This window comes from Rhinolophus ferrumequinum, chromosome 11 (assembly GCF_004115265.2).
Source record: "Rhinolophus ferrumequinum isolate MPI-CBG mRhiFer1 chromosome 11, mRhiFer1_v1.p, whole genome shotgun sequence".
In the NCBI taxonomy this organism is placed as follows: Eukaryota; Metazoa; Chordata; class Mammalia; order Chiroptera; family Rhinolophidae; genus Rhinolophus; species Rhinolophus ferrumequinum.
Window position 1 is genome coordinate 12,368,108 of NC_046294.1, and position 72,089 is coordinate 12,440,196.

The 72,089-nt window shown below is 36.3% G+C and overlaps 5 protein-coding genes and 2 pseudogenes across 5 annotated transcripts; 4 read left to right on the forward strand and 3 right to left on the reverse strand.

Moving 5' to 3' along the window:
* The first annotated feature begins 236 nt into the window (after window positions 1–236).
* On the forward strand, window positions 237–1,288 carry LOC117030828 (olfactory receptor 5T2-like). Its single transcript, XM_033121067.1, has one exon. It carries the CDS (start codon window positions 337–339, stop codon window positions 1,285–1,287), a length of 951 nt encoding a protein of 316 aa, XP_032976958.1. The 5' UTR covers window positions 237–336; the 3' UTR covers window position 1,288.
* A 25,906-nt stretch (window positions 1,289–27,194) lies between these two features.
* LOC117031126 (olfactory receptor 1052-like) lies at window positions 27,195–28,130 on the reverse strand. The gene has a single exon (XM_033121475.1). It carries the CDS (start codon window positions 28,128–28,130, stop codon window positions 27,195–27,197), a length of 936 nt encoding a protein of 311 aa, XP_032977366.1.
* Window positions 28,131–34,331: 6,201 nt separating this feature from the next.
* On the reverse strand, window positions 34,332–40,155 carry LOC117031132 (olfactory receptor 1052-like; annotated as a pseudogene).
* A 6,455-nt stretch (window positions 40,156–46,610) lies between these two features.
* Window positions 46,611–47,552, reverse strand: LOC117031138 (olfactory receptor 5AS1). The gene has a single exon (XM_033121487.1). It carries the CDS (start codon window positions 47,550–47,552, stop codon window positions 46,611–46,613), a length of 942 nt encoding a protein of 313 aa, XP_032977378.1.
* A 5,815-nt stretch (window positions 47,553–53,367) lies between these two features.
* LOC117030944 (olfactory receptor 5F1) lies at window positions 53,368–54,312 on the forward strand. Its single transcript, XM_033121211.1, has one exon. The coding sequence runs from the start codon at window positions 53,368–53,370 to the stop codon at window positions 54,310–54,312; it is 945 nt and encodes a 314-aa protein (XP_032977102.1).
* A 5,425-nt stretch (window positions 54,313–59,737) lies between these two features.
* Window positions 59,738–61,732, forward strand: LOC117031142 (olfactory receptor 10AG1-like; annotated as a pseudogene).
* A 5,409-nt stretch (window positions 61,733–67,141) lies between these two features.
* LOC117031134 (olfactory receptor 10AG1-like) lies at window positions 67,142–68,086 on the forward strand. Its single transcript, XM_033121480.1, has one exon. The coding sequence runs from the start codon at window positions 67,142–67,144 to the stop codon at window positions 68,084–68,086; it is 945 nt and encodes a 314-aa protein (XP_032977371.1).
* The last annotated feature ends 4,003 nt before the right edge of the window (window positions 68,087–72,089 follow it).

Sequence of the window (72,089 nt, forward strand, 5' to 3'; positions counted from 1 at the left end):
TGTTCATTTGTGTTTTAATGTGACTTAATAGGAAAATAGATAATAGAATTCAGTGGGTAATTAACCATTTGACTTGATGGTTTTATAAATGACATGAATTGAGCCAGTGAGTTAAAACCCAAATCTTCCATTTGATTCCGTAGTGAGTGTCATCAATCTTTGACCCACTGTCTTGTCAGTGACTCTGGAACTGCTGCTGGGAAATTATGCATTGACAAGAAATAAATATGAAGACATAGTTCACTTTCCCTGAGTTACAATATTATTCCTTTTTTATCATAGCAATATGAATTATAATTTTATGAATATCTTCAAGTTTCTTCATGGGGTGTCAACATGAAGAATGTCACTGAAGTTACTATATTTGTACTGACGGGCTTCACAGACAAGCTTGAACTGCAGTTCATCTTATTCCTCCTGTTCCTAGCAGTTTACCTGTTTACTCTGATAGGAAATTTAGGAATGGTTGTATTGGTCATTGGGGATTCTCGGCTTCACAACCCCATGTACTGTTTTCTGAGTGTGTTATCATCTGTGGATGCCTGCTTTTCCTCAGTAATTACCCCCAATATGTTAGTAGATTTTATGTCAAAGAATAAAACAATTTCACTCCTTGGATGTGCGACACAGATGTTTCTCGCTGTTACTTTTGGGACCACGGAGTGCTTTCTCTTGGCTGCAATGGCATATGATCGCTATGTAGCAATCTACAACCCTCTCCTGTATTCAGTTAGCATGTCACCCAGAGTCTATGTACCACTCATCATTGCCTCCTATGTTGGTGGCATTTTGCATGCTTCTATACACACAGTGGCTACATTTAGCCTCTCTTTCTGTGCATCCAATGAAATTAGACATGTCTTTTGTGACATCCCTCCTCTCCTTGCTATTTCTTGTTCTGACACGCACACAAACCAGCTTCTCCTCTTCTACTTTGTGGGCTCTATTGAGATAGTCACTATCCTGATTGTCCTGATCTCCTATGGTTTCATTCTGTTGGCCATTCTGAGGATGCATTCTGCTGAAGGGAGGAGAAAAGTCTTTTCTACATGTGGCTCTCACCTAACTGGAGTGTCCATTTATCATGGAACCATCCTCTTCATGTACGTGAGACCAAGTTCCAGCTACGCTTTGGACCACGACATGATAGTGTCGACATTTTACACCATTGTGATTCCCATGCTGAATCCCATCATCTATAGTTTGAGGAACAAAGACGTAAAAGAGGCAATGAAAAGAGTGTTTGGTAAAAATGGGTGGATCAATAAAGTATCTTTTTCACACTAACCATTAAATTGAAATAAATTAAGAATGATGTACGTAGTCTCCATATCAAAAAGTCATACCTCCACCTGTGCAGTTTCCATCTGCGCAAAAACAAACAAAGCTGTCATCCATTTGCTTCTTACTTCACTCTCTCACACACACATATATACACACATGTACACATATGGTGATATTGATTGTATTACTGTGGATCTCTTCAGAATCTGTTAATCCCATAAGGATGAGTCAGGTACATTTGTGTTATTCCTTCTAGCCATTGTGTTCAACTGTATTAAATTGTTGAGAAAGAAAATTGATACTTATCAGGAATGACTCAAAAAAGGTTTGTGTATACAAGTATGTAGTATATGACACAATTTATATAAATGACCTGGTATACTTATATTTGTTTAATATTTTTAGAAATTGATAATAATTAGTTTTTTACAGGTTATGGTGGGAAAATAACTAATTTGCTTGTCAAATATAGTAGTAGACATAAATTTACCTTTGGGCATGAAATGATATTAATAAAACCTAACATATTGCATAATTAGAATGAGCCTGACACTGTTCTAATTGCTTCCCTTTATTGATGTATTTACTTCACATGAAAATATTATACCATAGGTGTTAGTATTAGCTACATTTTTTAGATAAGAAAAAGGGCACAGTTTAAGTAACTAATTCAGAACCAAAGCTACTGAATGTTGGTTCTGTGATTCTACCAAGATAGATTTTAATGCATCATTTATTGTCCTTTTTTTTTTATTGTATATACTTTTTTTTTTAATTTATTGGGGTGACAATTGTTATTAAAATTACATAGATTTCAGGTGTGCAATTCTATATCACATCATCTATAAATTACATTGTGTGTTCACCACCCAGAGTCAGTTCTCCTTCCATCACCGTATATTTGATCCCCCTTACCCTCATCTCCCACCCCCAACCCCTTTACCCTCTGGTAACCGCTAAATTACGTTCCCCAGATTAATTTTCAAACCCCGTGGCCATCCTGTGGTCACCAACTGCCCTTCAATCCCTTCATCCGCCCCCCCTACCCCGCCCATCTAGCAATCCTCAGTTTTTCCTCTTTGTCTCCAACACTGTTTCTGGTTAGTTCATTCACTTATTCTTTTCTTTAGATTCCGCAAATAAGTGAGATCATATGGTACTTATCTTTCTCTGTCTGACTTATTTCACTTAACATAATGTTCTCTAGGTCCATCCATGTTGTTGCAAATGGTAAGATTTCTTTCTTCTTTATGGCTGCATAATACTCCATTGTATAAATGTACCACAGTTTCTTAATCCAGTCATCTACCGATGGGCATTTTGGTTGTTTCCATGTCTTGGCTATTGTGTATAGTGCTGCAATAAACATAGGAGTGCATAAAGATTTTTGAATTGGAGTTTTGGATTTCTCCGGATAGATACCTAGGAGTGGGATTACTGGATCATAGGGTAGTTCCATTTTCAGATTTTTGAGATACCTCCATACTGTTTTCCATAGTGGCTGCACCAATCTGCAATCCCACCAACACTGCACAAGCGTTCCCTTTTCTCCACATCCGCGCCAGCACTTGTTGTTTGTTGATTTATTGATGATAGCCATTTTGACTGGGGTGAGGTGGTATCTCATTGTGGTTTTTATTTGCATTTCTCTGATGGTTAGTGAGGTTGAGCATTTCTTCATATGTCTGTTTGCCATCTGTATGTCCTTTTTAGAAAAATGTCTCTTTAAGTCCTCTGCCCATTTTTTTAATTGGGTCGTTTGTTTTTTTGGAGTTGGGTTGAGTGAGTTTTTCATAGATTTGTGATATTAATCCCTTATCAGATATATCATTGGCAAATATCTTTTCCCATTCAGTAGGATCCCTTTTTGTTTTATTGATGGTTTCCTTTGCTGTGAAAAAACTTTTTAGTTTGATATAATCCCACATGTTTATTTTTTCTCTTACTTCCCTCGAGCGAGGGTATATATCAGTAAAAATCTTACTCCGGGTAATGTCTGAGAAGTTTCTTCCTATGTTTTCTTCTAGGTATTTTATGGTTTCAGATCTTACATTTAAGTCTTTAAGCCATTTTGAATTTATTTTTGTATATGGTGTAAGGAGGTGGTCCAGCTTCATTTTTTTGCATGTGTCTGTCCAGGTTTCCCAGCACCATTTATTGAATAGACTGTCTTTACTCCATTGTACATTCTTGCTTCCATTGTCGTAGATTAAATGGCCATATAGGCGTGGATTTATTTCTGGACTCTCTATTCTGTTCCATTGATCTATGTGTCTGTTTTTATGCCAGTACCATGCTGTTTTGATTACTGTAGCCTTGTAGTATAATTTGAAGTCAGGTATTGTTATACCTCCCACTTTGTTCTTATTTCTCAAGATTGCGTTTGCTATTCGGGGTCTTTTATGGTCCCATATAAATTTTAGGATTATATGTTCTATTTCTGTGAAAAACGACGTTGGCAGTTTGATAGGAATTGCATTGAATATGTATATTGCCTTAGGCAGTATGGACATTTTAACTATATTAATTCTTCCTATCCATGAACATGATATGTGTTTCCATCTATTTACATCTTCCTTCATTCCTTTCTTCAGTGTCTTATAATTTTCTGAGTACAGATCTTTTACTTCTTTGGTTAAATTTATTCCCAGGTATTTTATAGTCTTTGGAACGATTGTAAATGGGATTGTTTTTTTTAATTTCTCCTTCTGATGTTTTATTATTGGTATATACAAATGCAACTGATTTCTGAATATTAATTTTGTATCCTGCTACTTTACTAAATTCATCTATCAGCTCTAATAGTTTCTTAGTGGAGTCTTTAGGGTTCTCTATATATAGTATCATATCATCTGCATACAATGATAATTTTACTTCCTCCTTACGAATTTGAATGCCTTTTATTTCTTTTTCTTGTCTGATTGCTGTGGCCAGAACTTCCAGCACTATGTTGAATAGAAGCGGAGATAGTGGGCAACCTTGCCTTGTTCCTGATCTCAGGGGGAATGGTTTTAGCTTTTCCCCATTGAGTATGATGTTAGCTGTGGGTTTGTCATATATGGCCTTAATTATGTTGAGATATGATCCCTCTATTCCCACTTTCTTAAGGGTTTTTATCATAAATGGCTGTTGGATTTTATCAAATGCTTTTTCTGCATCTATTGATATGATCATGTGATTTTTATTTTTCATTTTGTTAATGTGGTGTATCACATTAATTGATTTACGGATGTTGAACCACCCTTGCATATCAGGGATGAATCCCACTTGATCATGGTGTATGATCTTTTTAATGTATTGCTGAATTCTGTTCGCTAATATTTTGTTGAGGATTTTTGCATCTATGTTCATTAGAGATATCGGCCTGTAGTTTTCTTTTTTTGTGGTGTCTTTGTCTGATTTTGGGATCAGGGTGATAGTGGCTTCGTAAAAAGTGTTTGGGAGTCTTCCTTCCTTCTGGATTTTTTGGAAGAGCTTGAGGAGAATAGGTGATAATTCTTTTTTGAACGTTTTGTAAAATTCACCTTAAAGCCATCTGGTCCAGGGCTTTTGTTTGTTGGGAGACTGTTGATTACTGATTCAATTTCCGTGGTGGTAATCAGTCTATTCAGGTTTTCTGTTTCTTCTTGAGTTAGCCTTGGAAGGTTGTGCGCCTCTAGAAAATTGTCCATTTCTTCCAAATTGTCAAATATGTTGGCATATAGTTGCTCATAGTAGCTTCTTAAAACTTTTTGTATTTCTGCAGTGTATTTGTATTCCGTTGTCACTTCCCCTCTTTCATTTCTGATTTTATTAATTTGGGTCGTCTCTCTCTTTTTTTTAATGAGTCTGGCTGAAGGTTTGTCGATTTTGTTTATCTTCTCTAAGAACCAACTCTTGGATTCATTGATCTTTTGTATTGTTTTTCTGGTTTCTATTTCATTTATTTCTGCTCTGATCTTTATTATCTCCTTCCTTGTGCTCCCTTTGGGCTTATTTTGCTGTTCTTTTTCCAAATCCCTTAAATGTGAAGATAAACTGTTGATTAGTGATGTTTCTTGTTTCTTTAGGTAGGCCTGCAAAGCTATGAATTTCCCTCTTAGGACTGCTTTCGCAGCATCCCATAGATTTTGGGTCGTCGTGTTTTCATTTTCGTTTGTCTCGAGATATCTTTTGACTTCTTCCTTGATCTCCTGCTTGACCCATTCATTATTTAGTAATAAGTTATTCAGCCTCCATGAATTGGTGTGTCTTCCAGTTTTTTTCCTGTAGTTCATTTCTAATTTCATAGCATTGTGATCAGAGAAGACAATTGGTATGATTTCAATTTTCTTAAATTTATCAAGACTTGTTTTGTGGCCTAACATGTGGTCTATCTTGGAAAATGTTCCATGTGTGCTTGAGAAAAACGTGTATTTTGCAGCATTGGGGTGAAATGTTCTGAAAATATCGATTAAATCCAAGTGGTCCAATGTATCATTTAAGGCTGTTGTTTCCATATTGATTTTCTGTCTGGAAGACCTGTCCCTTGTTGTCAGAGTTGTGTTGAAGTCTTCTACAATAATAGTGTTACTGTTGATCTCTGTCTTTATGTCAGTCAGTACCTGTTTTATATACTTAGGTGCTCCTATGTTGGGTGCATAGATGTTTACTAGGGTTATGTCCTCTTGTCGGATCGATCCCTTTATTATTATATAGTGTCCATCTTTATCTTTTAGTATGTTCTTCATTTTAAAGTCTATTTTGTCAGATATAAGTATTGCAACTCCAGCTTTTTTCTCGTTTCCATTTGCATGAAATATCTTACTCCAACCCTTCACTTTCAGCCTGTGTGTGTCTTTTGTTCTGAGGTGAGTCTCTTGTATACAGCATATACAAGGGTCTTGCTTTCTTATCCAGTCAGCCACCCTATATCTCTTGATTGGAGCATTTAATCCATTTACATTTAAAGTGATTATTGATAGGTACATAGTTATTGCCACTTTTAAATTTGTAGTTAGGTTGTTTTGATCTTTCTTCTATTTACAGAAGTCCTTTTAGTATTTCTTGCAATGCTGGCTTGGTTGTAATAAATTCCTTTAGCTTATTTTTTTCTGGAAAGCTCTTTATCTCTCCATCAACTTTAAGTGATAGCCTTGCTGGATAAAGCAATCTAGGTTGTAGGCCTTTGTTTTCCATCACTTTGAGTATCTCCTGCCACTCCCTCCTGGCCTTCAATGTTTCTGTAGAAAAATCATTTGATAGTCTTATGGGAGTTCCCTTGTATGTAACCCTCCGTCTTTCTCTTGCTGCTTTTAGGATTCTCTCCTTGTCTTTAAGCTTTGCCATTTTAACTATAATGTGTCTTGGTGTGGACCTGTTTGGGTTAATCTTGGTTGGAACTCTCTGCACTTCCTGGGCTTGTATGTTGGTTTCTTTCATCAGGTTGGGGAAGTTTTCAGACATTATTACTTCAAATATGTTCTCAATCCCTTGCTTACTGTCTTCACCTTCTGGTATTCCTATGATGCGCATGTTGTTGCGCTTGATGTTATCCCAGAGGTCTCTTAGGCCATCCTCGCTTTTTATTCTTTTTTCTTTCTGTTGTTCCGTTTGGGTGATCTCTGCTACCTTGTCTTCTAAGTCGCTGATTCGATCCTCTGCTTCATCTAGCCTGCTGGTAATTCCTTCAAGTGAGTTCTTAATTTCGGTAATTGTGTTCTTTAGTTCTAACTGGTTGTTCGTTATGATTTCTACATCCTTCTTTATGTTTTCTCTAAGCTCCTTAAACATTCTTATCACCAGTGTTCTGAACTCTGTCTCTGAGAGGTTGGTTACGTCTGCTTCATTTAGTTCCAGATGTGGAGGCTTCTTCTGTTCTTTTATTTGGGACGTGTATCTTTGTTTCCCCATTCTGGCTGACTGTGTTTATTTTAATATATTAGGTAGATTCCCTAGAGTTCTTAGTTCTTGCTAGGTTATCTTATGTAGTATGTGTCCTTTATATTTGACTCGCACAGCGTCGTCCTCCTCTGCGTGTGCTCCAAAGGTGACTCTTGTGTTGTGTACACTGTCCCGTTCAAGAAGATCTTTAATTGCTTTTTGCTTGTGAGTAGGTGGGGTTAACTCCTGGGCTGACCCGTTGTGAGACTTGGCTCTGCCCCCCGCAGGGCGCTCTGCTGCGTGAGGGTTGACCACCCAAATGTGGTTTGGCCTCTATGGGTTCCAGTGCCTGCAGAGAACCCCCTCTGGGTGTGTGACCTGGAGGTCAAACCCGGCAGCACTCCGGTTTGGTCTGGAGTTGGCCCCTGGATATGCTGAATCCCGTGCCTCTCAAGCTGGGCCCCAGCAGGACAGTTTCAGCACAAAGCAAATCACCAAGCACAACAGCAACGACAACAGCAAAGAAAAAAATCAAATACATTCACATGCAAAAAACAGCCGATAACCCCCACTCGTCACAGGCAAAGATATGAAAGATATAAAGACAAAGCAAAACAACACAAAACAAAGCAAAACAAAAAGCAGCGACAGTCTTGGCCTGAGCCCACCAAGCAATGTCCAGGTTGTCCTCTGCTATACCAAAGAGCCCCCTGCTTATTGCGCAGGCAGAGCCGGTCACCTGGTGCCCAGAGTGACTTTGGGACTGCAGACTTAAATGCGTGGGCCTGAGGGGTCTGGATGATAGTTTTTACAAAGTCAGTGCCGTTTCTGCCCTTGTCTGCACGTATGTACACTGAGAGTAGCCCCACCCGCCCCTAGTCCAGTACACCTGAGTCTCAGAGCACTTCTTCAGTGTGTGTGTGTATGGGTGCGAGTGGGAGATTTCCGATCTGCTGACCGTGCCTCACAAGCTGGGCCCCGGCAGGGCAGTTTCAGAACAAAGCAAATCACCAAGCACAACAGCAACGACAACAACAAAGAAAAAAAATCAAATACATTCACATGCAAAACCACCTGATAACCCCTACTCGTCACAGGCAAAGATATCGAAGATATAAAGACAAAGCAAAACAAAACAAAACAAAGCAAAACAAGAAGCAGCAACAGTCCAGGCCTAAGCCCACCAAGCAATGTCCAGGTTGTCCTCTGCTGTACCAAAGAGCCCCCTGCTTATTGCGCAGGCAGAGCCGGTCACCTGGTGCCCAGAGAGACTTTGGGACTGCAGACTTAAATGCGTGGGCCCGAGGGGTCTGGATGATAGTTTTTACAAAATCAGTGCAGTTTCTGCCCTTGCCTGTACATATGCACACTGAGAGTGGCACCACCGGCCCCGTGTCCAGAACTCCTGAGACTTAAGGCACTTCTTCAGTGTGTGTGTGTGAGTGCGGGCGGGAGATTTCTGATCTGCTGAAAACCCAGAGCTGCGCCTGCCTCACTGCTGATCTCCGGGTGTGTCTCTGCAGCTGCACCCGCCCCGCCCTAGGCAAGCCAGGAAGGGTGGGGGCTGGGGATGGAGGGGTCTTCACTCTCCTAACCCAGCCGCGCGTCACCCTCTTCCCGCAGGCCAGAAAAGGTGGTGGTTGGGGGTGGAAGAGTCTCTTCTCTCCCAGCGCAGCCAAAATCACACACACTTCCCAGTCTCCCTGGGCCAGGGTTGCCCGCCAGGCCTCCCAGAGTCTGAGCTTCATGGCTCCTCTGCAATCTGCCACCACTCCTCAGTTCAGGGGCCGGCTCAAGTCTCTGGAAGGGCGGGTAGGACTGGAAGAGTGGGGCGGGGGAGGGGCCCAGGTATGGAGACTGTGTTCTTTGTCTGCCCTCGGGCGACTCCGTCCGCCCTCCCTGCGGGAGAGATCAGCCGTGGGACGCAGGGAAAGAGCCCACCTCCCGGTCTCTGCGCTCTCCGCTCCACCCTGGGCTCCTGTGCGTGCCCGGCACAGCGGGTCTCACCTCGGTTTTCGGTTTTCGTCCCCGCCAGCCGAGGCTCCGTTGCGGGCTGGGATCTCCCGCCGCTGCCGGCCAGGCGCTTTCACTCCGCTCCTCTTTTTCCTTCCCCTGCTCGCCCAATTAGCGCAACTTCAAGTACTCCTTAGCTTCAAGTAAACCACGAATCTCCCCGCTGTTCTGTGCGATGAGCAAAAAGTTCCTTGATGGGTTATAGGTCTTGTTTGCAAGAAGATCCGGAGGAGAACTCAGAAAGTGCGCCCTGCTGCCGCCATTCCTATGACGTCTACCCATTTATTGTCCTTTTGTTTTGAATATTATTTAATACTAATGACAAATAAATTTCAAACTTAAGGGATTTTAGTAGGGTGTATTTACATTATTTACCACATATTAGTATTAATTTCCAAAATATATGTTTTCCTAATATGTGCATTCAAAATTAAAATACTTTCAAAAATATATTTCTAAAATATGTACATTGCTTGCAGACTTTAATGCCATCAACTCTATATTTCTGGTTTCACAAAACCTGACATTACTTAGGGTAAGGTCTAAGGGATAATGTGTATGCATTCTCTTCTGAAAATGTCGCCATTCTATTTGATACTAACTAAAACCCTCTAATTTTGAGAATAATACTTACCAAGAGCCAAAGTTGGTGAAAAAAAAAAAACCCGAAATTTCTTTCAATAGTATTTGTCTAGAAAGTTGTCAACCTCAAGTTTTTCTCAGAAATAAAATATGAAAACCATTTGAGTTGAAAATTTCTGTAATATAATATTTATATTCTTCGAGATAAGTTCGGTGTAGATCTTTGTGCATTAATCCTGTTTTATTTTGAGGTAAAAATAAATTTAAAAAAATATTTTTTTTTTGGTTAGGGTTTTGGTAAAATGTTCCAGGAAGTTTTGTGTGAAAGGAATATCAGAGAGTTTCTGTCACTATAAGTGGAGCAGAATATAACTTGTCTCTCATGCTGATAATTCCAGGGCACTCCATGTACTGGGGATTGGTGATAATGCAACAGTTAGTCATCCTTGGGGACCAGATTCCAAGGAAGATTGCTTGGCATATTTTCCAAGGTCAAATGTTCAAGGACAAAATAAATGCAGCTATGTTAGGTTTTGAGGAAACAGTTGCTTTTTCCTTTAGAAGCCATACAATGAAGAGCCTAGTTTGGTCTTCTTCTGTGATCCTCTAAATTTTTTATTGTGTTGGTGGAGAAGCTATTTCTAGAGTCACACTTAAGTACTCTGTGACTGAAACCGTCAGTGATTAAATAATTCATTTTTCACAATGAAACATTTTTATATTTAAAAATGTGATCATATTGTAAAATATGTTTATTAGAATAAATAGAAGGCAACAAAGTTCAAAGAATAAAATGAAAATATGTCCAAAATGTTATAACATTTTGATGAATTTCTTCCTATTATTTTACTTTGTACATATGCTTATTTGTGTACCTATACATTACATAATTATACTGTATATTCAATATCTAATCCTCATTTTATGACCAAAATTCCATTGTATATCATGATCAGTATTAGACTAGCCTTAGATAAAACCCGTATTGCATGTATCATGCATTGACTTGTGCCCAGTAATTAACTTCCCTCTAGAGGTGTTCATCAGCTGATAAACATTTTGACATCACAAGGAAAACATGGTGTGGGCTTTCATTGAGGTTTGACAATCATCAAATTCATCTACATAGCAATTTTCTGCAACTTGTTTTACTATTTTAGTGGACTCTATATAATCAGGTCAAACAAATGTTTTCTTAACTATGAATAAAAAGAAATAGGAAAAGAAAGCTGAAATATTTTATTGAGAACTATGAAGTTGAATAAGATGCAGCCCAGAAGAGGAGTAAGAAGTGAAAACAAAAATTTACTATCCATTTTTAAACTGCAATGTCTAACGATAAAACAATGGAGGAAAGAATCCACTTTTCTCAAGGAAATTCTCAAGAAAATCTTTAGAAAGGTGGGAATTCTTATTCTTGGTCTTTGAGAATGATTATTGTATTATAGGGAAAATTTTCTAAACAAGATGACAGACATATGCAGGGACAAGAAGAAAAGAATTTATGTCAGGGTGAATTGAAGGAAGTAAGCCATTTATTACATAGGGAATCTAAAGTATGGGGTTTGGGAATGGAGTGGCAACAGGAGTAGATACAAAATTGAAACTGTATAAGCAGTCCAAGGAATTTGGACTTATTAAAAGGAGAGAAAATATGTAGCAGTAAGGAAAGCGTTATGATCGTAAAAATGGTGATACATTAAAGGGAACTAGATAGGCTGGAAGGTAAGAAGTTAGGAGGCTGTATCAACAGTTCGGATTAGAGGACATGGGGGGCCTGAACAGAGACAGCAGCAGTGACGATGAAGAAAGCAGAGGAAACTTATTTTAAGGGTCTTTGGGAAACAGAATCAACAATAAGTTATCCAATAAATATTTGGGTAAAGTAAGAGAGATAAACATAGACTCACTTGCTATGTCTTTGTTTTGTGTGACTGAGTGTACCAAAACAATTTTGTCCAGAAGAAAATAGTGTAAGAATAGAAATTGAGTGCAGGGATAGCAGTGGGATTAGTTTAAAATGGTGAGTTTGAGAAATGTGAAGCACATGCAGGAAAAAGGAAACTATTTTTCTTGGGTGAGATATAAAATGATCAGATGTCTAATAAAGTATAAATGTATCTGTCACTCAGGCTTTCTTGGTTATCTTAGCTAACTTATGAAACAAATTACTTTGTTATACCATGTGCAGTAAAAAGAGAACTGGGCTGAAATTGAAAATGCCACTAATTACCCAAGGAGTAATGAGGCCTAATTAATATATATAATATAAAGCCTTTTCCCCCCTTCTGTTCAGCGCTTGGTTTTGTCATCAGAAGAACAGATTACAAGGTCCTATTCAATTATAAATTCCTATGTTTCTGAAAAAAGAACATGGTGTCAAAAGAAGCCATTATCAGCCCTTCGAAATTCTTAAGTTATAGTCTATATAATAGTCATTAGCAGAAAGCCTAATTTTAGGAATGACCCTTGGAGGCTAACACACATAACCATCCGATACTCCAGCTGCTCCCTTCAAAGTCTCACCAAATTGTTGTCCATCTTTGGCTTGAATCTTCCAGGTAATCTTTATCTTCTTTTCAGCTCACTCAATCTTGGGATATTATATATTGTAAAACCTCATTACATTGCCTCAAAATATGTTTTCATACAGCTTCTAAATAGTCCAGATATTGTTAAAGATACATTTCTTTGGTTTTCAAATGCATTTAGTTCAAAAATTTCAAAATTCTTACAATTGTATTCCTTTGAACCCTGTAAGACAAATCTATCCCCTTCTTTCCTTTTTTCATGACATTTTTTCAACAATAAGAGACAAATATAATGTGCACACTGACCCTTTCAATTCCATATTTTTCTACATAATATGTTTTTATCATCCTGTTGCTTTCCCCTGACAAAGAACTTAAATAAATTGGAACATTTAAATATGTAATAGATATTAATTCAGTGTTATTTGACCACAGTGAATTAAAGTAAAATCCAATACCTTAATACCTTAATCTTATCATACAAACTGTATAAGGAAAGAGACAGATTGATACAGATATAGATACAGAAATAGATATAGATACATAGATATAGATTATTATCAGCATTGCACTGCTAACAAAGGCTTTTAATAGCAACAAAATCAAACTCGTATCTTCAGGCTGGTTATAAATTTAAACAAAGAGACAACATTTACTCAAACGACATAAAATTAGATTAAATTACAGGTTTAATTTTTTAAATTAGATTTATTGGGGTGACAATGGTTAGTAAAATTACATAGATTTCAAGTGTACAATCCTATAATACGTCATCTATGTATTGCATTGTGTGTTCACCACCCTGTCAGTTCTCCTTCCATCTCCAAATATTTGACTCTCTTTAACCCTCTTCTTTCTCTCCCCTCCCCCCTTACCCACTGTTTACCACAACACTGTTATCTGTGTCTATGAGTTTGTATTTGTTTGTCTTGTTCATTTGTTGCTTTCAGTTTTATATCCCACATATGGTTCTCAACTTTTTCTGTCTGACTTACTTGCTTAGCATTACTGGTTTAATTTTAAAAAGCAAAAAGTCATATCAGAAACAAGGTTATCACAAAGTGCAGAAACAGATGAGGAAAGTTTCAGGAAAATTTTGTCTTGGCTTATGGTCTTTCAGTGATTGTTGGAAAAACTATCTTTGTATATAAATAAGGTCTTGCTAGATCTAAGAAGTTAATTTTTGTTGTCCTTTTATATTATAGCCTAAAACTATTGAGAAAATTAACCTTATGAATTTATAGCTTAAGTAAGACATATTTGAAGACATCTGGGTTCCTCCTAGTTTTCATAGTATCCCTAAAAAATACCTTCATCAATAATTTTATAATATTTTAGAATGTTCATTTCCTTTTATTTCACACCTTCTATTTGATTAAATATGCTTCTGCTTTCTTGATTTTGGCCCAATGACCATGTTCTCAAATGCTTAAAAATACCATCTTTTTCTCTCCAACAAGTCCCACAGGTATTTAACAATGTACTTGCCTGTAGCATCAATAAATATATCCTAACTGCTTCTACTTGAAAATTCATGGTCACTGAGCAAATATTTTTCTCATAATAATTCTTTTCATTGCTTCTTTGGCCTCTGTGTTTTTCACACTGTATATCAGAAGATTTAGTATTGGCATCAAAAACGTATAAAACATGGACAGGATTTTAGTTCTATCCTGTTGATAGTCAGAGCTTGTTCCCAGATAAGTAAATATCACTGTGCCATAGAAGAGAGTCACTACCGTTAGATGGGAAGCACATGTGGAGAAGGCTTTATATCTGCTCCTTGTAGAACGTATCTTCAGGACAGTGAGAAGGATTCCCAGATAGGAAATTACCACTATCAGAAAGGTAGTCACTGATGTCAGTCCAGAGAGAGCAATAAATAAAACCTCACTGTATTGGGTGTCAGAACAGGAAAGTTCAAAAAGCAATGGGATATCACAGAAATAATGGTTAATGATGTTGGGCCCACAGAAAGAGAGACGGAGCAAGCCACTCAGGTGGATGAGTGAGTTAGCACAACCTAGTAGGTAGGAAGTAGTCACCAGGTGGATGCACAATGTGGGGGTCATGAGACCTTTGTAGTGAAGTGGGTGGCAAATGGCAACATACCGATCATACGCCATTGCAGCCAGGAGGAAGCATTCAGTGGTCAGGAACATGCTGACAAAGGAATACTGAAGGAGGCAACCATGATAGGAGATGGCCTTCTGACCTGCTATGTAGTTCACCAACATTTTAGGAATAAAGACGGAGGAATAGCAGAAATCCAAGAAAGCCAACTGGCAAAGGAAAAAGTATTTGGGACAGTGGAGCTGGGCACTAGCCAGAATTATTATGATAACCCAAATGTTGCCCACCACAGTTGTGAGATAGATCAAGAGAAACAGCACAAAAAGAACAGTATTCAGTTCAGGGTTGTCAGTCAGCCCCAGGAGGACAAATTCAGTTATCACACTGACGTTTCTGTCAGCCATTTATGTGACTGCCCCTATGAACGATCTGCAGGGAACAAGAGGGAAAAGAAAAAACCAAACTGTATAGCTTGAATATATGAATTCAATCTACTGGGAACTTTAGAAAACTGCATGATTTTAATCACTACTACTACTACTGCTACTACTGCTACTACTAAGACTCCACAATGAATTCAGTTATTGCAAGAATGAAAAGTTACCCTGATATGAAACTTGAGTTGAATCAAAGTCTTACCAGGGGATATAAAATGGTACTATCACCACATAATAACCCCTGGAGAAATTACTATCTCTTTGGACAGTCCTAATAGGAATGTTTATATAAACAGAGAGAGTTTGGGCGATGGAGCTTAGGAAACAGTATATTCAGGATTCCATAACACAAGGCAAGGAGCTTATATTTTAAGGAAGAGTATCTCTAAACAAAGAGCAAAACAACTCGATATATAATAAGTAAATTTTTGACACATCTAGTAAAATTATTCTCTATGACATATTTTTAACTTAGACAAGTAGTACACGTGACAATTATATTAAACAATAAAACAAATAAACAATATATACATATTTATGTATATATTTATATGTGTGTATGTCTGTGTTGTATATACACGTGTATATATGTATATATAAATACACACACAATAATATCTAATAAAATTTATAGATTATCCATAAAAATGAAAATCAGGCGTGTCTAGAATAGAGAGTGAAAAAAAGCAAACAGTTTTTTCTCATAAAAACATTACTTATTTGTTAAAACTCACTTGTTCCAGGGAGTCATTCTTTGCTACTTCAACAGATATTTATCATTTCATCCTCTGATTTCCTATAGCATTTATTATCCAACTTGAATTAGTGCATATCAGATTTTTTTCCATGAAGATTCAATTAGAAAACTCCACTATATTTTAATCCCTGCAGTCAGAGTTTCCACTCCAATTTTCAGGACAATGCATATGCTTTTGGCATATTAGGTCACATGTGGATGAGGGTCTTTACCCAGGAAAAGTTATGTCATTAAATTAATTTAGGCTTTATCATATAACCCAAAATACATGAAAAGTAAGGTTCCAATATCTGATATATTTGGGAAACACTTAGTCAAATGATGTTTAAGGAAAGCTTTCTTACTGCAGTACTTATAGGAAAACATAATATGCTACTGTGGTTTGGGAATTTCCAATAAGAGAAAAATAATATAGAACATGTTTCACATTAATTTGATGATTGAATCTATTTTCACTGAACATTTAGAATAGAGCATGCTCCAATCCATGCTTCGGAAGTAATGGTTCCCTGATATTAAATAAAGAGTGAGAAAAACATGGGCTTGATCTCTATCTTCACTACAAGCTAAGTGGTAAGTTATTAATAACAATTGAAATACTGCAAACCATGCTACACAAGAGCTTTACGTCCATTTTACTGAAACACCAGGAGTTGAAAAGGACTAGTTACCTTCCACCACATTATGCTACGATTTCGCGTCTAACTCTCAGTTTCCTATCCTAACTTAGTCTCATCTACAAACCTTCCTCAAGAGGTAGTTGTGAGAAATAAATAGGAAAGTACCTAAAAACTGCCTGTCACCCCACAGGGACTCTCTAAGCGTTTGCTGTACATTCAAAGTAAAAAGAAAGAAAGACAGAAACAAAGAAAGAAAGAAAAAAAGAAGGAAAGAAGGAAAGAAAAGAAAGAAAGAAGAGAGAGAGAGAGGGGAGAGAGAGAGAGAGAGAGAGAGGAGAGAGAGAGAGAGAGAGGGAGGGAGGGAGGGAGGGAGGGAGGGAAGGAAGGAAGGAAGGAAGGAAGGAAGGAAGGAAGGAAGGAAGGAAGGAAGGAAAGGGACGGAGGGAGGAAGAGAGAGAGAATGGAAGGAAGGGAAGAGAAGGGAAAGGAAGAGAGGGGGAAAGAAGGAAAGATGGAAGGAAAGAAGGAAGGGAGGAAGGAAGGAAAGACAGAAAAGAAAGAAAAGAAAGAAAGAGAGAGGGAGGGAGGGAGGGAGAGAGAGAGAAAGAGAGAGAGAGAGAGAAAGAAGGAAGGAAGGAAGGAAGGAAGGAAGGAAGGACGGAAGGAAGGAAGGAAAGAAGAAGGAAGAAGGAACGGAAGGAAGAAGGAAGACGAAAGAAAGAAAGAAAGAAGAAAGAAGAAAGAAAGAAAAGAAAGAAAGAAAGAAAGATAGAGGAAGGAAGGAAGGAAGGAAGGAAGGGAGGAAGGAAGGAAGGAAGGAAGGAAGAACACATACTAGACAAAAGGTTCTTGACTAAAATAGTCTTTGGTTCTTTGCTTTTTTGGTTTAGTTTTATTTAGTTAGCTTTGCCTTGATAGACTTTGTTTTTAAACAAATCAAAATGTTACTTTGATGATGAGTTCTTCTTATTTCATCAATTCCATATTTTTTCATTAATTTTAATAACCAGTAATTTTCATCTGGACTGTCTTTCACACGGTGTGTTTCTTTTGCAGTCATATACAATATATAAGTCTTTCAGTACAAAATTAGCTCTGGAAACAGAGCCAAATAAATTGCTGCTTTCGCCCTCAGATTTAACAAAATTCAATAGTTTGTACTAGTCAATCTTAAATTTCTAAATAATTTCTTTTAATAAATTCCCTCTTGCAATTTACATAATTATATGTACATGATTATATGAAGACTTTAAATATAGCAACCTGAGGAAATATGGACTAAACCTGCTAATCATTTTAAGAGAGGCAGTTGAGTTGAATATTCTAATTCTATTTTATTTATCTCAATAATTGGAATGGATTTGAAGCGGATTATTTTTCTTTACATTCTATTCACAGCATGTACTGAGAGCTGCTGTTTTTGGAAACCAAATGGAAAAGGCATTTATAATTTCTTTGTTAGAACACAAAAACAACACCTACCTGGTTTTGAGAGGAAGTCTAGCCCTTTCTCTTACTTTCCTAACTTGTGTTTATATTTGGCTCAGGTCCGTTGGAGAAGGGAATTCCCAGTGATTCTGTGATCATTAGGTCCCATTAAAACAGCTAACCAGGGGCCTGAGGGAAAGTAAGGCTCCAGCACTAACTTTCCAAACTGTAGCAATTCATAGATTTGGTCTTTTCTAAGTTTTAGAGAAAATTGTCCATGTTCTTGTCTCACCTACACAAGGCTCTACAAGGAAAAACTGAACTGTTAAAAATTATAACTCCTGTTTATAATTTTGCTTTACATAATTTAAATATATATGTATATTATCCATAATATATAATTTCTTTCAGTTTTAAAGAATGCTAAGTTCCACTTGTTAATGACCATGTGCTTTTATAAATGCATTATCATTGATAGCAATTATGGAAAATATACACATATTTCTTTTTTTTTTGTAGGGAATAATTCCTTATTTATTTATTTTTAAATTAAAGTTTATTGGGGTGACAATTGTTAGTAAATTTACATAGATTTCAGGTGTACAATTCTGTAATACATTATCTATATCTCACATTGTGTGTTCACCACCCTGAGTCAGTTCTCTTTCTATCACTATATATTAGATCCTGTTTAACCTCTTCTAGAACCGCCTCCCCCCTTGCCATCTGGTGACCCCTAAACTATTGTCTATGTCTATGAGTTTTTATTACTTCATTTGTTTGTCTTGACCCTTTGTTGTTTTCAGTTTTATATACTACATATCAGTGAAATCATATGGTTCTCTACTTTTTCTGTCTGACTTATTTCACTTAGCATTATAATCTCAAGATCCATCCATGTTGTCACAAATGGTCCTATTTCATCTTTTCTTACAGCTGAATAGTATTCCATTGTATGTATATACCACAACTTCTTTATCCATTCATCTATCGAAGGACATTTTTGTTGTTTCCATGTCTTGGCCACCGTAAATAAAGCTTCAATGAACATTGGAGCGCACATGTCTTTATGGATAAATGTTTTCATATTTTTGGGGTAGATACCCAGGATTGGGATTGCTAGGTCATATGGTAATTCTATTCTTAATTTTTTGAGAAACCTCCACACTGCCTTCCATAGCGGCTGCACCAATCTGCATTCCCACCAACAGTGTATGAGGGTTCCTTTTTCTCCACAGCCACTCCAACACTTGTTTTTATTTGTCTTGTTGATGATAGCCATTCTAACTGGGGTGAGGTGATATCTCATTGTGGTTTTTATTTGCATTCCTCTGATGATTAGTGATGTTGAGCATTTTTTCATAAGTCTATTTGCTATTTTTATGTCCTCTATGGAGAAATGTCTCTTCAGGTCCTCTGCCCACTTTTCTATTGGGTTGTTTGTTTTTTTGTTGTTGAGTTGCATGAGTTCGTTGTGTATTTTGGATATTACCCTCTTATAGGAGGCCCTGTTTGCAAAACTCTTCTCCCATTCAGTTGGTTGCCTCTTTATTTTGTTGATGGTTTCTTTTGCTGTGCAGAAGCTTTTAAGTTTGATATAGTCCCATTCATTTATTTTAGCTTTTACTTCCCTTGCCTTAGGAGTCAAATTCATAAAATGCTCTTTGAATCCAAGGTGCATAAGTTTAGTACCTATGTTTTCTTCTATGCGGTTTATTGTTTCAGGTCTTATGCTTAGGTCTTTGATCCATTTTGAATTAATTCTGGTACATGGTGACAGACAGCAGTCCAGTTTCATTCTTTTGCACGTGGCTTACCAATTCCCCAGCACCATTTATTGAAGAGGCTGTCTTTTCTCCATTGTATGTTTTTTTGCTTCTTTGTCAAAAATTATCTGTCTATATTTATGTGGGTTTATTTCTGGGTTCTCAATTCTATTCCATTGGTCTATGTGTCTGTTTTTCTGCCAATACCATGCTGTTTTGATTATTGTTGCCTTGTAGTACAAGCTAAAGTCAGGGAATGTGATACCTCCAGCATTGTTCTTTTTTCTTAAGATTGCTTTGGCTATACGGGGTCTTTTGTGGTTCCAAACAAATCTGATGATTTTTTGTTCTATTTCTTTAAAAAATGTCATTGGGATTTTAATGAGGATCGCATTAAATCTGTATATTGCTTTGGGTAATATGGCTATTTTCCCTATGTTGATTCTTCCAATCCATGAGCATGGAATGTCTTTCCATCTCTTTGTGTCTTCTTCAATTTCTTTTGGATATTTCCTTCACATCCTTGGTTCAGTGTATTTCTAGGTATTTTATTCTTTTTGTTGCAATTGCAAAAGGAATTTTTTTAAAATTTCTTTTTCTGAGATTTCATTGTTAGTATATAGGAATGCAATGGACTTTTGTACATTGATTTTGTAGCCAGCAACTTTACTGCATTTGTTTATTGTTTCTAATAGCTTTTTGGTGGAGTCTTTAGGGTTTTCTATATATAGCATCATGTCATCTGCAAAGAAAGATAGTTTAGCTTTTTCATTCCCAATCTGGATGCCTTTTATTTCTTTCTCTTGCCTGATTGCTCTGGCGAGGACCTCTAACACTGTGTTGAAAAGCAGAGGTGATAGGGGACAGCACTGTCATGTTCCTGAACGTAGAGCAAAGGGCTTCAGTTTTTCACCATTAATTATGAGATTAGCTGAGGGCTTGCCATATATGGCCTTTATTATGTTAAGGTATTTTCCTTCTATACCTATTTTATTAAGTGTTTTAATCATAAATGGATGTTGTATCTTGTCAAATGCTTTTTCTGCATCAATTGATATAATCATATGATTTTTGTCCTTTATTTCGTTTATGTGATCTATCACATTGATGGATTTGCATGTGTTGAACCATCCTTGTGCCCCTGAGATGAACCCTGCTTGGTCATGATGAATAATCTTTTTAATGCATTGTTGCATTCGATTTGCTAGAATTTTGTTTATGATTTTTACATCTATATTCATCAGAGATATTGGTCTGTAGTTTTCTTTTTTTGTGTGTTATCCTTACCAGGTTTTGGTACCAGGGTAATGTTGGCCTCATAAAATGAGTTAGGGAGTATTGTCTCTTCTTCAACTTTTAGAAGAGTTTGAGTAGGACCTTCTTTGAAAGTTTGGTAGAATTCACTAGGGAAGCCATCTGGTCCAGGACTTTTGCTTTTGGGAAGGTTCTGGATGACTGATTCAATTTCTTTACTGGCGATTGGTCTATTTGATTTTCCAATTCTTTGTGATTCAGCCTAGGAAGTCTATATGTTTCTAAGAACTTGTCCATTTCTTCTAGGTAATTGAATTTGGTGGCATATAGTCCTTCATAGTATTCTTGGATGATCCTTTGTATTTCTATGGCATCCGTGATAACTTCCCCTCTTTCATTTCTGATATTGTTTATTACTGTCTTTCTCTTTTTATCTTAGTGAGTCTAACCAAGCGTTTGTCAATTTTACTAATATTTTCAAAGAACCAGATCTTTGTCACATTAATTTTTTCTATTGTCTTTTTATTCTCTATTTCATTTAGTTCTGCTCTGACTTTTATTATTTCCTTTCTTCTGCTGACCTTGGGTTTCATTTGTTCTTCTTTTTCTAGTTCTTTAAGGTGTAACGTAAGGTTATTTTTCTGGTATTTTTCTTGTTTCTTGAGATAGGCCTGTAATGATATAAATTTCCCTCTTAAAACTGCTTTCGCTGCATCCCCAAAATTATGATAGGATATATTTTCATTCTCATTTGTTTCTATGTATCTTTTGATCTCTTCTCTTATTTCTTCTTTGACGCAGTCGTTCTTTAAAAGTATGTTGTTTAGTCTCCACATATTTGTGGTTTATCCTGCTTTCTTTTTGCAGTTGACATCCAATTTCAAACCCTTGTGATCAGAGAATATGCTTGGTATGATTTAAATCTTCTTAAATTTGCTGATGCTAGTTTTATGTCCCAATATGTGGTCTATCCTTGAGAATGTCCATGTACACTATAAAAAAATGTATAGTCTGATGTTTTAGGATGAAGTGCTCTATAAATGTCAATCATGTCCATTTCATCTAATGTGTCATTTAGGGCTGCTATTTCTTTATTTATTTTGTGTTGGATGATCTATCCATAGCTGTCAATGACATATTTAGGTCCCCTACTATAATTGTGTTTTGTTCAATTTCTCCCTTTAGTTCTGTTAGTAGTTGTTTGGCATATTTTGGTGCTCCTTGATTGTGGGCATAAATATTGATGACTGTTATGTCTTCTTGTTGTATAGTCCACTTTATTATTATAAAATGTTCATCTTTGTCTCTTGTTACCTTTTTCATTCTGAAGTCTGTTTCATCTGATCAGTATGGATACACCTGATTTTCTCTAGATGCCATTTACTGGGAGTGTCAATTCCACCCTTTCACTTTGAGTTTATGCTTGTCCTTGTAGCTGAGATGTGTCTCTTGGAGGTAGCACATGGTTGGGTGTAGTGTTTTTTAATCCAATCTGCTACTCTGTGACTTTTGATTGATGACTTCAGTCCCTTTATATTTAGGATGATTATTGATATGTGATGATTTCCCATCATTCTATCTTTGATTTTCTGGTAAGACTGTGTCTCCATTGTTTCTTTGCTTTTTGTTGTTGTCAATTTTTTCTGTGTGGTGGTATTCTATGATTTTTTCCCTCTGTTTCTTCTTTTGTTATGTTATATATTTCAGTTCTGCATTTTTTTGAGTGGTTAAGATTAAGTTTATGTAAAAGAAAGTTTTATATTTAGAGTATTCCATTTTCTTCATCATGCTTTCATTCTCCAATCTCATATTCCAATTCAGGCCTTTACTCCCTCTCCTTTTATGTGTTGGTTGCCACAAATTATCCCTATTTATGCTGGTCGAATAGCCTCCTTCAGTATTTCTTGGAGTGCAGGTCATGTGTTAGAAAATTTCCTCAGCTTCTGTATGTCTGGAAAGATCTTTATTTCTCCTTCATATCTAAAGGATAATCTTTGCTGGATATATTATTCGTGGCTCATAATTTCTCTCTTTCAATAGTTTGAATATTTCTTTCCACTCCCTCCTGGCTTGTAGAGTTTCTGCTGAGAAATCTGATGATAATCTAATGGGCTTTCCTTTGTAAGTTACCGTCTTATTTCCCTGGCTGCCTTGAGGAGTCTTTCTCTGTCATTAATTTTTGACTGCTTCAATACAATTTGCCTTGGAGAAGGCCTGTTGGGGTTGAGGTAATTAGATGTTCCATTTGCTTCTTGGATTCAAGGATCCAATTCTTTCCACAAGTTTGGGAAGTTCTCATCGACTGTTTGAATATACTCTCTGTTCCCTTCTTTCTTTCTTCTCCTTCTGGTATGCCCATTATTCTTATATTGCTCTTTCTGATGGAGTCAGAAAGTTCTTGAAGATTTCTTTCTTTTAAGTCTCAAGTTTCTTTCTTTTTCCACCTGTGTCATTTCCAGATTTCTATCTTTGATGTCACTGATTCTTTCCTCCGTCTGGTCAACTCTACTACCTAAGCTGGCTATTTCATTCTTTATTTCTTTTATTGAATTCCTAATCTCCAGAAATTCTATTTGGTTCTTTTTAAAAATTTCAATCTCTTTGGTAAAATGTTCATTTTGTTCTTTGACTGTGTTTCTGAGTTAAGTAAACTGCCTGTCTGTTTTCTTGCATCTCGTTGACTTTTTCAGAACTGCAATCTTGAATTCTCTGTCATTTAATTCGCATATTTCCATGTCTTTACATTCATTTTCTGGAGATTTTTTATTTTATTCCTGAGCTGTCTTGTTACCTTGGCAATGAATGATTTATCATTTCTCTTCCTAGACAGGAGTGGTGTCTGCAAGAGGTTGATAGAAAGATCTTTCTTTTGTTTTCCAGTAGGTCTTGGTAGAATGTTTTACTTTCTCTCTGAGTGCAGCATTTTATTCTGTCTCACACTGTAGTGTTATGTTTTCTCTACACTATTCCAGCTTTTCACACAATAGGGTGATTTCCTGGAAGTAGGGATTCTCCTCTGTGAACAGTTCACATGGGTCATAGGGCACCTCCTCTATGGGGGGATGTGGAGATCTCCTGAAGTTCCCAAGCTCTTCCTGCAGCTGATTCAGAGCCCGTGTGTTTCAGCAGCTCTGTTTACTGCTGCAGCTATCTGCCCAGATAGGTGGGGACAGGAGCAGAGATGGGTTGTGAGAGGTGGCCCAGAGCAATGGCGGTGACCACCACCACAGTCGTTCCTGCTTCCACTGCTCCCTCCCCTCTGCCAGAACTAGTTGGGCTGCAAGTCTGTTTATGCGCACCATAGTTCTCAGAACTGTAAATATTCTGTTCTTTTGATCTGACACTGCTACTGTTCTGCTTCTAGTAACACACGTCGAGGCACGGCGAGCTCTGGGAGGATAAGGAGGGGGCAACCACGCTCAGTGCCTAAGGCTTCCATTCTCTGTTTGACAGTGAGGGCTTAAACCACCATTTTCAGCCTCTTCCCTCAATTTTTGCTCCAAGGTCTCTGCCGTGAGCGTTGGGTTCAGCTGTGTTATATGCTGTCCCCTCAGCCATGTGGGCCATAAGTGGAGCCCTAGCAGTCTGACTTCTTGCCTCTCCTTCAGCTGCGGTTGTTTCAGAATGCAGTGAGCTCGCAGCACTGAGCTTGATCTGTGTCCTGTGCCCACGCGGCCCTGTCTCCTCACGTCTCCCTTCCCTCCTCCCTAACTGGCACAATTTGCCCACCTTTAGGTGAATTCAGTAGTGCGCTTCTTAGTCTTGCCTATCTGCTGCGTGGGGAGTCCTTTGTGGATTTATAGTTGTTGAATGTGTTGTAAATTCCAGGGGAGATTTCAAGAGGCTCACCTCATGTCACAATTTTTATGACATCATCATCTTTACATATATTTCAATGAGAGACAACCCAAAAGAAGTGGAAGCAATTACTAAATAGAATTCAGGGTGTGTGTGTGTGTGTGTGTGTGTGTTTTCATAAACTAGATTGCCTTTTAATATTAGGGGTAATTTAGCCAATTATGACAGTAAGATAAATATTGTATTCAACATTTTTGTCACTATATTAGCTAAACATAAATGTAATTTTTAGAAATACTAGGTAGGCTGATACTTGGAAAATAGAATGGAAAATATAAAAGGAAGTAAATACAGGGTAAAGTGGTATGCTAAATTTTATAGGAGGATGGGCAAATATGAATAAATAAGTCACTAAGATAAGTCAAATGCAATCAAACCACACATACAACTGCACAAGAACAAGGTGGAAAAAATTTCCAGTGACTTTAAAATGAAGCAATAGTGAAGACAGACTAACACACAGGATATGTTACAATTAATTTTGTTACGTATTTCTTTTTCTTTGGCAACCAACTGTTAAGAAGGATTCTAGTTGGAATGGTTTCTATTTATTACACACATAGTATTTTCCAGGCATTTCAAAACTGTTATCTCTAATTGTTGTGTGATTTTATTTAAGTAAATATTCTGATTCATATGATTCACATTATAGGTGGCTCAGAATAATTAAAGAAATTCTCCAAGTTTTCACTTTAGGAAGTAGTATAGCAGTAATTTCAATATAATGTTTGGTGTAAAAATCTGTGCTACTTTTAGTATTCTGTGCAACCTCTCAATATTTATAAAGTAAGGAGTGAACATAATAATGATGGAAATTGAAATCATATTTCATGAAGAATAGTAAAAAGATTAGGAAATATCCAGTATGAGAAAAATTAGACTCAGGATGGTATTCTAGGAAAAATTGAACATCTGAGGAATCTAAGAATGAAGGGTGAGAATATATGAATTCTAAGGTCAGTACTTTTTCCATAAAATAATCCCCTTCTCCCATATTATACACTTAGTAAACTGTATTATTTTATCTGATTCCTGGGAGGCCAAGTCCTTCTTTTATAGGTTGTATATTGTAACATAATTTATTAAAAATTATAAATAGTTTGATTTATTTTTCTGACTTTCGATTATCTTGCCTGTATATCATTCATTGTGTTTCATACTCTAGGATATAAGATACTTTTGAAAATTGTTAAGAACTGTGTAAAATTTGATTTACTTATTATTTTATTTTTATTTTATTCTGGAAATTAAAACTTTCGTACAAATGCATTTATGTGAGTGACTTATATATAAATGTCACATATATGTACCCTTAAGGGGCCCAATTTCAAATACCATATTGAATAATCTTGGTAAATCATGAAAGGCTATAGAAACATTACTGGTATATGATGTTCTCAGTGTTGTTGGTGGTGGTGTTATTATTTTTTCATTCTGAAAGGTAAACTTTTATAGGAATTTCTTTGCGTAATGTTCCAATATAATAAACATTTCAAGTTGCAATCTTCACAGATAGTGGAGAAATTCAGTTATATGATTTTGGCTGTTACTGAAATGAAAGAAGATTAATCTAGCTTGCCATGTAAAAACATTAATTAATATTTATAGAGCATTCAGCTGTTCCATTGTGCTGCTTAGCTTATTTACTTGCAGTTATTTCAGTATTTAAAAACAAACTCCAAAAATTAAACTTAATTTTATTTGTAAATGAAGATATTCTCGAGAATACTGTTCTTGTTTTCCAGATAGGACATTTTATAGCAATTTAGGGAAAAGAGATCACTATGGATCAATCAGTATTTCTGGGCCTGATTTTACCGTTATGCAGCTGTACATATAATTTAAATCAAAGGCAAAACAACTGGCTTCACATGTTTTCCCTATCTAGAATGCCTTCAGGACATTTTTTGTTTAATGTCTAAAGAATGTGTTGGAAGACCCTTAAAGGAAAGGGGGAAATGCGTCTGATTATTAATGATTCCCTAATTACCATGGAGGCATCCTTTCTAAACATGAAGTCAAATTCTTTAGGGTAAGTTTCCTCTGAGTATTAGTGGCTCCTCCATGTGATGTAATAAAACTGTGGCTTTCCATCCTGTTCCATTTCATGGGTAGTAATGGAAACTAGGTCCAAGTTTATGGAAAAGATTTAGACTAACCATTGTGCGTGGAAAGGTAATCTAGAATGAAGTTCTCTTTCTATTTTTGAGTGTTTATATTTCTTTTGAAGAATATCTGACCGTAAATAGTCCAGGCTAATTTCAGGAATATATATCTGTCAGTTTTATTGGATAATTCAAGTACCAATACTTTTTGCTTGAAAAGTGTTTTATTTTTCCTGTGCTTAAAAGAGAGACTGAGTTAAGAGAAATGTTATTATTTATGAATTTTATGCTTGTATCTCTCCAGGTGTGTGTTTTTGTGTCTATATATCCCTATGTGTATATTCATATTTCTATCCACACACAAGAATTAAAATGTCAACAATTGTTAACTAGCCTAGAACTTCATATGTTTTTTTAGGTTAATTTACACAATAACCAGCCATATATACTATGAAGTAATTATTTCAGGCCTTTTTCTTCCACTGTAAAACAGAGGGTTCCACTTAAATAAGCTTTAAGATTCCTTTGGGATCGAAGTTTTAATAAACTCATTTAGATATAATTATCCCACTTGTTTATATACTATATTTGTTTATATACTTGTTTATATACTATATTAGGGAATATACAAGTATGGTATAAATATTAAGGAGTACATTTTATTTCTATAGCCCTTTTCACAGCATTCTTCACTTCCTTATTTCTTAGGCTATAAATCAATGGGTTTAACATAGGAATCACCAGGGTGTAAAGCACGGATACCACTTTTTCTTGTTCTAAGGAATATTGGGAGCTTGGTTGAATGTAACTAAAGCTTATCGAGCCATAGAATAGAGTCACAGCTGTTAGATGTGAAGCACATGTGGAGAAAGCTTTGTGTCTACCTGCTGCTGAGCGGATCCTCAGGATAGCTGCGACAATGAAGACGTAGGAGATCATCACAGTCAAGAACGTGATCATGGCAATAATGCCAGAGAAGACTAAAAGCAACAATTCATTCATGGATGTGTCAGAACACGACAGCTTCAACAGTGGGGGAAGGTCGCAGAAAAAGTGACTGATGACGTTGGGCCCACAGAAAGACAATTTCACCAAGCCAATTGTATGTGTCAATGAGTTGATTAAACCTCCTATACACGATCCAATGACCATGGCAACACAAACTATCTTAGTCATAGCCACTGTGTAAAGTAAAGGGTTCACGATGGCCATATAGCGGTCATACGCCATTGCTGCCAGCAAGAAGCCCTCACTGGTAAGGAGTGACACGAATAAGAAATATTGCACAATACATGCAGAAAATGAGATTGTCTCCCGTTCAGCAAAGAAGTTCAGCAGCATTTTGGGTGCAAAGACTGACGAATAGCAGGCATCCACAAAAGAGAGGCAGCTGAGGAAGTGATACATGGGTGTTTGGAGTTTGGGAGTCATTTGGATTAGAAGGAGCATTCCTAGATTCCCCACCAAGGAAATGGTATAGATAAGCAGAACCAACATGAAGAGGACCACTTTCAGTTCAGCACGCTCTGTCAGTCCCAAGAGGATAAACTCAGTAACAAATGTACAGTTAACTTCAGCCATGTGTTTGTTTTCCTTGGTACCTGTTAACGATAAGAAGATTGGACTACATTGAGAATAATCGTGCTGCATTAGCAAGACTATTGGGAATCCCTAATTAGCGGTGCAACTTGAGTTACTGATTTCTGTGCTCTCATGGTTTTAGCTCTAAAATTAGAAAATTTTAAATAGAAAGTCTCTAGTCTCTTCAAGGACTGTATTTGCCTCTTCCATATGGTAATTCCATGAATGAAAAATGCAAACATAAGGGCCTTAACTTTAGAATGCATTCAAAATGTTAATCTTAGTGTAAAAGAAAAAAAAAAAAAGACTTGTGTGAGTTTCTTTCTAAAATATGTAAAGCACAATTCAGTTTATAAAGCATCCTAATCAAAGTTGAAAATTTAATCTACGGTACCATGAAACTCTCTATTAAACTTCTCACTTTGGATTTAGTAGTAGCTAATGTGAAATATTTCAAGATGTAAGAACAAACTGAACTGTGGCATTTAAATCAAGATATTCTACTTATGACTTTACATTTAGTTCATATGCCATTTTTTTTTTTTTTTTAACTTGGATGTGATGAAAGGCAAGGATTTAACATCCACAATCTCTGGAGCAATCCTTAGAAAATAGCCAGAGACACTGGCTTTGGAGAAGAGTACCCCTGAGAATGGGAGAAAAAGGTACTCTCAGCTGGAATATGAAACATAGTCAACAGCAACTTGTATTGACCTTTGATACCCAATAGAAAGATCTTATTCAGGAAACTCAGGAAACAGAGTCTTGATACTTGATACGTTTGATATTGCACCACACGTCTTAGACTATGCAATGTCTTTTCCACTTAATCAACGCACATTTATTGATTAGTACTACATTTTATCTGAAAATTTTAACTATATTTTCACATTTATATAAAAAATAAAAATAAGCATTTTAAACATTCACAATACTATAGCTTTACCTCTATAGAATAATGGATGTTTTTGGTGACTTCCTTTTTTTTTTTTTTTTTTTTTTTTGAGTACAATAGGTAAAACTCAGAAAAAAACATGACAATATTACAGAAATAATAAGAAATGAAAAAATAATTGTGTTAGATCTGGACTATCTACAGTGACAGGTGAGTAATCCCCATGGAAATATGTAGTTATGACAGATTACAACCAATCCTTTAGAGAAAAATATTTCAAATTGAATTACAACACTGGTTTTTCATTGTTTCAGTAGAAGTTGCATAACAATTTTGATGTTACTGTAGAAGAAGACATTTAAGTATAGCATAAGTGGTAGGAATAAATGACCAAATCACAATTCCTCCCACCCCTGTAATTTGAAGTTTTTTATCAGATTAAAATCTGAACATCATTTTTTTCTTCTTTCCCATCTTTATCTTTTTTGTATATCAAGTGCTTTGCAGAATGTATGTATACAGGATATTCAAATAAGTGAATTTAACTTACCAGTGGAAGAAAAAAATGTTCAACACCTTAGCTCACTTAGGAACTTCACGAACACTCATTCCCATGGTTTACTTCTCTATATTTCCCCCAAACAAAGTACACACACACACACACACACACACAAAGGTTAAATTTGTCTGACATTTACAATAATGCATAAATTAGGTAAATAATAGCAGTGATAAGTAGCAGGATTGAAACTGAAACTTCTCCTTTAATATACGAGAGCCAAAGTCACAGCTTCCACGGTGTGAAAGCAAGAGGAAGATGATCAAAACCCAATCGTGTCAGAAGATAGGTTTAGATAAAAAGTTCAGTTATATATTTACCTTAGTTCAAATGGGAATAGAGTCCCTGGAGTTTATTTTCTGGTTAAAAGGATATAATGAATATGTTATTAAAAGTTCCTCTGTGTTTCTTGAGGATTTAGGTAACTCTCAAGAATTTAATGGCTCCCTAAAGGCATTTAATTTCCTCAATGTTACAACAATTAGGAGAAAATGTAGGGCAAATACACCGGAAATAAAGACAAAAACAGAATATATGATCTCTGAAAAAAAATGCGATAGAGTTGATAGTGATGTGTGCTTGGTACTTTAGCACGCGAAGCTTTTCAGAACATGTTATCTGGGCTAAACTTCTTCAAAGGCCGCTGTGAAATGATTTGACCACCCATGTCTTCAATGTTTATTTTTTCCATATAGCATGTGTTTGCTGATAGACAATTTTGGGGTTTTTGTCTTTATCTTAAAATGAATTATAGGGGATTCTGATAGCAGTATTTCACACTGTTCCCCTACATATGTATCTAAATAGGAAATGTGCTTTATTCTTTATTCTAAAAACCATTAAATGTTTCTTCCTAAATGCAAATTTCCTAAATCCCTAAATTAACAGCTATTGGGGCAGGTGGTAGGAGTAGGGATTAGGTAATAGTCTAAACTTGAATTAGGCCAAAAGGTGATCCATTATGTTAAAAGAACTAGAACATTCTTAGTGCCTGATGCATTCATATATACGAGTATATGTAGTTCATTCCCAGTCTATATTTGAAGAATTATATGTGAAATATATGTAAGAAATATAGAGATTAAATTTCTCAGACCAATATTTTCTATTCTCCTAGGAAATTGTAGATTAAGGACAAAAAATTATCCAAAAACAATTTATAAATATCTGTATTTATAGGCACTCAGTAGAAAAGAAAAACCAGCAAATAATTTCATTCAGAAAGTACCTATCAGATCCTCTATCTTCTGAAGGTCTATTAACCCTTGAATTTATATGCAATACTATGTTTAAAAGCACATCTTTCTGGAAAGTGGCCTCATACCAATCATTATATTTATTTAGTAGCCTTATTTAAAACTAATTTGTGTTAATATGAGTTTTTTTGGTTATGAAAGAAGACTTTAAGTGAACAATATTATTCAGAAGTTATATTAACTAATGCAATATAATAAAATATTATGTTTTAGAAAATAATTACCTTTTTTTCAAATAAAAGATATTGAGGAACAATTATACTATAAGCTGGGGTCATTTTAAGTGTATAATTTAATAAATTTTGACAAACATGTATTCCAGGGCAATTACTACCATAATCAAAATACAGAACATTTTCATAATCCCCGAGGTCTCTTTCTCTCTTTCAAAGAAACCCCTACCTTTTACCTCCAAACCCAAGAAACTCCTGACTAACTTTATATCTTCCTATAAGTTTTGCTTTTGCGGAGTTGCATAAAATGGGGATAATACAGAATATGTTCTTTCCTGTTTGGATTTTCTTCAATGAGAATAATATTTTGAGATATATCCACATTGTTACAAACTAAATGTTTAGTTTGTTCTTTTTTATTGCTGACTAACATTCCGTTGCATAGATATAGAATACTTTGTTTATTCATTCACTTGTTAATTGACTTCTGTTCCTGGAAATACGTATACCCCATTCAGAAACTAAAACGGCAAGCTACATAATATGGAAAGACATTCAGACTATGTGTATATGACAAGGCATTCATATCCAGAATATATTAAAAACTACTGCCAACCTATAAGAAAAATACAAACAAGACAACTAAATATGAAAAATTTAGAAAAGGTACTTTGTAATGAAGGACATTCATAGTAGCCAATAAGCGTATGCAAAAATGTTTAATATCATTGCTCATACATTTCTGACAGGTATATGAAAATGGTACAGACACTTTGGAAAATAACAAAAGTAATGAAACTGATCAAGAAAAATGAGAGTAAACACAAATTACTAATAACATAAATGAAAAGGAGAATATCATTAGAGGTTCTATATCCATAAACCAATATTCACTGCAGCATTATTCACAATAGCCAATACATGGAAACAACCCAAATGCTCATCATCAGATGAATGGTTAAGGAAAATGTGGTATATTCATACAACAGACTCATTCAGTCTTAATAAAGAGACAAATCCTGCCGTTTGTGATAACATGAGTTAACCTGGAGGACATCATGCTAAGTGAAATCAGCCAGTCATAAAAAGACAAATACTGTGTCATTCCTTCCACTTATAAGAAATTTCAAACATAGAAAATTCATAGAAGCATAGGATAGAATGTTTCTATTTAAATGTATTTCATTCTCTCTTGAAATATTTCATCTCAAACAAATTTTCTTTAGTATGTCAATCATAATATTTTTTGAAGTCTTTTTCTAACTCTAGCATGAAGCTCTTCTGTTGTACTGGCTTATATATTGTGCTTTTTTTTTCTTTTTCTTTTTCTTTTCTTTTTTTTTACTTTCTGGCTCTTTACATGTGAATAACATATTCATAGGGACTGGGGATGACATCACTCTCCACAGGGGAGGCTTTCAGTTTCTAAACTGGCACAAAGGATAAGAAGCTGATTATGTTAATTCAATTATCAATTGGACTGGTTTGGAGTTAGACTTCATTTCCTTTTGGCTTGTCCCTGTTTGGGGGGGTGGGAGGCATATGGGTTTCCCAAAGTGTTGATTAAGAGCGCTCTCTCTCTCTCTCTCTCTTTCTCTCTCTCTCTCTCCCCCCCCCTCATTAAACACTGCAGGAAATTCAGTTTTAATTCTCTGAAGATTGAAACTTAGCCTCCTGCCCTACACATCTTCAAATTGCAGCAAATCTCTTCAGGGGGCTGTTGGCCTTTTGTCTGATGCAGGTCTTTACCTCTGGGGTGGGAGGACGTTATCAACCTAGTACCTAGAGACTGAGAAAGATTTCACTGTGTCTTTCCAGCTCAGTCTCACTCTCCAGAATCGGAATCTTCTAGTGCTTCGTAAAGAAAATTCTATCCCTTCTGTGCCAGACTTAAAGCAAGATCCAGTTCTGGCACATCTTTTGAGGAGAACCACATTATTTTTATTTCTGGCTCTTCCCTGTAGCAGGACTGTGTGTCTTCTAAGCGCATTATCGTGTTTCCCCGAAAATAAGACCTAACTGGAAAATAGGCCTAGCATGATTTTTCAGGATGACATCCCCTGAACATAAGCCCTACTGCGTCTTTTGGAGCAAAAACTAGTATAAGACCAGGTCTTATTTTTGGGAAATACGGTAGGAGTGCAGGAGATTTTAACCTGGCTCTGTGGCCCAAACCAGCTTCTTCCATTCTCCAGTCCCTATCCTGTCCAATTTCCTGTGGGAAAAACAGCTGTATACTTAAGCTTGTATATAATCGAAGTCATCTTGTCAGCCTACATAACTGCTTATAGCTCCACTGTTTTCTCTTTCCACCAGAGGAATCACAGGGCACAGGTTCAGAATCAGTAGCTCCTCCTTTTGGTAGATCACAACCTTTAATATTTATATTGTTTGGGACACCCCCAAAAGTTCCTCTCTGCCTTTCAGAAGTTCTCCACTTAAGTCTGCCCATCTGTCTATTATCTATCTATCTATCTATCTATCTATCTATCTATCTATCTATCTATCATCTATCTATGTATCTATGTATCTAATATCTATCTATCTATCATCTATCTATTATCTTTCATCTATCTATTATCTATCTATCTATCATCTATCTATCTATCTATCTATCTATCTATCTATCTATCTATCTATCAATCATCTATTGTCTGTCTGTCCTTGTATCTATGTACTTACTTGGTATCCAGGCTTACTCAGGCCCAAAATATGCCTAATGCCCTGAATGGAAATGACAACCACGTATGGTGAAACCTGCAAAGTGTCTGCCAAAAGCTCAACCGGTTCCTCTGAAAGCTTGTAGAGCTTTCCATGCATCACACCTGCATTTTCAAGAGTGCCCTGATCAGAGAGACAAAGTCAGCTCGCCTCTCCATGTCTACACCTCTAGTTCTAAACCATTCCAATTCTCTTTTCCTTAATAGCCACTCAGTTTTATCAACAGATAAAGTCTGCATCTTGTCGTGTGTTTCTTGTTATTTTCGCATAAATGTTGTTTTAATCACAAGCTACTCCATCTATGCAGAAGAAAAAGTGTTCTATCATTTTATAAGCACTTTTCCCTGTTTTCCTAACTTTTTATTTTGAAACATTTTAAACTCACAGAAAAGATTCAAGAATAATACTAATTTGGAAGAATAGTTAACTATCATTCATGACTCAACTTACATGAGAGTATCCTGATCATAGTTCTGTTTGTGATCATATCTGTGATGACGATTTCTTTAAAGAAAAATTATCTATTTGCAGGTTAATGTTATGTTAACAAAGCCATAGACAAGACTGAGTCAAGTTGGGGTCCTCTTCCACCATCTGCTACATCTTCTTAAGGCTATAAATCAGTGGGCTTAGCACGGGGAGTACCAAAGTATAAAACACAGCAGAGACCTTCTGTTGCAGGGACTACTGAGAACTTGGCTGGATTTAACCAAAGGTCAGAGAGCCATAGAATAAAGTCACAGAGGTCAGGTGGGAAGCACAAGTGGAAAAGGCTTTGCGCCTCCCCTCAGCTGAATGGATTCGCAGATGGCAATGATGATGTGCATATAGGAGCCCACAATGATAATGCAAATGAACATTGCAGCAACCCCAGAGAATATCAGAAGCAGCATCTCCTTGTTACGTATATCAGAGCAAGAGAGCCTTAGAAGCAGGGGGATGTCCCAAAAATAATGATTCACAATAAGACCACAGAAGTCTAGCAAACCTATTGTGTGTGTCAGTGAGTTAATGAGCCCACCCAAGTAAGATGCAAGGACCATCTGAATACAAAATCGTTGGGTCCTAATGTCTAAAGACCAAGGGATTGGCTATTGCTACGTAGTGGTCATAAACTATCATAGACAGGAGGATGCCCTCTGTGGTTACAGAAAATGTGCTGGACTAGTGTTTTGATAGGAAATTGACAAGCACCTTAGGAGCAAAGACAACAGAATAGTAAATATCATAAAAAGAGGGGTTGCTAAAAAAGAAGTCCATTGGAATATAAAGTATTTAATCAGGTCAAGGCAATTATCCCCCAATAACTACCAGAGTGGTAAAATAAACAAGGATGAAAAGCAAAAAGAGAGAGATCTGCAAATTAGGATTTTCAGCTAAAACTGTCAGAATGAATTCCTTCACACCTGTATGATTCGAACCTGTCGTGCATTCAGGTTTATATAGCTCTTTAGTTGAAGAATACAATGATATCACTCAGATGAAAAATATTATAATTTCCTCCATGACCTGATATCCCTAATAGCACAGAGCATTTAGGTTTACCCTGTAGTTAGATGAAGAAAAGAAATTAACTTCAGCAGTGGATCTTATGTGTATTAGAAAATCCACCTATTGTGATTCAGTTTACTAGAACTAGAGATTATTTTATTCCCTGCTTCTCAGTTGCCATATCCTAAAAACTGAGATAAAGAAACTCTCTTAGATCATGAAATTATTAATTGATAGAACTGACATTCAATCCCAGATATGGTGCATATCAAACCCCTGAGTCGTTCTGTGACATATGCAAGTCCTCTGCTTATATAAACTACAAACTGTGGCACTCTGTAATAGAAATTATTTCCTTATCTTGTGGCTAACCTGTTTCTGTTTTTTTCACGGCCAGTTAACTCATGACGCCCACGTTTATAATATGCAACCCCCTTCCTTTCCAAATCTCAAACATCAGAACTATTTCACCTTCTGCTCAATGCCTGCGCCCTCCAAAGACCCGAGTCCAGAGAAAAAGGTAGAACAAGCTTTTCATTTGATATTTAGTACTATTAAGGCCAGTCAAAAGTTAGCAGTGCCATTTAACTTGGAAACCCTTCCGTTTTGCGCCTTTGTGTAACTTCACCTCACATCTTTGGTTTTATCAGCATTAAAACAAGAAATCCAAAAACCCAATGTAGAGAGGCAAGGTGTGAACCTGAGATACCAACATTACATCCATCAGATGTGTCCTGTTTTCAAAAATGTAGGCTGCTGCTTAGTTTCACTTGTTTTCTGACATGGTATAGTACTAATTCAACAATACTTGTGTTTAAATATTAATAAATTAATGCATGTATGCTTTCATGCATTCAAAAAATACATATTACTACTCTGTGCCAAGATATGTTATATTTGGTAGAAGTAAAGCAGTGACCAAGAAAAAATGTCATGCTTTCAAGGAGTGTCCATTTTATTATGGAAATAAAGTAAAAACCTATTGATATACTACATATAGTGATAATAAGTACTATGAACAAAAGTAAAAAAGGGGAAGGTGAGTAGAAAGAGACGATAGCTATTCTACTATGTAGTGTATTAGTTTCCTATTGCTGCTATAATAAATTACCACAAACTGGTGACTTAAAATAACAACCATGCATTTTACGCAAGGTTCTGTGCTAGGCATTAGAGATCTCAAGGATATATGAACTGTACTCTCATGGAGATTGAACTCTACTGAGGTCAGGATTGGATCAACTTGGGATGTAATTTCCAGTGTATTGCTAAACAAAAACCAAAATCTTCATTTATGAGCATATAAACTCATCCCTCACAAACTGAGATTATAAATTAGATCCTGTCTATATGTTAGATTGGTGGCCTTGGGGAAGCACAATGAATCCAAGTCTAACTGTATCCAAGGAAAAGAGGGAACAACTTGTTGAAAGTGGCAAGAATTTTACTCCTGTTAATGAAACCAGATTGTCAAATACAGAATCAGAGTTTGATAACCTGGAAGTGAACTCAATTAAAAAAACAAAAACAAAATAACTTGGGAGGAGAAGGGATATTTGGGACATTTGTGTGTTTCTTTTCTTTTTTCTTTCTTAGTTCCAGGTGCACAAAACAATGTAATAGTTAGACCTATACACCCCTCACAAAGTGATAGCCTCCCTTCCCCAATTTACTACCCTTCTGATATATGCTAAGTGAAATAAATCAGAAGGAGAAAAACAAATACCATATGGTCTCACTTATATGTGGCCTCTAATACTAGAACAGAATAAACAAGCAAACTAAACAGAAATAGACCCAGAGATATAGAGAAAAAAAACTGACGGTTGCTGATGGGAGGGTGTGGGGATGGGACGACGGTAAAGGGATTAGAAAATACAAATTCATAGTCACAATATTGCCGCTGGATATGAAATACAGTTCGGGGAATATAATCAATAATGTTGTAAAGATTTTGTAGGGTGTCAGATGGGCACCAGAGTTATTAGGGAGACCATTTCATGGACGGTGTAGGTGCCTGACCATTGCGCTGTACATCTTAAGGCTGCTTAGTGTAATGAGAACATCACATCACTGGAATATATTAGCACTAGGAAGGCTTGAGTTCCAGTACAGCTCTGCCCTTGGCCTGCTGTATGTTTCACCGCCTATAATGACTCATCAAAAGAAATGGCGACAACAGAGTTTGTATAATTTTCCCATTTATCATTTAGAGAAAAAGTGGGGAAAATGGAGTTCTTGCCCGTTTAACTATCATAAGGTTTCACGTGGTAGATGTGAACTGACATGAAATTGATGGACAAGACGCAACACCAGGACCCATAAAAGACTAGTGTGACTCCAAACATTTGGCAGTAAGAATTCTAGTAACAGCTTTATCTATTGAACTCATAATAGAAAACTACTAATAGAGACAAGGATCGAGATATGATTTTCTCTCATGGTGTGAGAATTACAACTAGAACACAGATTCATTCTGTCATTAAACGTAGGGCTTTCGATAGCACTCAGTGTCATCATCCTGATAAAACAAGAGACTGCTTTAGAATACAAATAAGAGTGAGTATTCTCTTAGGAAAACAAATACTGGAAATAACAATTTTATAACCTAATGGTATATTCAAATTCATTTTTTCCAACTTTCAGATTAATGTCCTGAAATGTTAGGATGAAAAAGAGGTATTTGTTCAAAGCATATGAAATTCCTTCACAGTAATTTAGTTTTGATTTATGACTCCAAAGGGACACTAGAAAATATATAATATTAGTGGTCAAGGACACAATTACTGATAAGGATGTTGGTGAGAGAAATCACAAAGTTAAAAGCATTTATCATTATAGTGAAAAAGTGAACCCAGCCAATTGCCTATCAAGAGTTAATGATTTTGGGAGCTGACTCTGGGTGGTGAACACACAGTGTGATTTATGGATGATGTGATACAGAATTGCACACCTGAAATCTATGTAATTCTACTAACAATTGTCACCCCAATAAATTAAAAATAAATTTAAAAAAAATAGAAAAAAAAAAAAGAGTTAATGATTTTCAAAATAATGACCTCTCCATACTATAGGTCTATAGTTGTTAACCAGAATTGAACTATTATATCTCACTATATGTTCTCACGGAGCTTTCCCCACAGAAAATTATGCTGACCTGAAACAGGGCCCCACCCCCACAAAAGAGGCCTGTCCTCTCCCTGCCCTGGAGCTTAACAATTGATCAACTCTTCCCTGCGGTTTGAGCTTAGAATGTCCTGTCCTAGTTCCTGAGCTTAGGAAGTCTCCTATCCCAATTCCCTGCTTTAGATAATTACCCTGAAACTTATGCTTGCTTACTAGTCACAATGCCCCCCATACAATCTATATGGCCTAGCATTCTTTCCAGGTTACTGTCATCACTGCTCCTGGGTTGATGACCACATTGGAGAGCCACATCACCAGAGGAAAGGCTCCATGCAGACCCCTGAACCATCACGTAGCCTCTGGAAGAATGTCCAGATTTTCCCTTAAATATCCCAGGCTGGTCTGAGAATGGTGAGGCCATTTTTGGAAGTGTTAACCTGCTGCCTTCTCAGACCACCGGTGCTCTGATAATAAACGCTTATTCTATGACCAATGCCTCTGTCTGTCTATTGGCCGAGTGGTGCAGGCAGCACGAGCCCCAGACTCATCTAGCTTCCAGTTCAGACATAATATTTATAACTGAATTTACTATAAAATATTATATATTATTTATTGTTCATACTAGTGCTCATGTTATTACTGAATATTATATACAAATAAATGTTATATGAAATATGTTATAGATATAAATTCATAAATATATAAACATACTTTAAAATAATGTATACTGAATGGTTTACAATTAAAATTGTTTACAAAAGAAAGGAAGCAAAAAATCAAATGACACACAAACAAAAACTTAACAATCACATATAAAAATTTAAAAACCCACTATCCACAACAACAAACTTGACCGACCAAAAACTGTTTAGCCTAAATAGCCTAATTTAAAACCAATACACACTGACTTGGAAACTATTTTATTCAGGCACACTAGAGTTGTAGTGGGAAGACGTCGCAGCTTGTAACAAAAACAGCTCTGAGCTCAGGAAATCAAATGTGTGTGTGTATGCCCAGGTTCCTTACAAACAGGATGTAGTGACAAACTCAAGGAAAATAAAAAGTAATTCTTAAAATATTATTATTGGAATCATAACATAAACTTAGATCTAAAAGCTTTCAAAAACTATTATTATATAAGAATGGGAAGAAGTGATTTTCTTTGTACTATAGCTAAAATACATTACAATTCTCAGATACCCCATTTTCCAGAGACTATCTGAAATTTTCCATAAATATGCAAGTAGCTTTAGCTTCTCTATAAACCAAATATTAAATACCACAAAAATACATGATGTGGCTGCTCACTCGTGAGTCATGAAGGTAGAAATAGAGGCAGAAATAGAAGGTAGAAATAGAGAAGGAAGCGAGACAGTTTAGTTAGTATTATTGTTAGGTAGACAGGAAGTTCCCTGGTGGAATAAGCAAAAGGCAGCCATCTGCTGAAACTCTAGGTTCTGGAAGGTCTTCTTCACTCCAGGACAGAGAATATGCCTTGAGGTTAATAAGCTATCTCAAATCCCTTCTTGCCGGACAAAGGAGCAGACCTGATAGATAGGAATGGGTTATTTCCTTAATCCCTTCAGGATGGGCAAACAGGACAATCCTGATAGATGAATTCCATTAGAAGGCTCCAGCCCCCTTCCCCAAGCAGGCAAGGGAAGGTATAAAAGTAAGAGCTTTTGCTTCAGTCACTGGGCTTCCCAGTTTTGGGTACCCACTCCCGCTCGGGAGCTGCAACCTCTTCTCCTGTCTCTAATAAACTATCTTCCTTTACAACTTTTTACCTCTCCCTGGTGTTCATTCTTCGATTTCACGAGACACAATCCGGCCCACACCCCAAAATTGTCGACAGATCCAACATCATTTACATAATTTGGGGGCTCGTCCGGGATTGCAGGAAAGGTAAGTATTATCTGTGACTTCCTACTTGCCCACCCTATGGTCCTTCATCCTTTTTTGTCTCCTTTTCCTATCATACAAACAATAGGCTTCCATCAGATATTTAAATGAGAAAAGCATGGCTGCTACTCTCGAGACTCAGAGGGCAGGTCTTGCAAGAGGGCTCTGGTTGATCCCCTCTGGCACTGAGCCAGAGGAATGTCAACCACAGTCCAACTGCCTTTTCTCTTACTTTCTTCTCTCAGGTGCAGTTGAGGTGAATGGCCCTTGGCAGGAATTGTGGGACTCTGAGTGTGGCTACTCTGTGGTGTGTCCGAAAGGCTCCCTGGGTCTTCTCCCAGCCCGACTGCCTGTAAGAGTGCTGTTTGGAGGCTTCCCTCCACCTCTCTGCTATTTTCTCATATTCTTCTACTGCTTTTTTCCTTCCCACGGGGAGACTGAATACTGGCGCGTGGCCAAGACTGTGGACCTCTGTGGACAACTGAGGGATCCAGGTCGTAGCTACTCTGTGGTGTGTCCCAAAGGTCTCTCTGGTCCCTTCCCAGCCCGACCGCCTGGCAGGGTGCCAGTAGGATGTCTCCTCCAACCATGCTGCTCTTTTCATCCTCACTATCTCTCCCTAGCTCTTGAGATGTTGGTCCAGGGTCCCTTTCCTGTGAGACCTCCTCAACACTCTCCAGTAACATATTTTAACAAGCTAGCCAGGAGGTAAGCCCTTTTTACGGGACCCCAAAACCTCTTGCTCACTTTCCTATACCTCTTTTCCTTGCCGTCCTTTGCAGGCACGGGTCGGACAGTTAAATGGCCATTAGGGTGTCCGTCACTTGAAAACTCCCGTGACAGGATAACCCGATCTTGGAACAGGTCATTTAGGATCTGCTGGGCTCAAGAAAAATCCAAACACCAGTGAGGTCTGTGTTTATACAGCATAATGTCTTTCTGGAGACTTGATTTTTCATCTCCTCTGTTATAGCTCTACTCCTCTGGGGACCACGCGCGGCTTCTCTGCTGCCTGGCTCCGCCCCCAGCTCGGAGCAGCTGCAGCAGCAGCCGAGAGGGAGGGGCTGCAAGATCGCAGATCCTCTGGAGCACCACTCACCAGGCCACCTCAGCCACCACCAACAAAGTTTTTAAGGAGGACCGAGATATTCGCATTCAATTTTCCTTAAAGAAACAGCCTTCTCTGAAGGCCTTTGGGGCTTCAGATATATCTTTTTGTCCCCCCTCACATATTGGGCTTTAGGGTCTCCTTCCACTCCCCCTTGCCTAGGCCGTGTGCCTTCCCCAGAAGCTTCAAGAATATACTCCCTCCACTTCAAAGCACCTCATTATCGGCCACAGCCTTTATCGGCCACCGGGCCAGTGCCAGGCATTCAGGTGGGGACAAGGTAGATGCCCACTGGAGGCACGGGCCTGGCTGCCCAGGTAAGCGCGGCTAATCCTGGCGTGTCCTGTCTCTCCTCTTGCCCCGGAATCGGTTGTGCGCTGTCCGTGGCCCACACGTCTGGGGGACACCCTAGAGCAAGATGTAGGAGATGAACTGCAAAGGGACGCCTTTTTGTTCTTCCTCCCTTTCAGATGGGGAATCAGCCCTCAGGTGCCTTCAGCCCCCTGAATTGTATCTTGAAACATTGGGACAAATTTGACCTTCAGACTTTGAAGAAGCAGCTCCTGGTTTTCTTTTGTTTAGAGTTTGGTTTAAATACACATTAGAAGATGGGCAGCCTTGGCCTTCTGAGGGAAGTAGTAATTGCAATATATCATACAGCTAGACCTGTTTTGCAGACAGGAGGACAAATGGTCAGATGTTCCATATGTTCAGGCTTTTTTCGCCCTGAGGGACAACCCAGATCTCTGTAAGAAATGTAGAGTTCACCCGGCTCTTTTGGCCGGGACCCCACTTGAAGGAGACCCTTCTGCGGGGACTCCTCTTAGGGAGACTCCTTCTTAGGAGACTCTCCCTAAGGAGACCCCTCCTAAAGGGACTCCTCCAAAGGAACCTCCAGCGGGATCCCCTCTCCTGAGGAGGACCCTTCAACATACACCCATCTCCTAATCCACCCATAAACAGGAATGCCTGAGGCTGAGGTAACTGAAGGAAAACAGTGGCACTTTCAAAAACCAAGCAGCTAATTCTCAAGCCAGACTCCCTCATGCCCCCCACCCCCTTTACTCTGCTGCTCTAATTCTAAGTCCTACAGGGACCACTCACAGTCGGATTCATTTAAGGGAAATAGCCTTTAGATTGGAGTCCCAGAGTACTAACATTCTAAATAAGCTTACTTTTAAAGTCATGTTACTCTGTTACAGAATTTGCCAAGAAAATAGCTTAGATTAAATATCTAGGTGTTTCAAAATAACAAAATGCTGAGGGGTTAATTATTAGTTCGGTAGGTCTAAGTTCATCTAGTTCTAGCTTCTTGTCACAGGAATGTTAAGAGAGAAAGATCTGTTAATTAAGATCTGTTAATAAATATATCTTATATTTTATTACAAAAGCCTATGCTTTTAAAGGTTGTCAAATATATTCCTGGATTTGCCAGTGGAAGTGCTAATTGTTTGCTTTGGTTGTCAGTAAAAATTAAGGTTCTGAAGGTTATGGATTCTAACATGGAAGAAAACGGTGTGTGTTTTCAAGGAAGGTATGAGGTATAGAAATACATTTTTGAAGGTACTGAAAGAAAGCAGAGATGGTTATTTCTAAATGAGTGAAAAGAGACAAATTAAGAGGGACTGGGAAAGTTGTAGAAGGTTTGTGAGAAGTTTTGAGAGTTTTATATATAGTTAGGCTAAGTATAATTAACTAAGTAAATTTAACTCTCAAAAGTAAGCTGGTACAAAATAAAAGTTAAATTTTCTCTCTCTACTAAGATAAAGTTTGTTAGACTATTGGTCTGCTACTGACATTATGAAAAAATTTTCTACCTAAAAAAACAAAGATTATATATGTCACCAAAATAATTTTCTATGTTTTATATTTTCTCAGTCAAGTCCTTGGTTATTCAAAAATTAAATCTAAAAATTAAGTTTTGCTAATAGTTAAGCAAACCTCTATATTTTAGTACTGCTAGAGTTCATGCGTCTTCTTCAGTATCAGCTATAGGCCAATATAAGGAAGCTTAGCCTGCTGTTTTCCCCTAACTGGCAGGGGATTCTAATGGTTCTGACCCACTGTTACATCCCTGAGTAAGAGGCTCAGATCCTAGAGACTTTGTTTAAATGTCTTTAACAGCCAAGGATTTATTTAAATGTCTTTAACAGCCAGGAATTTGTTTAAATGTCTTTAACAGCCAAGACACAAAAACGAGAAATAAAGGAACACTGAGATCAGAGGATGAGACCAGAGACAGGCCAGACTTCTGGTCACAATTACAGACAACCCATAGCTGAAGCCACCTCAAGGCACCCCCTGAGCCCCTGAGAGAAAACCTCAGATAAAGGAGATTGCTTTGGATGTGGAAGCCCTGACCACTGGAATAAGGAGTGTCCTAATCCTCCAAAACAGCCGTCCCCCCTGTACAGACTAAAGGACACTAGAGGAAGGAGTACCCCTTGTTCTGAAGGGAGCAAGGACCAACTCCCTCCCCAAAATTGGCTGTAATCACTATTGGGCCTAAAGTTCCCAGGGGCTCCCAAGCTATTCTCATCACAGGGGGTAAACCTGCAGGTGACCCTGATGTGGCAGGTAAGCCTATCAATTTCCTAATTGACATAGGAGCCAGATATTCTGTCTCAACTGCTCACTCTGGACCTTTTCCCTCTGAAAACTGCTTGGTTGTAAAGATAAAGACAGCCCCCAGGTTTGGGCTCATTTTACTCAGCCTGTTTCTCATCATTGGTGTATACCTTTGAAAAAATGTAAAATAAACAAATTAAACATAAAAAAGGACTCTGGAACTATTTAAGTAAGGAACTAGACCCGGTAACAGGTGGCTGGCCAGCTTGCCTTTGGGCCATAGCTGCAGCTTCCCTCCTGGTTCCTGAAACCACCAAGCTCCTGATGAGACAGGATTTAACCGTCTTTGTCCCCCCATCATATTTGAGGACATTTAAATACTAATAATAGTCACTGGCTCACTGATAGCCACCTCCTGCGGCATAGGGTCCTCTTGTTAAAAGGTTTTGTAATCCAAATACAGACCTGCTCCACCCTTAATCCTGCCACATTCCTCCCAGAGATGGAGGAAAAATCAACTACCAATAAATTTTAATACAAACCTATACTGCTAGAGCAGATTTACAAAAAAACATCCCTAGACAACCAGATTGGACTCTCTTCACTGATGAGAGCTCTTTTATAAAAAATGACATACAAAAGGCTAGATATACTGTAGTTACTCTACATAATATCTTAGAAAATACAAGTCTTCCCTCTGGGGCCAGCACACAACTAGCTAGCTAATAGTTCTCACCCAAATATTATAACTGAGTAAAGAAAAAAGAACCGTGACTCCGGCTAATCAATGTGTTAGTTTCTCTGGCTGTTCCAACCAGTTCTTTAATCTACCTCACAGACTATCCATGCCATGAGACAAGAGTTAGGACAGATCATTCAAACAGTTCTCAAAAACCGAGTTGCCATAGATTATCTACTTCTCAAACACAGTAAAGGACGTAAAAAAGTTTAAAGGGTTATGCTGTTTCAATCTCTCTGATAATTCACAGTTAATTAAAAATAAATTTCAACACATTCATAATATAGTTTCCAATAGTAAATTAAAAACAAGATTCTTTGGTCTAGATTTTTCCTTCCTGGCTTCCCAGTTTCAGGTACCCCCTCCCACTCAGGAGTTACAACCTCTTCTCCTGTCTCTAATAAACGATCTTCCTGTACAACTTTTTGCCTCTCCCTGATCCGTGTGTCCATTCTTGGCTTCAGGAGACACAATCCCGGCCCACACCCAGAAACTGCCGGCAGATCCAACATCATTTATATCAGAAGATTTATTAAAGTAAGAGGAGGGACAGCTGGGCAGAGTCTGCTGGACACTACTGTCTGGAGTCTTTGTTTCATCTGAAGTTTTCTATTTTCTAACTAGGATGTAAATTGCTTCGGCCTGTAGTGGAATTTTCTATTGAGTTCGGCTTTGTGGGTTGGGGTGGGGGACGGTACAGTTAAGCTGGTTATTGCAACCTTTGCAGACGTTATGTAGATTTAAGTAAGAGCCAGGCGTGGATCCCATACAGATGTAAAACATCTCCCAAATCCTAGGGCAAGCACTGGACCGAAGTAAATAGAAACATTGAAACTGGTATGTACAGCAAGCAGAATCATTTAGGCCTGGCGGAAAGGAAGTGGAAAAAGAAGAGCTTTCAAAAAGTCCCAAGCTAAATTACACTTGTTAAATCAAATTATACCAGAGATCTAAATCTCAAAATAGAAGATATATAGTGCCACCATTACAATCCCATCTTAACAATACACACACTCTCATACACACAAATATTAAATACAGATGTTATGTAAATATTGCGCTTTTTCACAAAATAAGAACATTTGCAAGATAAATAAACTATAGGTTAGGAAATTTTCTGGCTATCTGGGAACAGTGCTGAAATTATACAGCTGGTAATGATAGGGTAGGTAGACAGACAGAAACGAGCAGGAGGAGAAATTTAGCCCCGTTAGAAAGCCCATTGCTGCAGCTCCTACTTGGGTCAAGACCCTGGCAGCTGCCCAACAGGACTCCTGGCTTACACATAGTCTAAATCAAAGAGATATGTTGTTAAAAGTCAGAAAAAGGGGAGCCCATCCTATTTGTCACCAATACCGCCCAACAGGACTCCAGGTTTTCATATACCTCAAAGGGATGTGCAAACACATCCCCCCAAACCAAAACATATACCCTGCTGCCACAAAGCTTCCAATATGGGGGAGTTGGTAGACAAGTCAATGTATACCTTCAATACAACATGATAAAGAGTATAATAAATCACTATACAATGTATTTTAAGAACACTAATCGGAGAGCAATTATTATTACTTATTTTAACTCAGGAATGTTTTACAGAAAAGAAGAATTTTGGAGAGAACATTTCTGTAAGAGAGGATGAAAGCATTTTAAAGTAGTAAGAATGAAAAGTTGTCTCTATTTCAGGAAAATGGTGATCAATTTAAAATAGTTGACATATAAGGTATTCATGGCATAGTACCGTATTTTCCCCCAAATAAGACTGGGTCTTATATTAATTTTTGCTCCAAAAGACTCATTAGGGCTTATTTTATATTATGAGCATTCTGAAAAATCATGCTAGTGCTTATTTTCCGGTTAGGTCTTATTTTCGGGGAAACATGGTATTGATAATGAGATTGAAAGAGCAGGATATGCCTTAAGTATTTTTCAATGATTTAAATTCTTATTCATTGAAAATCCAGTTTCTTTCTAATAGTTTTTTGAGGGCGTTTTTTACCTCCTTGTTTCTGAAGCTGTAGATTATTGGGTTAAACATGGGAAAAACAACAGTATAAAACAGTGCAACTACCTTATCAGTGTTTAGGGAATATCTGGTGGTGGGACGTAAGTACATAAACAGGAGTGTTCCATAGAATAAAGTGACCGCTATGAAATGGGAAGCACAGGTAGAGAATGTTTTGCTTCTGCCACCTGAGGACTTGATGCTCAAAATAGTGATGAGGATACGAAAGTAAGAGATAAATATGACAACGAAAGTACTGGTCTGGATGAAGCCACACAAGGCAAAGAGCAGAAGCTCATTGATATGGGTGTCTGCACATGATAAAGCCAGAAGAGGTGGGATATCACAGAAAAAATGGTTGACAATATTGGAGCCACAAAATGGCAGCCTGAATGTGAGGCAGACATGTACCATCGAAGTCATGCTTCCACTGAAGTATGCCAGCACAATGAAGCAGGTACAGACTCTCTTAGACATAAGCGTAGGGTAGAGCAGCGGGTTGCAGACGGCTGCATAGCGGTCATATGCCATTGCTGCCAGGACAAGGCACTCAGCATCAGCAAAACAAGCAAAGAAAAACATTTGTAGTGCACAGCCATAGAGAGAGATGACTTTCCTGGATGTTAAAAAATTCACCAGCATTTTAGGAGTGATTGCTGTGGAATAGCTGATGTCTAGAAAAGACAAGTTGCTGAGAAAAAAATACATGGGGGTTTGCAGGCTTGAACTGATATTAACTAAGATTATTAAACCCATATTTCCCACCACAGTTAGTGTATATACTATGAGAAATACCGAGAATAGTGTGACTCTGAGAGGTAGATAATCTGTGAATCCAACAAGTAGGAACTCAGATGGCATGGTATAATTACTCTCTAACATCTTGGTTTTCTTGTTTTTCTCATCCAAAATAGATGGTGTCAGAATATAAGGTCTGACAATTACTGTCGGGAACTCACCCTAGAAAAAGTGTTACACACCTCATTGCTGGATATCTCTATAGTCACCTTCGAAGTACTCCCCTGGGGAAGCTATGCACCGATGCCAGCGCCTAGTCCACCCTTCAAAGCAATTTTGGAACTCTTTTTCTGGAATGGCCATCAGAACTGTCGTCGTATTACACTTGATGTCCTGAATTTCATCAAAATGTCTTCCTTTCAATATTCTTTTTATCTTCAAGTAAAGAAAGAAGTCATTGGGGGCCAGATCAGGTAAGTAGGAAGGGCGTTCCTGGCTAAAAATTCCCTCACAGACAATGCCGAGTGAGCTGGTGCATTGTCATGATGCAAGAGCCATGAATTGTTGATGAAAAGTTAAGGTTGTTTAATTTTTTCATGCAGCCTTTTCAGCACTTCCAAATAGTAAACTTGGTTAACTGTTTCTCCAGTTGGTACAAATTCATAATGACTAATCCCTCTGATAAAAAAAAAAGGTTAGCGACATCGTTGCAACAAATTCACGACCTTAATTATCTGACGTATTAGGTGAGTTGACTTGAATGATTGATGAACCAAGAATAACTTGTTTCTTTCTTCTAAGGAAGCAAGTAAAATGACAATAAAAGCACAGTTATGGCATTTTCTTTGACATATTTTGTTTGTTTGCCTTTTGATGATTTTCTTTAAAAGAGGTAATTAGAAATTATTGTTGATATTAGAGGATGTTTTTCAGAGGTGGTGTTTCAAGATGCAGTTGCTCTTTGAAAAGCTATGCACATTAAGAGATGGTATTAATTCCTTTCAAGCTGAAAGGGAATGCATGTGGCTCGGTGGATAACACCTGTTACAATTATGAGAATTGGCAAAATCCTTAGAGGCAAAGTTTTATTTTTCCAATCCTAAAATCACTTTCTTCCATGTAAAAGAGTTGAAAAAAGTTCTAGGAAAAAATTGTTCACAGGTAAACTAGGTAAGTCCACAAAAGAATATCTGTGTACTTGGGAGGTAGTTTAACATAACGGTTAAGAGCACAGTAATTATGGAAGAGATGACTGGGTTCAAATCTTAGCTTTGCTGCTTACTGGTTGTGTAACCTTGATAAAGTTATTTAACTGCTCTGTGGTGGTTAGCGGAATAAATGAGTAGACATTTGTAAAATATTTATGTAACTGGTACATAATAAACACTAATATGAGTATTTGTTAAATAAAACTTGTTAAAATAAATAAATTGACCTTTGGGTTTCTTTTTAATTGCTTAGTCAATAGCTTGAAATACCCAGATCACTGTCTCAAAATTCTTCTTATCTTTGGCATCATGGATACATAATCTGTGCTAGAAAGAAAAGCCATTATGGTTTTGTTTGTGTGTGTTCTATGCAAATGCATTGTTTGGCAGCAATCAATCTTTTACACATGCCTTATAATTATTTCTTTCTTATGGCTCTTTCTTATCTATGAGGTCTGACAACGTCTGGTGTGAGGTCCAGAAATATTAAGTGTTTTGAAGGACAACTGTATGTCTGCACTTACTAATAGACTTCTAACCTGGGGCTATATAGGAAAATATACATTATATAGCCAGAAGGAGAAATAATCAAGAAAAATAAACAGAATGGGTGCAAATAAAAATAAATTATAGTGGGATGGAATATTCAGCTAATATTTAAAAATTTGTAAAGTTAGAAGTGGTTTAAGTGAGAAAAACTGGAGTGAGTAACAGGCAATCAGTAATGGAGCTCTGTTCTCTCTGCCATGCCTGGTAACCTCAGATTTTTCCCTCCCCCAGCAACATGACCTGCAATCTTCTAGATGCACTGAGAAAACAAGTCAGTCTTCTTTGGAACCAAATCTTTGATCTACAAGGAGTCCTCCTGTATCATAGAGAGGTTCTTGAAACTTTAGAGGAATGAGGTATAAGAAAACCTGTTTTACCCTAGGCTAATTAATATAAACAAGAAAGTTCCTATAGCATCTCATCAACATTATAACAAAAGGACGTTAAACAAAAAGGTGTCATTAGAGGATCTGCTATACTTGTTTATGGCCTAAGTGAAGTTGCTTTAGTCCAACGGTGAACTTGTTCACTTTGGGAAGGCCATGTGAAAATCATGGTCTCAAGAAGGAGATCATCTTGCCTGCCAATACTGGCACCTTCATTCCACTAGCATCGTGCTTGAGCTACAAGGGACTTTCAGTTCGTGCTGGCAGCTGTACATCAACTCTTGTTTGGCTGAGCTGACTTTTTCAAGAACAAACTGTAGAAAAGTACATCTCAACTAAAGTTGAACTTTATTCCTTTTATCTCTCCTTTGCCTGGAACAATAGTGTAATTAATCTATCATTAGTTTGGAGTATGCTATTTCTTTGTTGACTTACTAAGAGATGTTATCCTGTATGCTATTGGCTGGTGAGATATTTTCATTATAAATTACAACTCCTGTAGTGAACCTGTGTTAAATAAATTATCGACAATGCCCCTCTCTGAGCATAATTTTGCCGTGGACAGATGAAGAACAAACACAAAATAAGCATACTATATGTTACTAGGTGTATGTGCTCATAAAAGCTGAGGTTGTCTTACTGTTGAGGTCTAGCTTACTTAATTTCGTTTACCCAAATTAATTGGGCAAGTGCATTTCCCAAACTCCCAAAAAGGCATCGTCAGCTTCCCCTTCATGGCAGGAAGGAGCACAATGACTCAGGCAGTGATTTTTGGAAGCTGACATGGGTGAGGTAAAGTTAGAATTATGCCCTCACCATCCTCTGCCCACTCCTCCAGCCCACGGAAAGTCAGTTACAATATACGACATCTAAGGAAGCATTATCTTTGTTATACTCACACCAGACATTTTGTTGAAGCTTTAGAGAATCAGCCACCTACCTCAGCACCATCTAGAATTTTGAACTGTAGAATATGTTTTGTACAAGACATTGCCAACATTTCTCTTCAGATTTTACAAATACATCATATAAGGGGTGAGTATTTAGCTTCTAGTTTGTGACAAGTGGGACATTACTCCCAAGATAATTCCCAACCCCAGGAGGACTTTGGATAAGCAATTACTTTCATTCCAGGGATATAGATTGAAGGTTTTATTTTAAATGAGAAAGATGAAGAACAGTAACATAATTGACTATAATGTGGCCAGTTATAACATATGTCTCCTTCACTAGGATATCTTTGAATAAAAAAATAATGATAACAAAAAGTCCTTACATTATACTGGCCAATAAAAATATTAATTAATAATTTCTTCTATAAAGTCTATGATTTTTATCAGATATTTAAAGATATTTCAAAGCATTTAGTTATATGAGGGAATTCTAAAATACAAGCTCAATATTGAGAAGAATCTCCAGGCACCCTAATTTTTGTTTGTTTTTCAATTATTTGAGTTACTAAAAGGAACTATGAAAGGGCAGACAATTAAGTTCACAAACTTTCCACTGTGTGAGTGCACAGTGGATAGTTCATGAACTTAATTGTCTGTCTCATATGTCACATGACTCAAGCAACCTGGATTTGAACGTTAGTTTTGACTTTTCACAACAGTGAGATATTAGGCTACTTATTTAATCTTATTTTTATTAACTTTAAAATTGTGAATAATAGTTGCCCACCTCATCAGATTCTTGTGAGGACTGGAATAACACATGTAACTACTTAGCCCTTTGTTCAGCAGATTGTTCATGATTGTTTATGAAGTCTCTTCCATTCATTTAATGATTGTTAGCTTTCTTGTGCAATTATAGCAGTTATATATAGCACTTAGATGAAAGGGAAAATCACTAGCAAGTAGGATTTGCCCCAAATAATTTTTAATGAATATTTAATATTAAAAAATAAATTAATGCAATTCACTATATTATAATTCTAAAAAAAATAATCTCAATGGATGGAGAAAAAATATTTGATATAATTCGACCTTTATTTATAACAATATCTCAGCAAATTAAAAACAGAATAGAACTTCCTGAACTGGACAAAGGCTATAGACCAAAACCTACAGTTAACATAATAGGAAACAAGGCAGGGATATGTGTGCTCTCACCACTTCCATTCTACGTGGTACTGATGTCCCCACCGTGCAATAAGGCAAAAAAGGGAAAACAAAGTAAGAAAAAAAAAATTAGTAAGCTTTGGAAAGGAGAAAAATTAACACCTCAATTCAAAATTTTAAATGTAATAATTACCATTTGTTATAGCATCAAAACAGGAAATACTTAGAGGTAAATCTAATGAAATATGTATAAGAAGTCTAGACAACAAAATATTGTATGCAAAAAAATAATGTTGAGAGAAATTAAAGAACTATGTAAATGGAGAGATGTACTGTGTTTATGACCTGGAAGACTCATTCCTGGTAAGACATTGATTGTCTCCCAATTGATCTACACATAGAAAACAATACTGATCAACCCCAACAGTCTTTTTGTGGAAATTTATAAACTGAAACTAAATAGTAAAAGTAAAGAACTGAAAATAGCCCAAATCTTGGAAAATATATTGTATGACAGACACTATCTGGTTTTAAGATATACTATGAATCTTTAGTAATCAGGATAGTAATCAAGAACAGCATAAAGAGTTCAAAAATTGATCCAAATATATATGGTCAATTAAATTTCACACACACACACACACACACACACACACACACACAAAGAAGAATGATAATTTGGTAGTGGGCTATGCTCATTTGGAATAAGTTAAAAATACAAAAAGAGAACCACTGTAAGTAGGAAATTTATTATTACTATTATTTAATTTGGCAAAGACTTTAAAATACCACAGAGATCTGGAACCTCTTTATGATGCAATGTTTAAGTCCATATGTCTGCATGTGATTATGTTTTCTTTGAGACTGGGAATTTCTGCCTTTAGAGATTTGACTCCACAATTAAACGTTATAATTTAGTCCCCATGGTTACTCAGTTCTCTTTAAGGAAGTCGAAAGTGCAGCAACATGTATTTTTTCAGAGCGTGTCTCAACGCTTTATAAATAGGTAATTCAAATATCCATTGTGTTTCATTTAAAAATGAATATTTTCTTTAAAAAATTTTTTAAGCTTCAACTAAGAACTGATGATAAAAAATGATAGACTACACAGGTAAGCTACTGGGCAGAAAGCTGTAAGGATTTGGGGCTGTTGTTCATTGAGGTGAACAGGAAGCATGTCTGCTACAACATGGTATATTTTGATAATATACCTTCTTCTAACTAGTTTGGTTCACTTTTGAAACATCATAAATTCATTCTTCAGGATACGGCAGATGTCAAAATACTGGTTACTTGAAATGGTCACTACTTGTGCTAGTTGGGGTACACGAGAGCTATTTTCAGGAAGCAATAAATGAATTTTGGAGTTGAAGAATATACAGAGCGGTCTTGAGGGAGAAAAAATGGATTTGAGTTAAACCCACATTCTTGTTCAGAGGACGGGAGAGACTTCAGCAAGGATATTTATATCCTTTGCATTTTGATGTGGGTTGGCAAAGAAATAACAGAACAGCTGTATGCTGCATTTGCAGAATCTTAAGAGGAGTATATACTTGAGCAAGGATTTGAGAGTCCTACAACCAGATTTAAAATAGACAATTGCTTAATAAATTCAAATGCTCGTCCATTTGTCCACTAATTTTCCTCTTTCTTCAGTCACTCTATTTTCCATGTGCAAATATCCTCATTAATATTTTTACTATTTCCTGTAAACTTTGGAGAGGGAAATATCTACACCTAATTATATTTGTAATAAATGACCAAAACAAATTATACTTTGGTGACTGAGTTCATCCTGTTGGGATTAACAGACACGCTGGAGCTACAGATTATCCTCTTTTTGCTCTTTTTTGTGATTTATACACTTACAGTTTTGGGGAATGCTGGGATGATCTTCTTAATCAGGGCTGATCCCCGACTTCACACACCAATGTATTTCTTCCTCGCTAACCTGTCCTTTGTGGATATTTGTTACTCTTCCACCACAACCCCAAAGATGCTGGTGGATTTATTGTCAGAGAAGAAAACCATCTCCTTTGCTGGATGCTTTCTGCAGTTGTACTTCTATATCGCCTTGGCCACCACTGAATGCATCCTCTTTGGGTTAATGGCCTATGACCGTTACGTGGCCATATGCAACCCTCTCCTTTACTCCTTGATCATGTCCAGGACAGTCTGCCTTAAGATGGCAGCAGGGGCTTTTATGGCAGGATTGTTAAACTCCATGGTTAACACAAGTTATGTAAGCAGCTTGCCATTCTGCCGTTCCAATGTCATCCACCACTTCTTCTGTGACAGCCCTCCACTTTTTAAGCTCTCCTGTTCCGACACACACCTGGATGAAAGCATCTTTTCCACTTTCGCTGGTGTGAATATGGTGGGGGCTCTGCTAGTCATCTCCATCTCCTACTCCTACATTCTCTTCTCCATCTTTCGTATTCATTCAGGGGAGGGGAGGCGCAAAGCATTCTCAACGTGTGCTTCTCACCTGACAGCTATAATTCTGTTCTATTCCACCACCAGCTATACTTACCTGAGACCTAGTTCCAGCTACTCCCTGAGTCAGGACAAAGTGGCTTCAGTGTTCTACACAGCGGTGATCCCCATGTTAAATCCTCTGGTTTACAGTCTCAGGAATAAAGAAGTAAAGAGTGCTTTAGGGAATGTAATTACCAGGAGAAAGATTCCTTCATTTCGGTGATTGTTCGGTTAATTTTCTGAACTAAGTAGAGTATTTAATGAACTTTCAAAGACTGGTTCAAGCTTACAGTTTTTCACTCGGTATTTTTTAAGTAATCATGTTCTATAATACTCAAGTATATCACCAAACTTGTATAAGAAAGACTATGAAATTTTGTCTAATCATTCTGCATCTTCACTGGGTCCTAAAAGATAAGGCTTATTTGTAACAAAAGTTTGTCTAGGGAAAGAAAGGTATTGAGTGTTTAGAGACAAAAGTCACAATATCACATGAAACTAGCCATAGAAAAATACTTGTATTATCATTTTTTTCCTCATGCGTTCTTTTTCACCATTTATGATTTGTAAGAGATTGTTATATATCACATGTCAAAATGCATTACATTTATCAATTTTTAAATATTAAATTATCTCCTGGGGAGATACTTAAATTTCAGAACTCTAGCTTTAATTGCATCTGTAAACTCCCCAGCCTTCGTTTCCCTATTAACCCTATACATGTGCATATGCCTTAAAGATAAGTGTGAGTTTGTGCAAAAGTGTGTTATCAAGAAAATAGGTCTGATTAGAATGGACCAATTACGACAGTACTCCTAGTCCCTCCCTTTCTAAAAATTTCTAATTCTCTCACTTTCTCTCTCCCACACTGACACATCCACACACATCCACATGCGCACACATTTGGCTTCTGCAAAGAGTTCAGTGCATAAAGAGTGCAGTGAGCAAATCTGACACATATTCTTTACAATAAGCTCATAGATTTCCTACATTCAGAAATATTCTATCAATTGTCAATAAAAATCGATTACAATTAATCTTAATATTAAGCTAAGCACTATTAATATGAAGGTAGATAGGGAGTTGGCTTAGCAGAACCCTGATGAAAACTGAGTGGGGGGCAGACCTTGTAACGAGACAGCCACAGGTACAGTTTTTGGAGGAGCATTCCCCATGATCCTTCCCTTACCCTTGCCACTGAAGTTGCACCTGATAGAGGCTGTAATGCACAAGTCATCTGGGAAATAGCATAGAAGACCTTATGGTTTGTCACAAAGAGGTCATTCAGCTTGACCATTCAATAATGCCCTCAGGTCCATGTAGGTGACATTGGCCAGACAGATGTTCATGAAAATATCGGCATTGTCTGAGCACCCGGGGGCCATGCTCTCACCCCATAGGTCCACAGTGGTTACCTGCCCCTGGCAGCCCTGCGGCAGAATGACCAGGCTCTTCTCAGAGGTGGTCGCTCTTTCACTGAGTGGCTCACCTGCTTTCTTCTGCACCAGCTGGAAGCTTGTTTACTGGATTCTTTCTGCTTTCTCTTTCTGGTGTATTTAATGGAATCATATATGGGACCAAGGTATTTCACAAGTAAAAACTAATAAACTCATTCTCTTTAATGCTTTAATTTGAAATAAAACAGAAATAGAAACAATGGGAGATAAATTGGGTTTTTAGATATATCATATTATAAGCCATGCTCTCTGCTCTCTAGTTCAGCTCTCCTACATGTAATTAATCTCATTTATAAAGTATACAAATATTTTTAACTTTGGAAGTTATTATCACTAATAACTTTGCTTACTTCTTAGTTCATTGAATATAGGCTTCTTGTATAAATTTTGATTATTTCTGAAACCCATCATTATTTGTAAAAATAATTTTAATTATACTTTCTTGCTTAATGCTCAATGCATTTATGTGGAAAATGTTCCAAATATATATATATATATATATATATATATATATATATATATATATATATATATATTACTTTTGTTAACTTAAAAAGACTTAAGTTGTAAAACCATTAAGAGGCTTCTAATTTTTATATTGAGGTGATCTTTACATTCTTTCTTATCCTTCTTTAGAACCTGACAATATTTATTAAACCCTCCCCTATGAATATTCTTTTTGCTTCTTTGCTATACTATCAACATTGCTTTCTGCTTTTCTAAAATTCCCAGTCTTCTATTTCACTTTAATGTTTAATGTTACTACATTCCTTAAATATACACATATCAATGTTTTGCCTTATTCATTTTTTGAGTAATTTACTTATTAAAATAAATGAAGTTTGAAATTTATGCCTTCATAGGTTGTGTTTTGGTCAATATTTTCATCAGTGATTGGATGGGGCCAAATAGAGAATAGTTCACAAAATCTGTGAATGTCATAAAGTTGGAAAAGTCAACAAGGTGGAAGGAGTGAAAGAATCAACATTCAAGAATCACAGAAATCCAAATAAACAAACAAAAAAATCATTAATAGATAGAGTCCTGCATTTAGACAGAAAAAAAATGTGTAAATTTTGATATTAATGTATACAAATAATTTTGGATTTAGTTTGTTAAATATAAAGTAACATAGGCAGTGTAATTTTCATGGGTCTATTAAAAATGGAGAGCTATATAGTGTAAGCAATAATTAGATAAAGGCTGGTGCAGAGGTTAAGTGAAGTAATAATCTCATTTAACTTAACACTAGTCAAATAAAATCAAAGGTAGTGTGTTAACTCATACTCAGCAAATTTTAATGGACAGAGATAAACAATACTATTTCAAGGAGGTAACGTCCAAGTGGTGGTGTGTATGGGGAAAAAAATCAAATACAAAGTAGTTGAATTGATGTGAGAATATATAATCTGTAGAAGAGGAATGTACAAAGAACTTTATTGAAAATATATAGCTTTATTGAAATATGTAGCTTTATAGAAACAACATTAAAACAAATGGCTTTATTGAAAGTACATGGAATACATGTCCAATATCATGTGTGGCAATAGAAAGCAGAAATATAGACATTTGTTGCTAATCTTAGATATAATTTACTGTTTGGGCTGAAATACTGGAATGTAATATCTTTAAGTTGCTCTTAAGATGTGTTTTTAATCCTGCTGTGAAAACTTTGCATATGTCCATGTACCATCCCTAAGAGTCAGAAGAGTCAGGATATTTCAGGAACTTAACAAAACTTAACGCTTTCAGATTTGTTACTAAAGAAAGAGGTGATGAATATTTGTCAAGGAATTTTGAGGTTTTGCAAGCAGGAGATCAAACTGATGAAGATGTCCCGGACGTCAAACATTCTGAGTTTCTGAATTGGGCTCCAAACTCTCAACCCCCTGAAATTGTATGATCATATATACCATGTGTTGTAAAACTAACCAAAACAATAAAGTATAATTTATTACCTAAGTTTGTGTTGAGGGTGTGTCAGATTCATTAACATGCTGGAAAGAAAAACAGAAAAATGAAAATAAAGGTACAGACTTAGAGAAGATATGGAAATAGAAGGCTTATTTAGCTGGAAAACAGAATAAGCAGCATAAAAAATGTTAAACGTTAAGGTTGTATTTCACAAATCATAAAATATCATGCTCATTTCATGTGTTACATAAGAGGACTGTGTGTCAGAATAATCTGATGTGCTAGATTTGGTAAAAGTTAGTAAAAAAGAACAAGCAGCACATTTAAAGAAAAAAATGATGAAGATATATCTATGGGTGATTGTAAAGACATAGCTTTATCTTCCAATAGTAGTGCCGAATAGAGGCAATTAGCATGGGCTTATAAATGGTGTCAACAGAGGTCAGAAGCAGAGCAACAAGACACAGGTTTGTTATTTTTAAGTGGGCCATTGCCAGTGATTTTTTCCAGTGCTAAGAAAAATTGCAATTAAAGACTTAAATATAAGACTTCAAACCATAAAACTCCTAGAAGAAAACATAGGGGAAGGCTCCCTGACATTTGTTTTGGAAATTTATTTTCATTTTGGAATGACACTAAAAGGACAGACAATAAAAGGAAAAATAAAAATGGAACTATGTCAAACTATAAAGTTTCTGGACAGCAAAAGAAACAACAAAGTGAAAAGGCAACTTATGGAATAGGAGAATATATTTTAAAACCATATATCTAATAAGGGATTAATACTCAAAATGTATAAGAAACTCTCACAACTCAATAGGAAATAAAACAAATAACCATATTAAAAAATAGGCAAAGGACCTAAATAGACAACAAAATACTAAAAGATACTCAACATCTCTAATCATCAAGAAGATGCAGGTCAAAAACACAATGATATATTACTTCATTCCTAGTAGGATGTCTGTTACCAAAAAGACAAGAGATAACAATGTTGGCACATTGTTGGTGGGACTGTAAATTGGTACAGACACTATGGAAAACACTACAGAGGTTCCTCAAAAAAATTAAACTACTATATGATCCCGCAATCCCCCTTCTGGGTATATATTCAAAAGAAGTGAAATCTCTTAGCTCTTATTCAAACGTTGCAGGAAATGATTCTGGTTGACCTATATTTGGCATAACATTCACTGTTGAACCAATCAGCTGTGGTCAGGTGTTCGCAGTCATGTGGTATATAATGACCATTTGAAATATGGTGGATGAGAGTTAAGAAAGTTCTTAGATAATTCATATAAGGGTGTGTAGAAAAACTAGACTAATCGGGGGGATTACTGCATAAATTACATAAATATCTAATCACTAAGCTGTACACCTGAAACTGATATAAAATAATATTGAATATCAACTGTAACTAAAAAAGATAATTAAAAATAATTATTAAAACAGACCCCATTCATACTAAATAGGTTCATCTAAGTGGAAGAATAAGAAACCCTTATGACACTAAAATCTGAGGGCTTTAAATAATTATCTAGGACAGGATCCCTGGTTTAGTGTGAGGCTCACTTCTAAACAATCATTCAGAGACAGGTGGCTGTGACATTTTCTCCTGCTGACTTCCATGGTTGCTATGGCTATTCCAGGCCGGCCAGCCAAAGTATGAAGAAGAATTCCAGGAGATGTCCTCTTCAGCAAGTGTGAATGTGTGAATCAGCACACATTTTCTCTCCTATTTCATTTCAATGAACTAAGTCACATGATCATGCAAGTTTCAGGAGAGACTGGCAACACATCCTGGCTACTATAGAAATTAAAAAATGAAATAAAGGAGAACTGAATTTGGTAGACACATTTATCAGTCACTAGTATGGTGCATAGTACAGTCATGAGAACCAAGGAGAGCCAGTGAAGGAAATTAAGGAGAAAAATGCCATGATTTGATTTATATCTTAGTAAAACATGATCCTTGAATTAAGAAAGAGAATAGTGATGAAAGCAAAATAGTACTGAAACTGTAGAATATTTTTAAAGTATTTCAATTTAAAAAGATTACAAACGTATGAACTTAGGAAGTTCCCATGAAATTAGAAATGAATGGAATTAATTGATAGAAGACAGAGTTAGCATGATTTTGGTAACTGACTAGACAGGGAGGTAAAAAAGATGGAGAAATGATAGATACGTCATATTTTCTAATGTGGCCTGGCTTGGCACCAAGTGTACACATCACTATTCAGCCCGTTGTGTTGCAATTTGGCTAATTCCTTTTGGATGCCTCTTGCTTTACTATCATTAAATGATCTGAGAGGTAAGGACTGTGACTGTTTTTCTACTTGGGAACAATATAGATCTTAGAAAATGCCTGGACACCTACTATGGTGCTTAGCATTTGATTCTATTTTTTTTAATTAAAATTTATTGGGATTACTATGGTTAGTAAATTTACATAGGTTTCAAGGATGTAATTCTGTAATACATCATATATATATAACATTATGTGTTCACCACCCAGAGTCAGTTCTCCTTCCATCACCAGATATTTGATCCCTTTTACCCTCATCTATCACCTTCCTCTTACCCTCTGGTAACCACTAATCTATTGTCTGTGTCTATGAGTTTTTGTTTATTTGTAACTAAAAAAGATAAATAATTGTTGCTTTCAGTTTTATATCCCACATATCAGTGAAGTCATATGGTTCTTGACTTTTTCTGTGTGACTTATTTTGCTTAGCCTAATAATTTCAAGATCTACCCATGTTGTCCCAAGTGGCACTATTTCATAGATGATTGGATAAAGAAGATGTGGTATATATACACAATGGAATACTACTCTGCCATAAGAGAAGATGAAATAGCATTTGATTCTGAAAGTAAGTAAAGCAAAAGACACTTTTTAAATGAAACCATTACTCTTAAAAGGGAGAAAAGGATAAATAGACAATTTTTGATATAGAGCTACTGAGGTGTGATAGAGAAAATTCATAGACAAGTACAACAGGATTGGCAAGAAATATGATTCATTAAAAGTGAGATTATAATGGCAAAGCTATGGGTCTATCTTCAATGACTGCCAATTTTTCCAGTATCTGTGCTGAGCAGGGCATAGTTTGGTTTATCTTGGGCTATATTCAGAAAGCACATAGAATGATCTTAAAGGACATTTCAGAGGAGTTTTTACAGTGAGAATCCATAGGATATAAACCGAGGAAGTGGGAAATGCATAAATAGTAACATTCTTCAATTAGAAATAATTGCATTGATCATGAAAACCAATCTCAATATCCTGATACAATTTAGAGAACACGCACAAATCAATGAATGTAAGAGGGAGAGCACATGGTAAATTTCCTTCCCACAGATGAAACACCAAGAAAAACCACCAGAAGAAAATCTAACAAAATTGATGGAATTTGTTCTCTTGGACTTTGCTGAGGTGCCTTGTTTCCAGATGTTTCTATTTGGATTGTTCTTAATCATCTATGTCATTATCTTGATGGGAAATGGCACCATATTTCTACTAACAAAACTGGACCCTGCTCTTTTTACCCTCAGGTATTTTTTCCTTGGCAACTTTTTCATGTTTGGAAATCTGTTATGTATCAGTTAGACAACCCAGAATGCTCACGTATCTTTGGGCTCAAAGAAGAGTAAGTTCTTAGATGCTTGTGCTGCACAAACGTGCTGGATTCTTATGCTGGGAGCTACCAAGTGTTTCCTTCTGGTCGTGATGGCCTGTGACCACTGTATGGCCATTTGTATCCCTCTGAATTATCCTCTAGTCATGAACTACAAGGCTTGTGTCCAGTTGGTGGCAGGCTCCTGGATCAGTGGAATTCCAGTTCAAATAGAGCAAACATGCCAGATTTTCTCTCTGCCCTTTTGTGGTTCTAACTCATCAACCACTTCTGTGATATCCCCCCAATACTCAAGCTGGCCTGTGGGGACACCTTTGTGAATGAAATGATGGTCTACATAGTTGCTGTGTTGTTTATCATGATTCCATTTCTGTTGACACTTGTCTCCTATGGCAAAATCATCACTACAATCCTTAAATTACCATCAGCCACAAGTAGGGTCAAAGCTTTTTCCACCTGCTCATCTCATGTTATAATAGTTCTTTGGATCAGCCATTATCACGTCTGTAAGACCCAGGACTCAGCAGGAACTGACAAAGTACCTTCTCTTTTCTACACTCTTGTGATTCCCTTGTTTAACCACATGATATACAGTCTAAGGAACAAGGCTGTGATAATGGCACTGAGATAATTGCTATGTAAATAATTTACATCATTTTAAAAATGAGTTTATTTACAGGAATTGATTTCTGACATATTTTTAATAAAACTTCAACATCTATTTATTTTAAATTCAATTTATCTGTCTATATATTGGTAATTATTTCCAAATTTAAAATTGCTTATAATGTTAACAAACATTTCTGTCTCTACTTATGCAGTTACGTATGTGTCCACAAATAGCAAATCAGTCTTTTGGGAGTTCTATATTTTATTGTGAAATGTCCCTTCTCAGTAAGAACTTTTGATGAGGATTGATGTAATAGATTCAATTGTAATGTAGTGCGTTATATCACATACTGGAAACCATGTCATTCATTTGCATAGAGTTGTAACAGTCATGTTTAAAACCAGGGTGATAATGGCCATTAATTAAAACTATGTGTACATGTAGACCTAGCAATGACTCTATAGAGAAATCATTTCTTAGAGAAAAATCACCTTTCATTGGGAATCTATTTATAAATGATGATAGTACAATGATAGATGACAGTGGAAAAGAGTAGAAAGAAATAAAATTAGTTAATTAGAAACATTTCTAGAGGTTTGGAAATAAATTGATGAGAAGCAAGAAGAAAATAGAAACATAAGAAAATAAGTGACCTATGGAGATTCAGTATAACACTCAACTATATCCCATGTCTACAAACAGCAGTAAGCTCTGAAAGTCCAGGAATGTAGCAGATATTTATTCAAGTATATAATCAGAAGCCAAGGCAGAAGGCACTCCATGCAAAGGGTTAAAAATGCAGGGAAATTTGAAAATTGTTATAAAAAGATTTACATTAACATTGTTTAAAATTGAAAAAGTCGTCGTTTAGTGGGTAACCTTCATTCTATGAAAAACTAGATTTCGTCAAATGCATCCTTCGCCAACATTCTTGCATTTTCCAATAAGACTCTTTGGATCCAAGATCATTATTATATTTTCATAATATTGCTGTAACATATTTAATGATAGTTGGCATTATTACATTTTATAGACAGAGAAATTGATACAAAAGAAGATTGGAGATACTCAAGGATGCATTTTATAATAAATTAGAAATAAAAATAATTAATAAAAATGTATTTTCATATATTGTCTCTGTACTACATCTTCCCAACTCTTGTTATTGACTCTTTTTTATTAGAGTCATTCTAGTGAGTGTGAAGTTGTATTACATTGTGGTTTTAATTTGGTTTTCCATAATGAGCTGTGATTTTGATTATTTTTGTGTGTATGCTTGTGATTTTTTTTGATGTCATATCTATTTAAATCATTTGCATACATTAATTGGGTTGTCTTTTACTACTGAGTTGGAAGGATTCTTTATATACTCTGCATACAAATCCTTTACCAAATATATGATATACAAATATTTTCTGTCTGTGTCGTTTTACACTTTCTTAATGGTTTAGTTTGGAATACAAAGGTTTTCAGGTTTGATGTATTTTATTTTATTTTATGGATTGTCGCTTGCTCCCCCACCCCTTTCTGTGGTCTGGGAGATGATGAGTCCTGCCTGGCTGACATGAATGTGCAGAAGAAAGAGTGAGTCATGTTGAAGATGACATTATCCCTCCAACAGTCCTAGACTTATTTCTTTTGCATTTTTCATGACAGAGAAATAAATTTCTCTCTAATTTAAGACACTACACATTTGTATTTTAAAACATGTTAGTGTATACCATATTTCACATGTAATTATAAATTTCTCATTTTTAATCCTGTATTTTTTAATAATCACAAGACAGAGAAGTAGAGAATTTAGAGAAGGAATCATATGGCAAAATAGGTGTTTGATTGTTGTACCAAACTCCTTGAGTGGCAGGCAGAATGGTTTAATTCAATTGGGAAACTAGCTGATCCCCAGGGTAAAGAATATTTCCTACTTAAAGAGCACTACTTGTTATGACCATAGAATACATTTTAGAAGGTGGTTAACCTCTGTTTCAGAAAAAAGTAAATTATCTAATCTTAAAAAAAAAAATAAAAAGAACCCAAAACAGTTTTTTTTCCCTCATGTTCTTCCTATCTTTTAATTCAGTCAGTAAAGGTAAGCATTATATTCAACCTCAATCCAAACAGGTCAGTGTGAATTATTCTTTTACAATTTATTTTTACATTTAGCTGTATTTATTTAAGCATCGGCAAAGAATACTTATTTACAGAAATCTTTAAAAAGAATCTTTGTTGTTGTTGCTTAGTGTTAAAGGCACTGATTTAGGTAGATTTTGTACTTTTCTGACTTATTATTGTAACATCAAATGGGAAAATACAAATCGCATTTAATAAAATGGGCCAATGTATCAAAATTACTGTCATTGTCATTACAATCATCGTAATAATCATGGTTATCATCATCTTAGGTGCTAATGTTTACTGATTACATGTGCTAAGCACATATTTAAGTATTTTGCATGAATTAAATCTGGGGATCACATCTCATAAGAATTTAATTATATATTACTAAGGAGGCACAAGATAGAGAATGCACTTTACTGCAATGGTGTTGCATCCTATTAGTAGCAGAAGGATTCCTTGTTTGTTAATAGTTAAGTTCCACGATAAATGAATCTGAAAATATTAAAGAGATTAGCGTGTTTTCATTTTTATATTTAGAGACTTCTAGAGAAAACAGCCTTCTAAATTGCATTCACCAATTTCTGATTTCTATTTTCTGTCTTCAATTTGATTTTATAATCTTGTTCTGAATGTAAGCATTATATACATTGGAATGATAGCTTGTGTAATTGATATCACAATCTCCACATCAAAAGAAGTAATTATTTCAGTGGAATACCAGAGAAATAAACAGAAAATAAGAAAAAACAAGAGTGGCTACATTTAGTTGAATTATATAGCAGGTTTCTTTCTGAGTTGTATAAATAGAAGCACCTAAAATCTTCTAGAAGTCAGAAAAAAAGCCTCTATATTGCAAGATTTGAGGAAGCTTTTTTTAGGTGGGAATGTTTCTAGAAGATTAGTATGATTTGGATAGGATTTGAATAATTACATGATTTATTTTACAAACGGTTTTATATTGAATTCTATTGACTATTGATAAAATTGTCACTATTTTACAAATAGGAAGTTAGGGCCAAAAGACAGATGTAGTAGATGCAGAACACTATATTTTATTGCAAGTTCTGTTGCTGCTTTTTGTTGCAAATTATTTTTGGCACCTAAGTTTCTATTTGCTCTTTAAATATACTCCCCGACTTGAACAGTAGAGAAAGAGGGAGAGAGAGAGAGAGAGAGAGAGAGAGAGAGAGAGAGAGAGAGAGAAAGAGAGAGAGATTTGAAGAAGAGGGAAGAGGTTACATAAAGAGCAGATCCAATAAAGAGAATAAAGAGGATGACATTTTCTGAGAGCAACGGTTAGATCACCAAAGGCGAAGGTCTGATGCATGCTAGCCAAGAAAGATGGAGTCATTCATTCAAAAAACAATTTTAATCATTGCCCAAGTATTAGACGCTACACTGAGTTAAATAGGTGAATAATACATGGTTAAAATTGTGCAGGATGGTGTAATTAAAAACAAACATACTTGTGTAGTCTTTCTTCTACACATGAAATCATCTTAGTAATGTCACCTTCAGCTACTAGTTTCTGACCATCTTAGAGACTCAGTACAATATTTTTACATTCCCTACAATCGAGTTTTCATTGGGAGAATTGTATAATTATGGAGGAAGTTTTAAATACCTGTAGTACTTTAATAGGTAGTCTGGAATATTGCAGTTGGTGAAATAAATTATTACTTAACTTTCTTTTTCTCAGTCACAGAAAATCCTCAGGATGCCCAAGTTTTACATGCAGTGTTGCTTCTGAGCCTCTTGTGTCTACATTTTTGTAGTAGTTGAAATCTTAACTATAGTCTGCACTTAACACCCTAGAATATGGTTATAAATGTGTCTCTTCTTGGTGGAGAGTTGGTCTCTATTGCCTTTCAAATTGGATAACACATAATATGGAAGTTATCTAGCACATACTGAAAACAATGGAGTAATGTGCTACTGATTCAAACAGTGAATGGCAAGAGTATAATTCTGAGAGAAAGAGAGAGAGAGAAAGAGGAGAGGAGAGAAGAGGAGAGGAAAGGAGAGGGGAGGGGAAGGGAGGAGAGGAGAGGAGGACATATGCTAGATCTACACCAGGAGAAAGGGGGTGGAGGTTCAGCATTTTGCGTAGGAACCCATGCTTACACCTTGGGGACCATTCCAAAGAAGCAGCCCATCTGACTCAATTGCAATTTATTTAAGAAGTTAGTTAATTTTTCACCTAAGCCCACATATACTTCTATAAGAAGGTGAATTGTAATAACAGGTTAACAAAAAAGTTAGTAAATCGTATTTTGTAGAACAAATATACTATGCATTGCACAGAAAGATGTACAGAATATCAGAAGCTTATAATCTAGTTATAGCAATAAGAAAAGTGTATGTTAAAGATGGGCAAACACACCAAACACACTCACATGCAGGAACACACACGTGCCTGCAAGAAAAAGACAGAATGGATGAAATGAGAATAGCAGAATGGTAGCAATTCATGAGAATGTGGGTGATTTAGGAAAATCTCAGAGATGACTTGTGGTTGATGTCTGTTATACAATACGTATGTGTGGGGTGCACATTTCAGTCAGAACTGCTTTTCTGAAGATAAATGCTAGACGAGCCTTCCTCTTTACCTCTTGAACCTTCCTGGACAGAAAGAGAGTTTCCTTTCTTCCTGTTGCAAAATATGAATAAAAATTATGAGTGCTGATTTCATAGATCTTACACTGAAATACACAATATTAAAGATTAAATAACATCCCATAATATTTAATGGCCAGCTTATCATTTGTTGGTAATCAAATAGCCTAAATATGCAGAATATCAAAGCTAAACAAGACTTTGGAAATACCACCGGAAAACCATCACTTTAAAAAATTAACTCTGTTCATTTCTAAACACTATGTTAGATGACCTACAATATACTATTTCTGCAATGAAATTTAATATTGAATTCATAATAATCGGAAACAGAACTAAAAGGAGAGAAGAAAAACATGTCAGGGATCATTGTTACAATTAAACATAAATTCAGATTTTGCCTTTAGGTGTCCAGATGAATGGTAAAATTATAACCACATATGTCATCAACAGAATAAAAAATATAATAACCCATAGCAGAAACAAAAAGCAGAAGGGGATTTATTTTCTTACAGATACATTTAATAATAATGAAAATACACTTCAGCACACTTTTTACAGCACCTGGCAGTTATAGGTTTTGTTTTTACAGGCAATGGGAACAATCAGAAGGCATGACATTCTCATTTTATAATAAGAAAACAAAAGCCAAGGAAAGTGGTGTAACTTGTACTTCCGATTAAATCATTACCGCAGATGAACTATAAAGAGAGGAAAGCAGAAGACAATGTGTCCACAGTGACGCAATTTGTACTCCTGGGATTTTCTGACCTTCCACAGCTCCAAGGGTTACTATTTGTGCTGTTCTCCATCATTTACATGATTATCTTAATTGGAAATAGTCTCATAATAATAATAACCAGGCTGGACATTGCACTACAGAAACCCATGTATTTTTTCCTGGCAAATTTTTCCTTCTTGGAAATCTGTTACGTGTCCGTTACTCTCCCTAGGATTCTGGTGAACCTTTGGACTCAGGATAGAATCATTTCAAAGCTGGACTGTGCCATCCAAATGTGCTTCTTCCTTATGCTGGGAGCCACTGAATGTTTCCTCCTGATGGTGATGGCCTATGACCGCTACGTGGCCGTTTGTAACCCTCTGCACTATCCTCTCGTCATGAACCAAAAGATGTGTACCAAACTGGCTGTTGGCTCCTGGATCAGTGGAATCCCAGTCCAGATAGGACAAACATGCCAGATTTTTTCTCTACATTTCTGCGATTGCAATCAAATTAACCACTTCTTCTGTGACCTACCCCCCATTCTCAAGCTAGCCTGTGAGGACACTTCTGTACATGAGGTGTCAGTGTATGTGGTAGCTATTTTATTCGTTGTAGTCCCTTTTGTGTTGATACTTGCCTCTTACAGCAAAATCATTTTCACCATTCTGAGGTTGCCCACAGCCAGAGGAGGGGCCAAAGTCTTCTCCACATGTTCTTCCCACCTGCTAGTTGTACTTTTATTCTTTGGATCTGCTACCATTACCTACTTAAGGCCAAAATCCGGTCATTCTGCAGGAATGGACAAACTGCTCTCTCTTTTCTATACCATAGTGACTCCCATGTTTAATCCCATGATATACAGCCTTAGGAACAAGGATGTTATTGCAGCTCTGAGAAAATTATTACTTAAAAAATAATGTGATGCGTGTAACTATAATTGTTGTAAATGCTTGCCACAGAGTTACCAGAGAAACATTTCAAATCTCTATATTCCCCTTTTAAGATGTTAACCGCTTCCAGCTTATGATGTACTTTTGCATACTTTTAAACACTAACCTACAATTTACTGTGCCTGGATATATATATATAGTAGGCCAATTTATCTAGCTGCAGTGCTCTATGTCTAAGGAAGAAGAATCCTGCCTCATGAGTAAAATAATAATGTGCATCACATTTTCCATATAAAAACCAAAAACAGAATTCAATCTGTTAAGATTTTGGCTTAACCATACTAAGAAGTGTACAAGACTATTTACCTGAATGATTTCCTATATCTTCACACTTGTATTTGTTAGTGTTCTCGCATTCTATGGCACAGACACTGGCCAATAGCAGCTGAGTAATGAATGTTTGAATGAGTAATTACATGAGTGAATGGATAAATGAATATTGCTATGCCCTACCTCAGACTCCTGCCAAAATCTAGAGATTTTAGAGCATCCGTAAACATCAGGAGTATATTTATTTAACCTAGTATGCATCCATGTGAAATTATTCCGATCATAGTACCTAAAGAAAAGCTTACATGACTTAGTTTTCTTCCTAATAACTTCCTGCAAAAACACATGATACAACAGAACATTCCTACCTGTCTCATCCAGTTTGCTTGGCACATATTTCTATGTTCTCATTAGCAATTATGATCCCAAAGTAATTTGCTTTAAGTTATTTTATCTCTTTCATAACTGTGCTTCAAACAGCGACTCCCATGCCAAGTCATAGTTTTAAAAGGAAACATCATGAGTTTAAAAGTGAAGACAAATGTTAGAAGTTGTTTTCCGGATACCCAAAGCCCAGCACATTTGCATATACATCAGGGTGCCTAAGCTTCCATGTCTTTAAACTTTTCTAATGTGTTTGAAATTATCAAACCTTTGCATGGTGTTATCAGGGAAAGTGAACATCTGTCAGCAGAACATTAATGCCTACCCTCCCAATTCCAGGTTCTCGAATCAGCAACTCACATTAAGAGATTGTTTAGTGCATCTGTCTCTGGGAACTTTTGTTAGCAGTTTTTTTGACACTTCTGTTGTTCTGTAGTTTTAGTTATAATTGTACACCTATGGATAAGACAATGTTGGCTCCTGCTCTATGTTTCACTTCATCAACCCATTACACCATCGATCATCTAACATGACTGACTACATTTATTTACTTATATATTTTATTCATGAAAGTGTATAGGTAGGTGTATATTCCTTTTCATTTAAGGTTTCATATAAGACTTTTATACCTGGTCATGATGAAGACCATCATGATGATGAGAAAAGTGATGATAAAGACTATGGTTATGATGGAGATAGTAATGGCAGCAGTTTATGTTCCTGAAATTTAGAAAGCAGGAATCACAACCAAGTTCCTGAACAACTCATTCACTTACTTTCCTCACAGGGTTTTACAGGCAGATTACCTACCTAATGCTGACAAGGTGATTCTTGATTGACAGATTTAAGGTTCCATTTCTGGGAGACCCAAAAATGTAACTAAGTTAAGTTTCAGTTTAGCTATTTGGGAATTAGCATAAGCCACTCCATTTGGGGCCTCTTGCCTTTAACAACTCACAATTAGTAAAATGTGAAACCATACTTTTTCTTGTGAAGTCCGGGATTCTTACAAGGGTCAATCAATATCCACCTAGTATAGAGAAGCATTTAAAAAAGTTTAAAGCACCAGAAATTGAAGTAGTGGCTGTATTTCAGTATAATTCTTGGTGGAATGACTGGGTCTATTTTATTTTATATTCAGATTCACAGAGATAATAATTATAGTGTTATTTTTGGGGAAAGATACATTTCACAATATCAGTTAGTTAGGGGGAAAAACTTATTTGTTTACACATTAGAATTATCTTCTTTTCACTCAAGTTTTATGTTTAGTTTTTTAAAAATGTGCTACTCAAATCTTTGCTCATCTAAATAGGAAGTGTGAACAGAGCAAAACCTTTGTTAATATTAAAAGAAAATATTGATAACATGTATATCATTATAAAATCCACGCCAATTAACATGTGTTAGGAGTATGACTTTATTTTTACAAATTTTCTTGAGACATTTGTATTTTCTCTTTTTATCTTTCTACCTCTTGTCTTCCCAGTCTTTTTATTCACAATGAACTAGCCTCTAGAAATTACTCTCTGCACTCATTTATATGCTCTCTATTCCCAGCAAATATATTTGGGGCTGACTAGAAAAAAACCTGTGGCATCGTTTGTAAAAACAGTCATCTTACTTTACATATAATTCTTTGGCTAGTCCATGGTTGCCAGCTAGTGCTCCAGACATTTCTTGAAGTAAAGATTAAAAATTACTCTCATGTATTTTTCTTTATTCTGATGCTTAGATTATATCAGTGTTCTGGATAGTAGCATTTACTGTCTTCTGGCCACCAAATATATGGGTGATCCAATATATGACTTGGTGAGCCGTTGCTGAAAACTTGCATTGTCTGTTATGTCAAAGTAGTGGTTTTAATACATGTATCGCCAAATTATATATTAAATGAGAAAGAGGACATGGGATATTCCTGTCTGGATTCATTCTGGAGGAGTGTTGCCTCTTCTCTACCTTTCACCGGGGCTATTGACACCTCATTTCCTTAACAATAGTAACACCTTTGGCATAATGTCCTCCTAAAGAAAATACTTGTGAAAATTAAGCGTAATTATCCATATGAATGTAGTAGTGATTATATTTTACAAAAGTTTACTTCATTAAAGAATTTTATGACATTAAATGTTGTCCTTAGAGGATAGAGAAAATATTTCAATGTAGTGACATTAAGCTATAAAATAGCATGAGAGCTGTTTTCTCTGAAATACAATTCCTAACACCCCCTCTATCCTGATTGTCTCATTCAATAAATCACCCTCTGCCAAAGTTTTAGTAAATTTTAGAAATAAGAATTTAAGTTGTGGTAAATATATTCATATTTCTTTTCAGAATTCTTGCTGTAGTGACTTGGAAGAGGGCCACATTAAATAGAGTTATAAAAGAAGACTGGTTCTTAAGTGAAGATAAAAAGTACCATGTAAACTAAAAGGTGGTAATGGCCACTGCTTTAGATGCACAATTTTTTATATATATACAATTTACATTACAATTATATATGTATATAATTATATATATATTACATTATGGTATATATGTAACATAATCTTACATTATGTTACATATATACCATAGTATATCAAAATATATACATACCCATAGGTCATCATATATAATAATATGCTACTATATATAATGCAGTACTTATTTGACATGATGGAGAATTTGGACTAATGACAAGACCCACTCCCAAACAACACCAATTAAATGTCAAATCCACTTAAACCATTTTCCTATTCACTTTGAATGGATTTTTGCTAGTGTAAAGCAGTAGTTAAATATTTGTCCATGTGCCTTGGTTGTCACAAATTATTGCTTGCTTCTGACCCACTAAGATCAGTGGATTCCATTTGATAATGTTTCATTAAATTTATTAAATCTTCAACTCATATGTCTGTCCTAGGTACATGTCACTTGATTTATGTCACTAAGGATAAATGGATTAGACAAGACAAAGTGAACACCTTCAAAGCCCTAAGCTTATGGAAAAAAGTCAACTATATGAAACTTTATATAAGTTTCCCACCTGAAAGGCAAATACTATAAATAAACTATTTGCCCCTTATCTCTGAGATTTGATTGGATGTATAATTTGATAATCTGATCCAAGATTTGACATATAATTTTATACCAGGTCCACAGATTTTTACCTTGCTCCTCTCTTTTTGACTTTTGAAAATCTTTATTCAATAGATTTTCAATAAATGTGTGTAAAATCTTAGAGGTAACAACCAGGAGAAAAATCCATAACAACACTCAAAACAATCATTTTGCAAATAAATCCAGGCAAAACTGTTTTGATATTTAAAAGGTA

Coding starts and splice junctions, on each gene's coding strand:
- LOC117030828 (XM_033121067.1), top strand. CDS start 337: ATGAAGAATGTCACTGAAGTTACTATATTTGTACTGACGGGCTTCACA.
- LOC117031126 (XM_033121475.1), bottom strand. CDS start 28,130: ATGGCTGAAGTTAACTGTACATTTGTTACTGAGTTTATCCTCTTGGGA.
- LOC117031138 (XM_033121487.1), bottom strand. CDS start 47,552: ATGTTAGAGAGTAATTATACCATGCCATCTGAGTTCCTACTTGTTGGA.
- LOC117030944 (XM_033121211.1), top strand. CDS start 53,368: ATGACCAAAACAAATTATACTTTGGTGACTGAGTTCATCCTGTTGGGA.
- LOC117031134 (XM_033121480.1), top strand. CDS start 67,142: ATGAACTATAAAGAGAGGAAAGCAGAAGACAATGTGTCCACAGTGACG.